Below are 72,089 nucleotides of genomic sequence, written 5' to 3'. Positions count from 1 at the left end.
CCCATTATGCTAGGTGCTATACAAACACTGAACAAAAAGAAGGTCCCTGCCCCAAATTGTTTTCCATCTAAGTATACAACAAGAGATAACTAATGGATGTAGACAGATGGGCAGTACAAGGAAGAAACTTCTCTCAACCTAGAGTGTTAGTTCCCATTTTTTGTAATGGGCTTGTATGCATCCTTGAAGTTAAGACTTCCATTACCATAGAAACGGTCTTTTGTGTCATCATGGACATCACTGCAGTTGTGTTGTTATGGCAACATTCATCATGGCAGCTGCCCTAATGTTAAGTATTTAAATTAATTGCAAGATTTAGCTGTTTGGGAACATGGATCCAATACTAACCCACCCTTTGAAGCAGAATTTTAATAAAATAAAACTCAGTCTCTTTCTTATTTATTTATTTCCATTTACAGGAATGCTATAAAAGGCATCTCTCTATATTTCATAGATGTTCTTGTCATAATTTAATAATGCATCCTAAGTGCAGCAATACAGTTTAATATAACTAGCACCCTACCAAATTCATGGCTGTGAAAGACGCATCATGGATCATGAAATCTGATCTCAGCTGCGAAATCTGGCTCTTGTAGGGCAGGGGCAGGGCTGGGGGTGCCCAAGCTTCCACCGTGTGCCAGGCTCCAGCTGCTAGTCCTGGCCCGTTCTGGGGAAGGACCGGACTTCCTCTCCTCTGCAGGGGCTGTTTCCAGAGCCAAGTCAAATCCACCTCCAGGAACCTCTTCCAGATGCAGAAAGCTCTGCGGCTGCCAACTGGGAGCCCAGCTCTGAAGGCAGCACAGAAGTTAGGGTGGTTGTCAGTCCCCAACCTGAGCAGGAGGCTGGGGCTCCACCTGTCAGCCACTGACCCAACTGGGAGGCTGCGGCTCAAGCTGTCAGCCCCTGACCGGGACAGGAGGCTGCGGCTCCGGTGGTCAGGCCCCCACACAGAGAGGCTATGGGTCCAGCTGTCAGCCCCCAACCTGGGTGGGAGACTACTGGGAAAAACCTGAATGTATGGTAATCCAGACCCTACAACCCTCACTTTAGGGTGACCAGGTGTCCGGTTTTCAACCGGAACAACTGGTTGAAAAGGGACCCTGGTGGCTCCGGTCAGCACTGGCGACCGGGCTGTTAAAAGTCAGGTCGGTGGTAATGTGGAGCTAAGGCAGGCTAGTCCCTACCTGTCCTAGGGCACCACGCTATACCCTGGAAATGGCCAACAGATCCAGCTCCTAGGAGGGGGGCCAAAGGGCTCCGCACACTGCCCGAGCACCGGCTCCATACTCCCTTTGGCTAGTTCCTGGCCAATGGGAGCTAGGGGAGCGGTGCCTGCGGCCAAGAGCAGCACACACTGCAGAGCCTCCTGTTCCCCCTGGCTGGAAGCCGAACCTGCTGGCCACTTCTGGAGCGCAGCACGGAGCCAGGACAGGCAGGCAGCCTGCCTTAGTCCTGCTGCGCCGCTGACCGGGAGCCACCCGAGGTAAACCCGTGCCCCAACCCCCTGTCCCAGCCCTGAGCCCCCCCAAACCCCTCATCCCTGGCCCCAGCCCAGAGCCCATACCCCCTCCTGCACCCCAACTCCTGGCCCTGAGCCCCCCCCCAGTGAGCCCCCTCCTGCACTCCAGAGCCCTCATCCCCCTGCACCCCAACCTACAGCCCACTCCCGCACTCTGAATCCCTCAGCCCCACTCGCTAGCCTGGAGCCCCCTTCTGCACCCCAAACCTTTCATCCCCGGCCCCAGTCCAGAGCATCCCCAGCACAGAGCCCTCACCCCTCCTGCACTCCAACTTCTTGCCCCAGCTCAGAGCCCTCTCCCGCACCCTGAATCCCTCATTTCTGGCCCCACCCCGGAGCCCACACCCCCATTTAGAGCCCTTGCCCCCTGCCACAGCCCAGTGAAAGTGAGTAAGGGTGGGGGAAAGCGAGGCACTGAGGGAGGGGGAAGATAGTGGGGAGGCCTCAGGGAAGGGGCGGGGCCTCAGGGAAGGGGCAGGGCTAGGGAATAGATACGGGTGTTCAGTTTTGTGCGATTAGAAAGTTGGCAACCCTACTTCACATCTGCGCTCTGCTGGCATTGGTGCTGGCTTTAGAGCTGGGCGCCCGGCCAGCAACTGCTCTCTGGCTGCCTAGCTCTGAAGGAAGCCCCCCTGCCAGCAGCAGTGCAGAAGTAATGGTGGCAATCCCATGAACCCCCTATAATAGCCTTGTCAACCCCCCCACTAGACACACTTTTGTGTCTGGACTCCTATGGTTACAACACCCTCAAATTTCAGATGTAAACATCTGAAACTGTGGAACTGAGTATTTTTAAAATCCTCTGTCTGTGAAATTGACCAAAATGGACCCTGAATTTGGTAGGTCTCTAAATATAACCCACTACTACTAAGTTAAAAACTAAAACCCACCTCCCCTTTGAGCAGTTCCCCATCCATACAATTCCCTTTACTTTTCAAATGCTCAGGAAGAAAAGTAGCCCAGCATGTCTTGAAGGTTATCAGTCAGGATATTGCGGACCAGTAGGGACAGTAAATTCTGAAGCCTGGAATCCCTCACAGATAATGTCCTAGCCACCAGCCTCCTCTTGTTTCTACTAAAGAGGCTCCATTGCAAGTGCCTCTGCTGATCCCAACTCTGGCAATATGACATATGCATAGAGGTGATAGATCTTTAATGCTTCTGAATCAATTTAAAAGGGAAACTTTGTCCCCGATGAGAAGAGTTAAGGGGAATATAAGAACAATAATGATCAGAACTATCACTTCTGAATTATCAAATCATCGTGCTAAGCAGTATAACCTGAGAAGGTAAGCAGCAGAAAAAACATTTTTGAACATATGTGGGTTGCCTGATGTAGCATTGTACCATTGTAGCAGAGCATAGCCAAAACTTATTGTATTACTGTGAAATGTACAATATAACATTCCCAAATCCTGTATCAGTGGAAGGTTGTAGAAGCTTGGAAAATATAGAGTTGGGTAGAGACATATGTACCAATGCCTTTATTTTCAGAGGGTCTAGGAATGAGTATTGTAGGTCCACAAAACCTCTGAAAATCAGGTCATATGTTTAGAACACTGTGGACTTAAAAAGAGTTTCTCTGTAATAACATCTTGAATTAAAATATTTTAAAATTTCTTTAAAATGTTCCCTTTGTTGTTTCTGCCCCCGCCATTGGAATAATTATTTTTGTTTTTACTTTCAAGGACCATGCTAGATCTCCATTCTTCTTCTGTCCGTATATTGCATAAACAGCCACGGTTTTTGTCTTTGTAGAAATCAAAGCAGTTTTTGGCTTTGTAGAAATCAAACTGACTCATCAACATAATATTCTGTCAATCTTGATGGCTTCAAAAAAAGCTCCATCCAGCAGTCTGTTGGGAAAGTTTGCAGGGTCTGTTTCAGGAGTCAGTTACATTACAAACAGGACTTTCATGAAGGCAAACTGGTAAACTTTGGATCTCTTCCCATGTATAGATATTGGATAGTGACTTCCTATTTGGGTCACTGAAATGTTGTAACACAGCACTATTAAAATCTTGCTAAGAGATTAAAAGATGGTTCATATTTGTATATAAGTGTAAGTATTTTGTAAAAGAGAATACACATGCAACCATATTTCCTTAGTAGCCTCATAGATAATGAGAAATCATGTCATGTTTGTGTTAATGATTAAAGAAACCCCATAATCTTGGATTGGGAAGATTGTTGTTTGTGGATTATGGAAAGAAACCTCTCACTGAAGGGGTTCTTGGCCATAAAACTGAAAAAAAAATTGGTGAAACTGGATGCCTACTTTTCAAGCTTCCAAGGCAATACTGTCTCACAGAGATGAAGCAGCAGGTGCACTGACACAAGCCAACAAGGTGTTCCATTTAATTGACATTTTTTCCACAAGAAGGGCAGATCGGGAGGTTAAGAAGGTCATATAGCCTCCAACTACATGTTTAGGCAGAAATGGTTAAATCAGCACCTGATGGAAATCAGGAAAGGGAAGCATTCATTATACCAGGAGACCCCAATGCAGTGTCCGCGGGTGCCATGGCGCTCACCTGGGCATTTATGTGCGCCCGCAGGACACCCTGCCGCCTAAATGCCACTGAGGACCACTGCATTACAGGAAACAAACAAAATGCTGAATACTTTCCAGTTCTTTTCACTCAAACCTCTTGTTTAGCTTGGGAAGCTAATGGTTTAAAAGTTCTGCACTTACCTGTAATCATTCTAATAGACTTTAAAGCAACCCCTGTAACTACTCTTTGAAGTGTTATTTTATTTTGCAGTAACTGAGGTGAGGCAGGTAGCTTAAGTGACTTAACCAATACCCCACAGGGAGCAAGAGCTGGGAATAGAACCCAGGAGTCCTAAAACCTCTAGTTGCTAAACCAGGGATTGGCAACCTTTGGCATGCGGCCCATCAGGGAAAGCCAGTGGCGGGCCGGGATGGTTTGTTTACCTGCAGCATCCGCAGGTTCAGCCGATCGCAGCTCCCACTGGCCGCGGTTCGCCATTCTAGGCTAATGGGGGCTGCGGGAAGTGGCGTGGGCCGGGTCACCTCTTCCCACAGCCCCCATTGGCCTGGCACGGTGAACCATGGCCAGTGGGAGCTGTGATCAGCCGAACCTGTGAATGCTGCAGGTAAACAAAGCATCCCGGCCCGCCAGCGCCTTTCCCTAATGGGCCACATGGTAAAGGTTGCCGATCCCTGTGCTAAACAATACTAAACTGTGCTTCATTGTTTAAAATTGTAATACAAAAATCTATCCCTTCCAATGTATGAAATGATGAATATCACACAAATCTGCAGAAAAGGATCAAGTGTGTACAATTGGGTTTAATACATCTGGGGTTACTGAAGTTTCAGGGGCAAATCTTGATGGGATTGGTTCAGGCCTCCATTCTTCCAGTGTAGATAACTTGAGCACTAAGCCATTTGGTTTATGTGGTATTTGGATGTCTTGCATGTGTGGACATTAAGGAGAAGATGTTAAGAGATTACCTGAACAAAATGCATGTTCAGTTGCTGAGTAGGGCTTTTTCCTGTTGTCTCTGGCCAAAATGTCCTTTTTCCTAATGATTTCTACATCTTAGTGATGCTGTATATATATGCTTGTACAGCACTTTGAGTGGAAATCACTTGAGCATAATACAGGTCTACACATATTATTCCCACCTGATCGTAATAAAGGTAGCATCGGATTTATTGATTAGGCAGATGTGTTCAGCATATAAAGATTTGGGGGCTGGACCTCAGAATTTGACAGCAACATTCAACATTTAGATGAAGAATGAAACATATTGAAAGTAGAAATTCTCCCTTCCTAATTTTCTTCCTATTTATATTGCAAGGCTATTCAACTAAAATACCATTTGACCAAGGATATTTGGGTATACTCTGAAGGTATGAACATCTTTCAGTCAGAGTTTATTCAACTGTGCAAAAGCAGAAATGATGGAGAAATGAATATCTAGATAACCACCCACGTGGGTGACTGAAACAGCATGCTGGCAAATTGCCAAAGTTTGAAAGCATAAAGACATCAGTCAAGGAAGAAATGAACTGGAACACTGAAGAAATACAGATACCATATATTCCACCCAATTTATCACCTTTACAGTGAATGTAGATTATGACTATTTAATCCCTTCCCTTCTTGTGTACAGATATTCTAATTTTTTTAATTGTTGAATGGTGCTTGCATACTACAATGATGAGTGCCATGGCAAGACCTATAAATGAATACTGAATACAAAGTAAATTTGGAGCATTTTTCTTTAATATATGGACAAATGATAGTATAGATAGCAGCACATGTGGCAATGTAAGTAGGTACAAATTGTCATATTTTTTGTCATGGGAATAATTATGTACAGTGCTTAAAAGAATGGAAAATTATTTAATTTTTGAAGTTTTTTTTTAAATTGCTGAGATGATCACTTCTCTTTCTTAGTTTAAATGGATCATTATTGGACATTGGTTTCTAAAGTGTGAAACAAGGAAGGTGATTTATTTTTACCCTCGACACTGTAGTATAATCTTTAGCAGTTCTCATAGTATTTTTAATTAGCTGGACATGTGTAACTTAAGTCAGTGGGATCTGCAGCAGTGCATCTGAAGACAGAATTTGTCCAATGGTTTACAGTGACACAAAGAACTAAAATCTAGAGTAACAGGACTTATTTTATCATATATCTTTTTCTTGCAGCTGGGAAGATAAATCATGTACCCAAGGAATAGGAAGTCATGATTGTGGGTTCTCTTTCCAGTGGTGCTATAGATTCACTCTGTATAGTGGGTATAAAAATCTTGCTGCTTTGATACCAACTCTAAAAGTGGTGTTGTGAGGCTTAATTCATGTTTGTAAAGTGCTTTGAGCTCGAATGGAAGGTGCTATTATGATTGCTACTTGTAGCTTCTGGAAACAGTCCTATCCTTTCTTAGTCAGTAGCAGCATACAAACAGATAAAAAACAGATGAAATAAAATGCTCTATAAATGTCCTTATTAAGGGCTCTGATTGGCTCCATTACAAAAGCTAAGGTTAGAGCTAAACATTTAAAAAAATTAATTACTACATGTATGGTACAAACCTATAAGACCTCAAATCCTCATGTCCTCCATGAAAACGTTTCTAAGGGCATGGCTACACTCACGAGTTAGAGCGCATTAAAGCAGCCCCTTACGCTCTAACTCACGACGCATCCACACTGGCAAGGCACGTAGAATGCCCGGACTCCGAGACTAGAGCGCTCTTAGTAATCCACCTTGGTGAGTGGACTAATGTTTGTTGCGCCCCTGCTGGAGCACCGCAGCACCAGTGTGGACACCCTGGTCTGTTAATGTACTCTGATTGGCCTCCAGAAGTGTCCCACGATGCCTGTTCTAGCCACTCTGGTCATCACTTTGAACTCTACTGCCCTGCCCTCAGGTGATCAACCATCAGACCCGCCCGTTAAATTCTCTGGGAATTTTGAAAATCCCCTTCCTATTTGCTCAGCCAGGCGTGGAGTCCTCTGAGCGCATCTTTCCAGGTGACCATGCCTCCATGCACCAGGCGATCCCCAGTTTGCAGCAATGGTAAGGTGCTGGACCTCATCAGTTATTGGCAAGAGGAAGCTGTTCAGTCCCAACTGTGCTCCAGCCATAGGAATTACGATACCTTCGGACAGATATCAAGGGACGTGATGGAAAGGGGCCATGACTGGGGCACAGTGCAGTGCAGGATTAAAGTGAAGAAGCTGCGGAATGCCTACCGCAAAGCCTGTGAGGCAAATCACCGCTCTGGTGCTGCCCCCGCAATCTGCTGTTTCTACAAAGAGCTGGACGCAATACTGGGGGGCTACCCCATCTTCATTCCGAGTACCAACAGGGACACTTCAGAGCCCAGTGCAACAAGGCAGGAGGAGGAGGAAAGCAGGAGTGAAGGTGCTGAGGAGGAGGAAGTCACCCTGGCATCCCCAGATGCATGCAGCCAGGAGCTGTTCTCGAGCCAGGAGAAAGGTACCCAGTCGCAGCAGCCAGTGCTTGGGGAAGGACAAACACCAGAGGAGTTTCCCGGTAAGCGGCTTTTATTTTGGGAAGGAAGTTATTCGGTGTGGGATCTTCGTGCGAGGAGGGTTAGGGCTGCATGCATGCCTAGATGCGGAATAGGGCATTGATGTGCTCTCTCACATTGCGGTAATCGGCCTCAGTGATCTCTTCAAAGGTCTCATCCAGAACTTGGGCAATGCGCTTGCGCAGGTTTCTCGGGAGAGCCACTGTGGTCCTTGTCCCAGTCAGGCTAACATGTCCGCACCACTGTGCCGTGAGGGGCGGGGGGACCATTGCTGCACACAGGCAAGCTGCATATGGGCCAGGCCAGAAGCCGCATTGTAGTAGAAGACCCTCCCTTGCTTCCCAGGTCACCCTCAGCAGCGATATATTTTCCAGGATGAACTCCTGTGGAAAACGTGGGGAGAGTGTTCAGTATAGGGGCCTCCCCAAGGCACAGAAACCCAGAGGACAGTAAGGCTGTGAAACAATCAGTCCCCCTTGACTCTGTGCTTACTCACCATTTTGGGGCTCCCGTGGGTTATGTGCACTTGCTTTGGGACGGGCAAATTATGCTATTGTATAGACTGTGCTTGCCCTTAAGTACAGGGGAATCATTGCTCTGTCTGGTGTGAACAATGCTGCCTCTGTTAAGTGTTGTTGCATTTTGCTTTTACGGATGTCAGCCATCCGTGTTATCACCGGCCAAAAGACTCCAGCGAATTAGGAAGAGGCCATGTAAAAGCAAAGAAGACATGCTGCATGAAGTCATTCAGCAGTCCCTTAATGAAAATCAAAAAGTTCAGGAGTGGAGGGAGAGTGAAAGGAGGATCCGCCCTCAGAATGAGGAACACCGGCACAAAAGTGCGGAGCTCTGGCAGCAAAGCACGGAGCGGCTGATAAGCATTATGGAGCACCAAATGGACTCGATCGAGGCGCTCGTAGCCATGCAGGCAGAGCACTACCGTGCCTGCCCCCCACCCGCAGCCCTTGTCCCAAAACTCTTTCCCTGGTGCCCCCATGTCACCTTCAACCCACTTTCCCCAACATCCGGGTTCTTATCACCACCAGCTGCCTCCAAGACCTGTAGCTTCACCATCCAGCCCTGAAAACTACAACCCTTACCCACTGCACTCAACCCCATTACCATGCATAATAGCCATCCTGAAGTGCAGTACTCATTGCACAGCACTCCAGACAGGAAGGCTGAATATGATAAAGCAGATACACAAATCTGTGATTGTACTGTTCCCCACCGCACCCCCTTACCCTTTCTGTTTCCCAATCAGTTGTGTTTCTTTTCAATAAATGGATTTTTTGGGTTTGAAAATATTCTTTATTATTGCATAAAGTAAAAGATACCTTAGCCCAGGGAAGAAACAGGCACTGCAAGTCAGCATAGCAAACACAGATTCCTACTAACATTGGAACCACTGCACTTCACTCCCATGCAGGGCACCAAACATTACTGGTGGCTTTCAGCCTCAGATTGCTCCCTCAAGGCATCCCTAATCCTTGCAGCCCCGTACTGGGCCCCTCTAATAGCCCTGTTCTCTGGCTGTTCAAATTCAGCCTCCAGGTGTTGAACCTCCGAGTTCCAGGCCTGAGTGAATCTTTCACCTTTCCCTTTACAAATGTTATGGATATAACCGCGGGGATGTTGTCATCGGCCAGGTCCAGCTTCCCAGACAGAGAGCGCCAGCGGCCCATTAAACGGCCAAAAGCACACTCCATAGTCATTCTGCACCGGCTCAGCCTGTTGTTGAACCGCTCCTTGAGGCTGTCAAGACTCCCTGTGTTGGGTTTCATGAGCCACGGCATTAAAGGGTAAGCAAGGTCTCCAAGGATCACAGTGGGTATTTCGACTTCCCCTGTGGTGATCTTCTGGTCTGGGAAAAAAGTCCCAGCTTGCAGCTTCCTGAACAGGGCAGTGTTCTGAAAGATGCATGCGTCATGCACTTTTCTGGGCCAGCCTGCGTTATGTCAATGAAACGCTCACGGTGCTCCACAAGCGCTTGGAGGACCATCGAGAAATACCCCTTCCGATTAACGTACTTGGAGGCTAGGTGGTCTGGTGCCAGAATTGGAATATGCGTCCTATCTGTTGCCTCTCCGCAGTTAGGAAAACCCATTTGTGCAAAGCCAGCACAATGTCATGCACGTTACCCAGAGTCACGGGTCTTCTGAGCAGGATGCGATTAACGGCCCTGCAAACTTGCATCAACATGATTCCAGTGCTGCAAACTGGTTAGTGACTGATCGGTAGCTGTCTGGAGTTGCCAGCTTCCAGATTGCAGTAGCCACCCGCTTCTCCAACGTCAGGGAAGCTCTCAGTGTTATGTCCTTGTGCCGCAGGGTGGGGGCGAGCTCATCACACTGTCCCATGAAAGTGGCTTTTCTCATCCAAAAGTTCTGCAGCCACCGCTCTACATCCCAGACTTGTGTGATGATGTGATCTCACCACTCAGTGCTTGTTTCCTGAGCCCAAAAGCAGCGTTCCACGGTGGTGAGCATGTCCGTGAATGCCACAAACAATCTCGTGTTGTATGCATTACTCGAGTCGATATCATCATCAGAGTCCTCACTGTCATTTTGATCTTGAGTAACTCGACTGCATTAAACTTGAGTAACGTCAGCATATTCCTCAGCAGTTTGGGCTCCATTCCTGCAGACTGAAAGGGAAGACAGAGCGCGCAATACAAAAAACATTGAAAGATGGTGCCAAATGTGGACGGAAGCACAGGGATTGCTGGGATGCGAACTGCTGCATCACGGGGCATTGGGACAGGACCCAGAATGCCTCCCATCCCCAACCCACAAGCCACAGCGCCAGAATGGGAAGAGGTGCTCTGTGGGATAGTTGCCCATAATGCACCGCTTCCAATGCCGCTGCAAGTGCTGCAAATGTGGCCATGCCGGTACACTTGCAGCTATCAGCATGAACAGACTGCAGCGTTTTCCCTACTGCGCTCTCCGAAGGCTGGTTTAACTCAAAGCGCTCTACATCTGCAAGTGTAGCCAGGCCCTAAGTTCCCGCTCTCTGGACAATTAAAGACATTATACTTGAATAGTTGCAGTTCTTTTTAAAGCAAATGGATGTAACTGTTTTACATTTGCATTGTCTTTATGTATGGTATAAAATTCTTTTAGTGCATTGCAATTACTGTTACTGTGGTGAACAATAGAAGACAATTAAATATGTTAATACGTTGCCTTACTGGCATACTCAGTTAGTGTCTGAATTTTTTTTTCTGTCTCTGATACAGTACTTCACACTAGTCCTGAACAGCAAAATTGCCCTAGCAAGATGCCAGTCATAGCTGAATGTTTTCTACATAACCAACACAGTTCAGTGAAATTCTGTTAAGCAAAAGAGCAGGAGGCTTTTCATGTGCATTGCTTGCATTCTTTTTTTCACAATTTCCCCCTAAATATAGTATTTGGCCCGCCAAACACAAAGGGCTTTGTTGTGCCTTAATTAGGCAGAGCTGCAGAGAGAGGGAAGGGACACCACACAAGTATCAGTTCCTAGTAATAGCCTCAGAGAAGCACATAAATACAGAATGCTTCTGGTGACATTGGGGGAGTATATTCAGAGGCAGTTTTTCCTCCCCACAGGAGCCAGTTGCAGTGCCAGCTGGGGTGAAAGTTTGTCACGGCTATGGCATAACCATTTTAGGATGTCTGTCTGTTTTCAGTTTTAATGCTCCTGGTTCCTAACACTAAGGGGACACACAGATCAGGATCAGGCCCATCCCTGTGTAGATGTTCCGGGGAGGTTCCTTTTGTTCTTCCCCACGTCACTCATCCAGCTAGGTCCAGCCGTCTCTGGATGTTAAAACAACAAAATAAAAATAATATTTGTTTACATAGGGTCAGATTTTCAAAGGAGCTGTAATATCTTAAGATACCTATCGTTTCCTAACCAGGACTTTAGGACAACTAAAGAGACTGTTTCTAGAGAATCCAACTCAGATTTTTCATAGAGACCAGTTTTATACTGGAACAGGACTTTGAGAGTTTAGTCAGTGCTATGTGACACTCACGCATACACACATGATCAGTAAAGCTCAAAGAAAATGCATCTGTCACATCTCATTGTAGTAATATAAGGACCCATGAGTAACTTGTGAAGATCAAGGGCACATAAAATTGTCCCCACAGTTTTTGCATGCACTAATTTTTAGCATATGCAGAAACCTAAATTTAAAAGTGAAAACAGAGTGCTTTCTCCTATAAGTGTTAACTGATTTCAGAGAGGGTTTGATGTACAGAGCCTGGGTAGGTAGACAGATTTCTTAGCATGTGCAAATATGGGATCTTGCATGTACAAACACATGTAACTGCAAAACTACGGATGTAATTTTCAGTAGCTGGGTTGTAATAACTAATAAGTGCTGATAAATTAATGTCATGATACTGTTACCTTAAAATACTAAAGTTTCATTGTAGCTATGGAAATGAAAATCTAGACATTAATGCACAACGGGGAGAGACCCAGTGTTTCCTTGACAACTGATGAAAGCACAACTGCATGAAACCTAGGGAGACTGACATTTACAATCACATTTACTGAAACATAACCCCTGTGCAGTATCATATTTCAGTGACTTGCGAGATACCGTATAAAGCATAAATAGGTGAAAATACTCTACTTGCAAATTATCAAATGTTTTTTTTCACATGATCACTTAAATTTTCTAATATTAAAATTATGCAGTGCTATTCTGTGCCATTGGTTGTGTTTCATAGGTCATCTTGGGGAAAAAGTAACATTGTAAATACAGTTAACATTTTAATGTTAAGATTTATCACAATATATTTTCAGACTATTTGGCTTTGTGATGCTATCTAACAGACATTTTTCTCCCTTTGGAAGCCATTGATGTGTTAAGGGCTATATGTTAAAAGAGGCACTCAGTGATTTCAATGCATGGCCACTTTTGGAATTTTACAGAGTGGGAACCAGTGGTCATTTGAAGATGAGAGAATCACCAGTCTGAGAAGACAGGAATAACAGAACCTGGTGGATTAAGTCACTACTCTTCTTCTTCTTTTTTTTTTTAATTATTATTATTTAATGGTCTCTTCCCTACCAAAATATTGTAGCTTGCAGAACAACATGAGTTGAAGGGAGCTTATAAGTGGAAATTTTCTGTCCCTTGGTTCCCTGCTGTGCACAGGTTGTATATAGTACTCTGCTAGAATTTAATCCAGTGTATTTGACTTAATCAGTCTCTGTCTTATTTCTCATCCCACATGCTGTTCTGCTCTGCTGTGACCTATTACCAGACACTCAAGGAGGGTCTAGTCCAGTTTTCATTGGCTGGAAGGAGGATAGTTGTAACATATTGAGCCTTAAGAATAATGGGGTAAAAACTGGAGGGAATGGAGAGGTGGGTGTTCCTCAGAGCTTTGTAAGGTACCAAGGGAGGGCAGCTATGGTGTAAGGGATTAATTGAAGGGCCAAGAGTCAAAGGTACCAAGGGAAGGCAGCTATGGTGTAAGGGATTAATTTAAGGGTGAAGAATCAGAGGCCTAGATTTTATTCCTGATTCTGCTGCATGACTTTGGATAAATGTTTCTTGGCCAAATTATGGTTGTGCAATGAGGAGAGAAAAACAAAGAATCAAATAAATTTGTTAGTCTCTAAGGTGCCACAAGTACTCCTTTTCTTTTTGCAAATACAGACTAACACGGCTGCTACTCTGAAAAGAATCTTTTCTATGCCAAAATATTCCCGCACAGAAGGCAACTATGATTTGGCGGTCTGTGCTCTGTGAGCAGAAGGGAGGCTAGCTAGTGCCACCAACAGTATGCATCATTCAAGAGAGAGTTGTTTGTTTGGTTGGGGTGTAGCCAGGGCCTTACACAATGACCAGTTTCAAGGCTGGGAAGCACAGACTATACATGTCGTCCTGTGGGTATCATAGGGGCCCTCATTGACCATGCTCTCCTCAGTGCTACAGGAAACATTATGCCTGCTCCTAACTTCAGCAAGCATAATGTCTCCAAGGGCCCCTGCTTGAGCACTGCACTTTCCTAGTATGGCTCAGATGCTTGGTTACAATTTTGGCATGGCAATTTTTAATACATTTCATGGCAGAAAAGTCATGGAAAGCTCACCAAATAATGTAGTTTTTGCTACATCAACATAAATACACAACATACACAAGAGTATGGGGGGGGTGCTGAAAGGTGAAACCTTAGCAGGTGTGGATACTGGAGAGCAAACTCGCTCCACAGCCACAGCTCCTGTCCTACTGGGCTGGACTCCCCCTTCTAGGTGTTGTGACCTGGCGCACAGGGTTGCACCACCACTTAGATTTGGCCCATCCACCCATCTATGGGTAAACGGGCCAATTTTGAGTGACACTCTGATCCCATGTGCCCACTCAGAACACCACTTGGTTTGGGGGCCTAATCAAATGTATTCTGATAGCCATTTCCAAGATTTCACAGACTTTATTCAAATTCACAATTTCCATGATAGAATCATAGCCCTAATTATAACAGAGCTTGTACTCTCTGTGCTTCAGCTGCCTGTAAAATGGAGCTAATGATTTCACCCAGCTTTGTAAGGCACTTTGAGATCTACAGGTGAAAAGTGCTATATAAAGGCAAAATATTATGATGTAGTGCACAACTGGGGATTACTATGCAGCATGTGGCATTATTAATTGTGTGCTAGATGCTTCTCAATAGAGATAAAAAAAATCCCTGTTACAGGAGAGCTGGCAGACTGATTTCAGATAGGACAAAATGAGGGAGGTAGTAGGATACTATTGTGGGATGCAGACATAGGAGAGGGGCAATATCAATAAGATCACAGAGTTATTCATCAAAGATTAGTTCACAGTATGATGGAACAATGATTTAAAAAAAACAGACGAATGAATAAGTAGAAGACTTAACTGACACATTTCTTGTATGCAGTATTGCAGCTATGTTGGTCCCAGGGTATTACAGACAAGGTGGGTGAGGTAATACCTTTTATTGGACCAATTTCCATTGGTGAGAGAGACAAGCTTTCAAGCTACACAGAGCTCTTCAGGTCTGGGAAATGTACTCAGTGTCACAGCTAAATACAGCATGGAACAGATTGTTTACCATAAGTAGTTAACACATATTTCAAGGGACCATATTTCTTGTAGGCCCCACAAAAGAAGTGTCTTCAAAAAGTGTCATTCCTTGAGGCAAACCTGGGTCATAGTACTGAGGGCACCAAATCAGACTGTTGGGGAAGTAGATCAATTACCTTTAAATCCTAAATTGTCTTTGTGGCAGTATATAGCTAAACATTAAATTGCAAGGGGAGAAGTTAAGTGTTTCCCTAACAACTGAGAAAAAAACAATGCATGAAAGTGAAGTGTAAAAGTAAAAAATGTAGCTCAGCTGGCTGGTGAGGGGTGGGAACCATGGATTGGCAGATTTATATAGGGTGGCTTGCACCACGAAATCCTTGCCCTTAGAGAGAGCACAGTGATTATAAATCCTTGGTTCTTGCATGTGGGACACAACAAGAGGGAAATGCACCTCTCTGTGCAAGGTCCAGGCAAAATCTGTCCCTTTAATAAGTTTCAGTTATACATTTTTGTGTTTAAAAACAAAAAACCCCAACAACAACTAAAAATGAGCTTAAATCAAAACCCTGGATCTGAACATTGTGATTTTTGAATTCTAGATCTGGACTTTTCAACTTGGCCTCACCTCTGTTAAAAATGGTTCAGGAAATAGTATTGTCTATGTATTGAACCTTTGTGTTTTTTAACACAACAAGAAAAGAACTTCTCGGTAGTAGAGAAAATGAAACGAGGGAAAGTTTTAAGATCAGCCTGCTAGTGCCAAGTGACAGCAGCTCAAAAGATTTAACAGAACGTGGCAACCCTTTGTTCTATAAATTACTATAAGATGAAGGAATAAAGCAAGTAGTAGTGATTTACATACATGATAAAAGCAATCAGACAGAAGGATTTAGTGACTGTGGGCTGTAGGACAGGTAGTTACCATAACAATGAACTTATGCACAAGAAAACCATCTTAAAATACCATAAGCAGCTGAGTCATGATAGTTACAGTTAGCTGCTCTGCCAAGCTTTTATTATGAAGATGCCTCTGACACCATGAATCAGGTTCTGTACTTGGGGCTTGTGTATTCAGGTAAATTATTCCAGAGTAAAGTAGGATGTGAATTTAAAGAGCTATAGCAATTCTGGAAAAACTCCCTGTGTGGACACTTTTATTCTGGAATAAGAGTTTCCACATGGAGAGTTATTATGCACTAGCTATTCCAATCAGTTTCCCCATGTAGACAAACCCTTACGAAGTTTTAAATCGGTGTACTTGAGTTAAATGGAGTTTCACTTGATTTATCTGAGGCACATTACTCATGTAGATTATTTAATATTATTTACACAATGCCATAGGTGTGAATGTGTGTTTGACTAAAAAAAGACATAAAGATAAGGAGAATCCACCACATCTTTGAGTATCTGTATATGTGGATCCCATTCTTGGAGTCCATGGACCCCATGTGCAAGACTGGAATCTTTTGACCAGCATAGTTGTTTGGAGCTGCACATTGTGTCTTTACAGGCCTGCATGGGACCCCATGGTCTTAGTATCCAGGCCAATTTCAGGTTTCTCCATTAAGAACTGGGGACAAATCTTACTCCAGACAGAATTCTGCTCCCATTTGGGAGCGGAGAATTCATATGGCCTGCATATTTCTGTGCCCCCCATGCAGAAAAACGCAAAATAAATCTGGGGGGACACACGCCTTTCTCCCCCGGCAGCCTAGGCAGCACATCTGTTCCAGCGTATCTGGAGCAGCTTCAGAGATGCAAATCACTGCCATGGGAGGGGGGCTGGGCGTGCGTGCCTGTGGGGAGACACTGATCACCGTCAGGGGGCAGGGCTGTCCAACAAGAGAGATTTCAGAGTAGCAGCCGTGTTAGTCTGTATTCGCAAAAAGAAAAGGAGGACTTGTGGCACCTTAGAGACTAACCAATTTATTAGAGCATAAGCTTTCGTGAGCTACAGCTCACTTCCTCAGATGCATCTGAGGAAGTGAGCTGTAGCTCACGAAAGCTTATGCTCTAATAAATTGGTTAGTCTCTAAGGTGCCACAAGTCCTCCTTTTCTTCTTTCAACAAGAGAGAGAAACTCTGTCCTGCTCTCTTGATACTGTGGCTCAAGGGGCGTGGAGGAGGGTAGATCTTTTTGTTATGCAGGAGGAAGGCTCTGTCCCCAAGGCAGACGTATAGCAGCCTACCTGCCTAGCAAAATGTAACTTCTTGAGAACTGAAAAAACACTTAATAAAATATTAGTATCATGTTACTGAAAATTGTTTGTTTTTAAGTTAAAGAAAATAGCTTATTTAAAAAAACCCACATTATGTGTTGCTGTTGATGGTTAATTGATCACATTCTCTGAGGCAGAATTTTAGCAACCTGTCTGCATAGTAACATTGTTAATTATTCTATTGTTACTTAACTGTTCCCATTCTCAGTCAGTTCCCCCAGAAGCATAAAAACCTGTAAACGTTTTAAGGCCCCTACATAGCCAGAGTGATGTAAAGCCTTATAAATGACAGTAAGGGAATCAGCTCGGAAGACCAATGTACTTTCTCACTTTTTTCTTGTGCCAAAGTGGCACAATAGGGTTAGATTTTTACTTACCCATTTAATAAAAAGGACTTTTGAGGGCAAATAAAACATTTACCAAGCAGTCAATAAAATGTCAGGACAATCAGAACCAAGCATTTCCCAAAGTACCCAGCTAAGTCCAGGACAATGACTAGCAAAATTGTATGACTTTCATGTGTGAAAGTCTGAGAAATTTAAAATGACATTCTAGTTTTTTTTTCCCCTGTTTGGTGTTCTGCAATGTAATTTAAATGAAAATCCAGGATTATAACTGGAATGCAGCGTACCGGTTACCAAGTAGTTGTAACTTAACTTTCATGTGTTTAGGAAATGCTGAATAGTTATTGTGCCTTTTTTTTCTGTATTGTAGTTTAAATAACTTATCAAAGCAATTGAAACTGGTAACATTGTATTGCATTATTTTGACAACTAAAATTTGCAGAATTTTTAATTTTTTGGCACATAATCTCTCCAGGAGTAAAATCTCCAGCAGCTGAGCACGACAGGGTTTCAGGACATTACTCCAGAGGAGCATGAATGAACTACTGAGTGAAAGTGATTTCACAGAGCATCAGGGGGACACCATAGTAGGTGTGGTATTTTCATCTTCTTTGAATGAAGCAGTGGTGATATCAGTCCCTGTTATGATTGATAATGACTTTAACGCAGTTCAGGACCTCATCAAAAGGATGACATAGACACTTGAGATTCCTTTAGAACTCATTCAAGAGATGACATACAAATTATTTGATAATCTCTATCTGGTCTTTCAAGGTCAAGTTGCTATGCCGATAAACAAGGGAATTTTGGACCCAAAGATTTATGGGCTACCCCAGTTTTAACCTCTGCCACATCAAAGCGTGCAAACCACAGGTATCAAGTTCTGTTGAGGGAATGCAAGTATTTTTATATTCATCCTACTCCAGGCACCTTAGTTATGACAGCTGCTAATGAGAGGATGAGAAAATCTGACCCATCTAAATCTACCCTAAAGGATATACTGTCACAAAGATTGTAACTTTCTGGTAGAAAAATCTACTCTTTGGCTGGTTTGCAGTTAGGAGAGCCAACTCCCAATCTCTCCTACCTAAATATGACTACTTTCAGTGGGATAGAGTGGCTAAGTTTATGGACAAGATCAACCTCAGCAAGTCAAATCTACTTCCAGCCCAACTAGTAGAATTCATAGGGGCAATTCTCAACTCAAAGACAGTGAAAGACTTCTTGCCTCAAGAAAGGTTTTGTGCCATCCTTTGAATTAGAACAGATTTTCAAGATCACCCATTATCATCAATGAGAACATGCCTCAAGCTGGTTGGAGACATTTCAGGGATGGCTGAGGTCGGTCTATCAACCAAATAGGCAAAGCGTGAAGTTGCCAGTATTTGTTCCAGGATTCTTACTTGCATTTTTTCATTGGTGGACAAATCAGAAAGATGACTGTCAGGGAATGCCATTGCTACCCCAGTGCCAGCAAGACGCTGATAACAGATGCTTCCAGGAAGTGTTGGGAGTCCCCAAGTACATTGATACCTCCAGCAAGCCAATCTGCCTAAAGGCCAGCACCTGTGCTTTGCTTTATCTCTGAAGGCTCTGAACAGTGTACTGCAGTTGTTACCACACAGCTCTCTCTAAGCAAGCAAATTTATTCCTAAAATAAAAGGATTACGGAGAAAACATTAAAAAAACCCAATAAATATCTTTATACACTCTCTAAATCAGGGGTGGGCAAACTACAGCCCGGGGGCTGCATTTGGCCCTCCAGATGTTTTAATCCAACCCTCAAGCTCCTGCCGGAGAGCGGGGTCTGGGGTTTGCCCTGCTCTGGTGCTCCAGCTGGGGAGTGGGGTAGGGGGCTTGCCCCACTTCGTGCAGCTCCCAGAAGCAGTGACATGTCCCTCCTCTGGCTCCTACACGTAGGGGTAGCCAGGGAGCTCTGCATGCTGCCCCTGCCCCAAGCCCTGCCACCACAGCTCCCATTGGCCGGGAACTGCGGCCAATGGGAGCTGCAGAGGCGGCGCCTGCGGACAGGGCAGCCCACAGAGTCACCTGGCCGCGCCTCCACATAGGAGCCGGAGTGGGGACATGTCGCTGCTTCTGGGAGCTGCTTGAGGTAAGCGCCACCCAGCGCTTGCACCCCAATACCCTGTGCCCTAACCCCCCGCCTGCCCTCCGAACCCCTCGGTCCCAGCCTGGAGCACCCTCCTGCACCCCAAACTAGGGCCCACACCCCTGCTGGAGCCCTCACACTCCCCTGCCCCAGCCCTGATCCCCCTTCTGCCCTCCAAACCCCTTGGTCCCAGCCCAGAGCACCCTCCTGCACCCCAAACCCCTCATCCCCAGCCCCACCCCAGAGCCTGCACTCCCAGCTGGAGCCCTCCCTCCTGCACCCCAAACCCCTCCTGAACTCTTCATTTCTGGTGCCACCCCAGAGCCTGCACCCCAGAGCTGGAGCCATCAGCCCCTCCCGCACCCCAATCCCCAATTTTGTGAGCATTCATGGCCTGCCATACAATTTTCATACCCTGATGTGGCCCTCGGGCCAAAAAGTTTGCCCATCCCTGCTCCAAATATACCAGGAGTCACCAAGCACTCTTATGGGCCCTAGTAGGCCAAAGACTTTCCAACCCTTCCACAAAGGTTGGTGTACCCCTTGGACATTTGCTGGATCGGAAAGAAAGTTCTGTGTCAGTTTAAATACAGCATTTCTATATTAAAAGCCCTTTCTTTGCTGGTCTCTGGAAAACACAGTTTGAACCAGCATATAAAAGTCTTCCCATGGGATGGCACATTTCGGGAGCTGTTTACAACCTATGTGATTCACCTTAATCACCCCTCCACTGGTTTAGGTTCCGGGAGGAGTGGTGGTAACCTTTCCCACTGGAGTTGCATACAAAGCCCTGCTCTCAGCCCCAGTTCAGCCGACAGCGGGAGCCCGCCGTCAGCCCAGTGTTGCCGCTGTCAGTCAAGGGCCCCCACTGTCAGCTGTGGGCCCCCACTCTCAGGTGGGCCTATGGCAATTGAGAGCGGGAGCCCCCGCTCTTAGCCTTGGGCAGCTGACAGTGGAAAATCACAGAAAACTAATAATGGATTTCATTGCCACAAATAATAATGTCCATTATTACTTTTCCACAATTTTCCATGGTTTGTCTGCAACTTAGATGCAATTATTTGACAATCATCCTGCAATTAAAGTAGGGACTTTTTTATAATTTTTCAAAATGTAATTGACAGCATGAAGTTAGTCAAGTAACCATTTTTTTTTTAAATCAGTGTTGTCGTCATCCTTCTTGTCCCATTTTCTTTGTTTGTTGCACTTGTTGTGTCTTCTCAGACTTGCTTGTAAACTTTTGGGGGAAACAACTATCTTTTACAATGTCTTTGTATAACAACGTCTTACAAAATGGGGCCCTCAATTCTGGGCACTATCAAAAGACAATCTTGAGAAATGGGAGTGAGTGCTTTTTTGGAATATGTTTTTGATTATCTATAATTCCCGGTTGATAACAGTTCTTAAAAGCAGGTTAAAGTGCTATGTTCTGGTTGTTGTGTTTAATTGCCTTAATCTCTGATTTTATATATTGCTAAATTGTAAAGTGCTCTGAACATTTTTGTTACACTATCCATCATTTTGTATATCCTTCCAAGTGATAATAAGGGTACATAGTTTGTAAGTGATAGCACAGTTTGTTTTTTAGCCTCTTTATTTACAACACTCATATATGGACATTTTGTATTCACTCTGATTATTTGTCTAATGGTCAGTGATCTAAGAAGTGAAAGAAAGGAAATTCTTCTAACATTGGTCTCCGTGACCCTTGCTTTGCTTTCTTACTCCAAGTGACATATTGACCTTGAGCATCAGAATCAAAGAATGTTCTTAGTCTTCAGAGATTGACTTACTTTTTTTTTTTTTTTTTTTTTGGTAAACTGATAATCCTTCCTCAACACTATTTATTTGGATTATTTTCTCTTTGAGCAGTATCTGTCAAACTAAAAGTAGCCTTGGTGATTCCCAGACACAGTGGTATAAAATGGACTCTGCTTTTGAGTTACCCAGATCCAGATCTCACTTTTTCATTACATAAGCGAGAAAGGCAAAATAAATTTGCTTTGGATATTCCATTTCTGAGGTCCCAGCCACAAATTTTATTTTAGAACTAAGCTTTTTAAAAAAAGAGTTAACACAATCTTTATGTTAGAACCTGATGCTGCATTTTTTGCTAATCCAAAACTTAATTGGGCCTTTTTTTACACAATTTTACCTATATTTAGAGGGGTAATGTTCAGTGAAAATCAGATACTTGGTATCGAATTCTCTCTTTTGCATACTCCTTTCCCCCCATGATACTTCAGAACAGAAAAATCAAAACTTATTAGGGTATGTACCCTGGAGTATTAACCTTTGTAGTGGATACAGCTCAGATTACTCAGTTTTGTAAAAGCATACATGCTTGAGAGAGGGAAATAGGACACAGAAATATAATTAGTAATACCAGTCCTATGTCCCCTTGGATTTTCATACCGTGCTAAATGGGTGATGATTCAGATAGGCCCAAATTTTCAGTGTCTCAAAATAAATTGTATCCAAGCCCTAATATTTCCCACTTTACAAGCTACTGTTAATCACCTCCTTTTTATCTTGTACCAATATCACCTCCTAACGTTAGAACTACCATCTTCTCTTTTGACAAACAACCTCCTTCTCATTTATATCCCTTCTTTTAAAATATACTTCTGTTACAAAGGCCTTCAGTTCTGATCTCTCCATGAGATCTGCATTGCTTCTAGTCTAACCCATCATCCAGTATTTTTGTGTCTGTACTGAATTGTCTATATCTGAATTAGACTGTAGGACATGAACCGCAATTTCTGATATAGCAAAAAGAAAAGGAGGACTTGTGGTACCTTAGAGACTAACAAATCTATTTGAGCATAAGCTTTCGTGAGCTACAGCTTTTCTTTTTGCGGATACAGACTAACACGGCTGCTACTCTGAAACCTGAATTTCTGATATGTTTGTAAACCCCAGACATGTGGAAGATACTCAATACATGACAAACGATGCTCCAGGGAGTCTCCAAATACATACCACTAAGTTTCTGTAGCAGCAGTTTTCTAGCACAAGAGTACTTCAGAGTTAGTATGTGTCCCCAGTGCCTCCCCCCTTCACAGTTTCAGTGTAGGGGTGGTTGGTGCAGAAAGGGGAGTTCTTCATTATAACCCACATCCTCTCTGCTCTACCACTGAAGCCAGCCTCAGCTCTCTGTTTCTTCCACTTATCTTCAGTTTTCCTCCATGTTGCCCTTTAGCCATGAAATACTGATTTAGTCCATAAAGGTGTCCTTCTCCAGACCTCTTGTACTGTGAGGTCTAAAGGAAAATGCAGCTAACAGTAGTTAAATTGGGAATTACAGATATACATTTAATTATATATTTTTAAAAATTTAATGATTCAGAACCATTAAGTTTTGCATATAGGGCCTCATCTAAGGCCTACTGAAGTCAATTTAAAAACACCCATTGACTGTAATGGGAGTTGGATCAAGTCCACAGCTAGCTGATAGAAACACGTCCTTCTTACTCTTCCCCTCCTCCTCCTTTCTTGTTTCACTCCTATTGTTTGTTACATACTTTTTTGTGTCTTGTTTTAAATTAGATTATAGACTCTTAACATTAGGGACTTTGTCGTCCTATATGTTCTCACAATGCTTAACACAAGGTGGCTTCAATTCTGATTGGGATGTTCAAACTCTACCTAAATACAAATAAGTCAGTAAATAATAGTAATTAATAATAATAAATTATTCAGTAAAGAAAAATTACATTTTAATATTAAGGTTCTGACAAACCTAGAAAAGCAAGAACACGAGTGGTTAAGAATTAAACATCTAGTATGTAGGCAGTACAGACCTCAGCTAGGGATTTTAACAAGAGATTTGAATTTTGATCCTTAGAGCCTACGGATGAAAACTTGGCTACGGATGAAAAGTTACTTCAAAGTAGTAAGGATTTTAGCCTAAATTTTCAGGTTGGCCTCAACTGGGCCTTTACTTTTGAACCTGCAGTTATTGCAGGTGTGATTAGGATCACTTTGACATCCAAGCATCTCATTACACTGCAATGTGAACCCAGGTCTGTGGGACCCAGGCTTGTGGACTCAGTGTTTCTAAGGCTGCATTTCAGCATTCATGCTGCATTGTAAACCTGTGTTTACAATTGCTGGATCTGGGTCTCACAGCTGTACTAACACATCCATACAGCACTATGCAGATCTTCTGACTTGGGCCTGTGGCTTGAGCTGCTTCCACACTGCAAAATGATAGGGTTTGGATCCAAGTCGCAGCGGGCCTGGGGCTCTGACCCATCCCCCTTCGCAGGGTCCTAGGACCTGCATCCTAGGAGCTTGCTGAGCTGAGTCAGACTGATTTTTGTGTGGACAGAGCGGGAGCCTGGGCTTAAATCTGAGGCAGAGTCTGGGCTTAGAGTGCAGTGTAGACATACCCTAAGTGACCTTAATTGTGCCTGCAAATAATTTCTGGTGCAAAACTGTGTCTGCAGTTATTTGTGCAGGCACAAAAATGGAGGTTATTGTTGAAAAATGTGGCTCTGAGTGTGAATTTACTTTAGTTTTAGTAGATATAAGTGTAAACTTTTATATTATCTAAATATATATAATTTTCTTTTAAAATGATGAATGTACTGAATTGTTTAAAAATTTACATATTTTTCATAAAACATGAGGGCTTTTCCATTAAGCCCAAAGATTTATGGCTAGCCTCGTACATATTAGTTATTATTATTTATTCTTACAGGTCCCAAGATGAGGGCCTCTTTCAGAATAGCTTGAAAAAATCATGACTTTAGTATCCTTTTAGCAATGACAAATGAAAAATTAGTTTAGTAGAAATAATGAACTTTGAAACCCTTGTAGTTCCAATAAAATAATGTTAAAATAATAAGTAACTATAGCAGAAGAAATTTGTGAAAAGTGGTTTTGACACAGTGAATATTCTAACAGAGAAGGGAATTGGAAATTAGGACTCCTGGTTTCTGGTCCCAGCATTGCCCCTGCCTCGTGGTTTTGGTTAAATCACATACTCTTTCTTCCAGTTAACTCAGTTTACACAGCTGTAAATTGGTATAATAGAACAAAGATGTGAGACATCCTTAATTTTTCTCTGTAAAGTGCTTTTAGAATCTTACAGGAGTGCATTAGAAGTGCAAAGAATTATGGTATTAATGGAAAAAAATGAAAACAATCAGGATTAAAGTGTAATAGAATAGCATTTGGTTTTTGTAGTGTGCTCTTCCTATTCTCCCTCATCAGGTTACTTTGTTACCTAATAGGATCCTAGAATAGTTTGAGTGAAATTAAATTTCAATGGTTAGAATAAGTTACCAAGTGGGGGGAAAAAAAGAAGAAAACAACTTATTGCTATTCATATCTCTATGAGTTTTTGAATTCTAATTAGGAATAACTGAATCTAATCTCCAAATTTTTTACCTTTAAATTGTACTACTGCTCAACATTTTTTGCCATAAGCAATTAAAGTGCTAATTTACTAATTTTTTATATGTAGACAAAATATTAACAGCTTGGAAGTTTGTGCAAATGGAGGAGTTGTATTTAGTTCTTATTAAAGTTTAATATTAGTCTTTATTTGTTGCTATTACGTATTAGTAATATGAGGCTACAGATAGCTGTCAGTTTACAGGGGTATGTTCATTTCTCCTGCTTTGAATATCTGTGACCTATTCAAATACCTCCGTCTTCTTAATCCTTCCTTTAAAGGTTTTCAGTCAACTTACAAATGAGGCAGGGGCCATTTAGAAAAAATAATACATAATTTAATATAATATAATATAAGACTGTATCACGTAATATAAGACTGTATCATACTGTATATGCACAAGGAGGCTGAATTAAGGTTGCATGGGCATTTCCTAAGTTTTGAGTACCTGATTTTGCAACCATAATATTTTTTTAAATATGGTTTAACATCCATTTTAGTATAATAATTTACCTAGCATTTTGAAACAGCAAACTGAAAAACAGAAATTACATCATATGGACTTATACTGAGTCCTGTACAGTTCATTAGCAGGGTTGGATTCTTTAGATCAGGGATCGGCAACCTTTGGCACACAGCCCCTCAGGGAAATCCGCTGGTGGGCTGGGACAGTTTGTTTAGCTGCAGTGTCCACAGGTTTGGCCGATCGCAGCTTCCACTGGCCACAGTTTGCCATTCCAGGCCAACTGGGGCTGCGGGAAGCAGCGGCCAGCACATCCCTCGGCACACGCTTCTTCCCACAGCGTCCATTGGCCTGGAATGGCGAACCGTGGCCAGTGGGAGCTGTGATCAGCTGAAGCTGTGGACGCTGCATGTAAACAAACCGTCCCGGCCCCACCAGTGGATTTCCCTGACAGGTCGCATGCCAGAGTTTGCCAATCCCTGTTTTAGATCCACAACACGGACCTCTGCCACTTGAGCTAACAGAGTAACTGACAGAAGTAATAGGTTAGAGAGTCAAGGTGGATGAGGTAATGTCTTTTATTGGACCAACTTCTGTTGGTGAGAGAGACAAACTTTTGCAGGATCCCAGAGCTAACATCTACATAGCAATTAAACTGTCACCCAGCCTGAGCCCCATGAACCTGAGACAGCTGGCACTGGCCAGCAGTGGGTTTTTAATTATAGTGTAGAGATAACCTTACAGGTTCTGTAGGAGAATGTGCTGTTGTGGGCATGAACTCTTGGGGGGAGGGATAGCTCAGTGGTTTGAGCATTGGCCTGCTAAACCCAGGGTTGTGAGTTCAATCCTTGAGGGGGCCATTTAGGGATCTGGGGCAAAAATTGGGGATTGGTCCTGCTTTGAGCAGGGGGTTGGACTAGATGATCTCCTGAGGTCCCTTCCAACCCTGATATTCTATGATTCTTCTGCCGCTGTTCTCCAAGCCTGACCTCTTTTGCCTGTGTCCCCTCTAGCCTGTCCTTGTGCTAGTCCTGTCTCTCCACACCACCCAGGTCCCCATCCTAGTCCCCTCCCCGACTCCTTGTCCCAGTCCCCTCACCCAGGCAGTACTTTTCTCCCCCCAAGTCCCAGTTTTGCTCCCATCTCAGTACTGTACCTGATGCAAGATTCCCTACTTGGGTCCCGCACACCAGTGTTCTTTCTTAACCAGTCTCTATTTCCCCTCAGAGCCATGTCCTAGCTCCTTCTCCCCAATCCCTCTGGCTCTGGCTCCCTTTCCCAATTTTTCCCCCCTCCAGGAGCTGCAGCACAGATTTTATCCTCAGAAATCCAAGTGGTTTTGTCATGTGAAATGTCATTAGAAGATGAGGACTTTTAGGACATGTCTTGAGGGCTGCAAGATCTTAAGAACCATGACACAAAAACTGCTTAATTGGTCAGGAGTTTCTGTGTTGAGCAGTCTGAGGCAGTCCCTTTATCTACACAAAGATTACATTAATGTTGAAAGGAACAGATAATTTAAGAGATAAGAGTCTGACTTGTTGCTTCTGCAACACACATGGAGTTAGAGCGCTAGGAAATCTACAGTCTTAAGTGAATTGACTTAAGCAGTTTCAGTTCAGAGTCCATATTATACTGTATTATCACACACAAACTTGTCAGAGTCTACATGAATGTAACACTCTGCTGGGAACTCTGTATCTTTCACCTCTACACTTTTTTATTGTCAGTACTGATGCCACTGACATCTTTGTCTGGAACTGGCAGATTCATAACTATAAAGATTCATCAGCTATTCTGTCTGGAAAAGTTTCATTAGAGTTGGCTATAACCTGCTATCATCTGTCATTAAAAGAGTCTGAGTATCCATTGCTGCCAGACCCTACACCATCACAAACACACTCAAACTGGTTCTTTTATCAGCGCTAGATATTTTATGGTATGTTCTACCAGGAAGATATGGAAATGAAAGTATTTTTAATACATCATAATGTAATTCATTTTTAATAAATGTATCTCATTCTGGCTTTCTATTTTAGAGGGGTGGATTAGTAATCTGAGCACCATAGGCCTAAACTTGCAATTTTTACTCATGCATTTACTTCTGTTGACCCAATAAGATTACTTGCAGGGGCAAGGAATAATCTTGCAGTATCAGATTATGAGGATATGTGTATTATTATGTTAAACCCGTAGCAAAAAGCCAGGCATGAAGAGGTCTGAGAAGCATCCTAGACAGAATCTTAACTACAAAGCAGAGAGACAGAGTAGCTTTAGGGATAATGATTTTGCCTTACTCCAACAAAGTCCCATGTTCTGTGTAAAAAGAAAACAGCTCTTTCGGTGAGGCTTCACAATGGTCACATGAGTGAGGTTCTTGGTTTTCTTAGTGCCTGCTCTTAAGAGCTTACACCTTATCTTCCTGTGTGTGGACATTGCTTAGCATGTGATGGGTGCTACTAAAATACAAATAATAAATAACAATAAGGTGTGAAAACACTGACTCCTTGGAACTATAGATTCCAACTCCGGTAGGAGTGAGTGAACTCCTTTGGAGGCAAATAAACTGAACTCCATAAGGTTTATTTTTTGCCTGGGTCTTTTGATGAGACTTAAATCACCAGCATTTTGTCTGTTATGTGAACTTGAACGTTTCCACAGTTCTTAAGAGTAGGGGTCTTTGGTACCATTGGCCAAAATGTCCCCTCTCCATTATGTTATGCAGTGTCAGGTAGCTGCATTTCTGTGGGGCTATATGAATATAATTTGTAAAGCACTTGGGGATCCTGTGATGGGGTGCCCCACTCATGGCTAGTGTAGCGCTTCTTCCTGGCTGCTCTGGGGATTAACTCCGTGAGGTCAACACCCCCTCTCGCCGTTGCCCATTGTTACTCTCTCTCTGTAGTCTGGAGCTCCTCTCTCACTCCAGGAACTGCAGTGTTCTCTTCATGACTACCCCAAAATGGGGAGAAACCGAGTGACCTGGCGAGAGGGGTGATATTCAATTCTTTCCTTCAGCAGTCCTAGGCAGTCTTCCCATTCACTGACTCAAGTAGGAGGTTGGTAGGGGAACTTGGGCCTGCTCTCTACTCTGGATTCAAGTCCAGGCACACACAACCCAGTAGTTCTGGGCTTTACTCTCCCAGCTCTCACTGCTCCTTCCCTGGACTGCTGGTTCCCCCTTCTCTGGGAGTACCAGTTCCAAACCCTCCTCCCTCTTCCCAGAGTGTGTCTGCTCTTTCCCAGTAGCAACCCGTCTGTTGCCAACTTCTTGGTTTTATAGGCCCCGCCTATTCCTGCACAGCTGAACCTTATTGCAATCAAATTCCGTGCTCCTTGGCTTTTTTTCTGGTGCAGCCTGTGGAGTTAATAGGCCTACCTGGCCACCTTAACCCCTTCCCATCTTGTGTGGGGTGGACACCCCAACACAGATTCTTTGGGATAAAAGCTACAACACAGTATAGGGGGTGACAGGGTGATATAGTGGATAGGGCACTGGACTGGGAGTGAATAGATGTGGATTCTTAATTCAGTTCTGCCACTAATCTGCCATGTGATCATGTACAAGTCACTTCGCTTCTATGCCCCCCCCGACCTTTGTCTATCCACTTAGATTGCAAGTTCTTTGTGGGGAAAGAGACTGTATGTGCGTTTGTACAGAGCCTAGCACAATAGGCTCCATTCTTGGTGGCAGTCTCTAGGTGCTGCTGTAATACAAGCAATAAATAATAACAATATGAAATCATGTTAACATGAAAATTGGGTCACTGCATTGCATTTTTGTGTGCCAAATGCTTACATATTTTTCTAAAAATCTGGGTGTCATACTCACACATGTGATAGTGATGTGAAGTGATAAATTGCACTTTTGACTATCGGAATTAATCACTCTTTCTTGGAATATAGATTAGTTCCAGTGGCTAGTGCACTCCCTCTCCTTGCAGAAGAATAGCTGATGAATCTTTATAGTTATGAATCTGCCAGTTCCACCCCTTCCATAGGGCACCTCTAAATCCCCCCTTCATGTTGAAGCGCAGGAAGCCTCAGATAACTGCCTTCACACATAGAGCTCTGCTTTTGGATCTCCTGCACAGTGCTTAAATTCTGCCACCTATTTTCTACTTGTCTGACTGAATCAGGAGCCTCTGTGTCCCCAGAAGAGGGGGCAAAATTTGGCCCTTCAGAGTCCTGTTCAATCAAATCTCAGCGGGTTGCTTTTATATTGAATAAAGCTCTGTATAATTTAAAACTCTGTATGATTAAGTCACTGAAGTGTTTTACAAGGCATATGTAAATGATGCTACAGAAAATAAAAATTATTCTGATAAGGAGTTTTAAAAAGACTAACTTCTTGTAATCCCTTGAAGAGTGGAAATAAAGATGATAGTGAAACATTTATTGCAAAACACAACCAAGAATCTTCCTAAATATTTCAGCTACATTCTTTATCTTATAGGCCCAGAAGGAGAACTGGATGGAGTGAAAGGGCATTAAATCTATTAAGTCTTCAAGGTTAAAAAAGAAGGCTCCTTTAAAAACCAAGAGAGAATATAAGAAAGAAAAAAATAATTTTTCATTTGTACCCGATGGTTTTTTTTTTTTTTTAATCTGTTTGCAAATGTTCACTGTAATGGTTTGAAACCCAGTCGTGTCATTTCTTTACGCCCACACAGAGCTGCAGTAGTGCAGACACTGTAACAGGCAAACCATATTACCAGCAACAGCCATTAAAACTCTTCCCACGCCAAGCATGGGCTGAAATCACCCCCACCTCCACACACCCCACTGCAAAACCTTCAATGATCAGTTTAAAAAAAAAAAAAGAAAATTGAAAAAGGAAACGGGATGCTTCTTTTGTTTCAATGCTATTCCAGAGAGACCTGTACCACTCCACCTGCCTATGGACTGACCGCCTAAAGGTTAGCAAGTGCTTTGTTGTTACTTTATGTGGATAGAAATTCTATGCAGAATGAGATAAATCATTAAGTTGTGCTTGTTTTAATGCAGTAATTATTTAAATTCAAGATGAGGGAAGCTTTTCTCCAAAACATAGAGCATTTTAGTACCAGTCCCACGTCTGTCTGAGACAGCTTTATAATCAGTATTTTTACATCTGTTAGTCCAGTCTCCAAAACTTTAAAAGCTGGATTAAGGTTATTATTTTACTCTTAGTGCAACCTGTTGATTGCAGATTCTTGGCTGAAGGTTGTTAATTCTTTCCTAGCATAGAAAATGCACAGTGAATTTGATGATGCGACAAAATAAAAATACAAACTCCCTTAATTTTTTTTTGTTGTGCAACTAGAAACGTCCTATTTTTCTGGTCACTATAGAGCTGCCAACAATGTGCAGGAATAACAGATGTATTAAATGTGTTTCCCTTTTGAGAGAAATAAGCTAAGTTTAAAATAGAAGTACAGACGTAGAATAATCCAGAGAGTACTGTGTGATTCAGCTGAGATGAGAAGTGGTATAGGAATTAGAGTGGAAAATACTTTGATGTACAAATTATACTGATTGAGAAAACTATAAGTCAAAAATAATGTTTTATGTACATATTAAAATATATTTTTAGCTTACAGAGTGTTTATACTGAGGTCAAACCTTTTGGAGGTTTCAAACTTAAAAATACCCAAGAGGAGAAAAAATGAAGAGCACAAATTGATGTACTTCTATTAACCATCAAGATAAATCCTAAATTCTTTGCTGTCATAGGTGGTGTATATTTTTCAGTTGTTATAGAAACTTAAGTCAGCTGCTACATTTTATCTGGAGTATTTTGATCGTACAGGTTTAATTTTCTCTCTTTCATATACTCTGAAAGGATTATAATATTCTGGTGCAATATCCACAAAAATAAACCACTTATGTAAAACTAAGAAATGGTAGGAGCATATTGTGGAATTAGGAAGGGTAAATTTCCCCCAAATATTCATACACAGTACCTGAAGAGAGACTCTTGCGGTCCCATGACTTCAAAATTAGATAAAGCATGTTTTGTAGCTGCTTTGTATATTACACAACAACTGAGGTAAGGTGTGTGATTTTCAGGGACTATTGATATCACAATGAGCAGGCAGATGTCTCAGGGTCAGACTATGGTTAAAACTGATTCTCCTGGGAAAGATTATCAATATTCCCAAAGATGAGGAGGTTCTAAACCTGGGTCCTGATCCTGCAACAGGCTGAGCACCCTCAACTCTATTAACTTTAGCAGAAGTGTGCAGTCAGCACCCTGGTGCAGGTACTCAGAACTTCACAGGATCAGATCTCTTGAAGAACAACTAAAGAGCTGAAGTCACATACGCACTTTTGTTACGAGGCATTGGGGGATGATTTCAGTTTCAGGGAATGAGGTAAGAATGAGAATAAGTGCCAGACAGAGAAACTGTTTACAGTGAAAAAAGGTATCTTGGGGGAGACTAGCAGTCACTTCTGGGCCAGTGAGAAAGTCCATCAACACCACTGTTACTAATTAGAATTGAAGTGTAGAAGTATATGGAACTTGTACACTCTAAAAACAATATAGAACCCCCTCCCAAAAAACACCCTTCTATTCTACCAAACAAAATTATATTTGTTGCACCATTAGTAATTAATGTATTACTAATGGTACAATTACTTTTTCATACTGTGTATGAAAATGTAATTGAATACAAGTGTGATCTATTCTCCAGGAAGTCCTTCCAATAAACATTGTCTGGCTATACCGAAAGAAGGATAGGAGGCACTTGATATGGATTTAATTAGGCCACAACTTTATTATATAGATGTGTGGGACTATCCGGCAGATAAAGTGAGCAGTGCAAGCAAATCCATGTTTATTCAGATAACTATTCAGGGCTTCCTCCAGCTGCCCTTCATTTTCCACCCAGGTCCCCTAGCCAACCTGCCCCAAGAACTTAAGGTGCTGGTTGTTGTAAATATAGGTATCATGTTTCACATATGGGACTGACTATGCTAAATACCTGTCTGAAGTATCTGAACATGCCTAGTGGGAACTAGATGATGCCAGAGGCTGAAACATTTCAGACTGAACTGGCTAAATGTGCAGTTAATAAAAGCTACCTTCCTCATAGGTGCTTACTAAATATGACAGTGCCAACTTTCAACTTATAAATCTATTGATGGTTCGGTTTTATGTTTGTACAGTCTCTAGCACAATGGAGTGCCACTGCTGAATGGTTTCCTGCAGAGATGGGTTGGCCCTAACATTTCATAAGAGTACAGCTTGTCACTGCCACTCAAGCAGTTGACATGGCATTTCCTTGTGAGAGACGCTGTTATTTATCTCTTATGTGGCCAGAAGTATCTGTGCTGGCAAGGACGAAAGTATAAATGTGCTTGTTGAACTGTGTCAGCATTTTGTTTTGTAAATAAATGTGCATTCTTTTAAAACTCAGAAGAGGAAATGTATGAGTTCTCAGAAGACAGATGTACTTTATCAGTACTAATGTAGAATTTAGCTTTTAAATCAACTCTCTTTGTTCCAAAGACCAGCGTTTTTTTTTCCATTTGAAACATCCTGCAACTAGTTTAACTTTTCAAGAGGATTATACAAGGAGTAAAAACCAAAAACAAATAATCCCTCCCTGCCACTAAGTATAGCTGACCTGCAGTTATATGTTAGCCTGGTAAAAGGGTCTTTCATTCAGAACACCGCGGGATGGATTAAGGCCATAGGTAGCATAAAATGGCCTTTAAACAGCCAGAGATTGCAATTGTTTTTTGCAACAGTCAGAAGGCCAGATCCTCAGCTGGTGTAAAATTGGTGTAGCTCTACTGAAGACAGGGCATGAGAATCCTTAGCCAGGAGTATCCCAAATGATTTATGTTCTGATTTTAGATTAAGGTACATCTTGGGGATGAGCTTTTACATGTTCTTATTGCTCTGGAAGAAGCCAAGATAGTTGGGCGCCATACTTTCAAAACACTATAAATGCAAGGTTTTTTCTGGTGTCTTCCAAGAAACCAAGTAAATTAGTCTTGGTCACAACAAACTGTATATTTCACTAATTAAATTTGAGGTAGCAGAAGAAGCCACGTGGTGGCTAAGAAATTAGATGAACTTTTTGTTTCAGTTTGTATATAGGTGGTGCCATTCAGTTGAAAAAAATAAATATGAAAAAAGTAAATCACAGGGAATAATGGACTGAAGCATGATATGCAACCCTCAGTCCAAGGTTTTTCTTTTGTCTGATGTATAGTTTTTCAAGTTTGAAATTAAAAGTGTATACAGACCACTGGTTTCTATTTACAAACACTAAAATATGGGCCACAGTGAAGTACCAGGAATTGTGTATTAGAGAACAGGATTTGGCCCCATCACTTCTAGTGTACATGTAAAAAATGTCCATGGATAATAAATGATGAACAAAAATCATAGAAAGCTAATTATGCATCTGAAAATAACTAAAAGTACAGTTTTTCCTATTCAACTCATTTTCTCTAAACAATTATATGAATAATTTAAAAACCCCTCTTTCTTACTTATTTTTTATATTAATAAGATCTAATGCTTTGTTATGTGCAGGCTTCTTGTATTTGCGAACAGTGACTCAGTGGAATAATTTGGATAGGCATACTGAAAATGACAAATATGAAGTCGGTGTAGTCAGAGGCATTTTCAGGATGGATTTTCTGCTTCTGCAGGTTAGAATGAATATTCAGAATTCCATAGTCTTACTCACGTGAAGTGAGTTTGGTAGCACCAGATATTCCTTGGTGGATAACACATTATTTTTATTATTATTTCTATTCTGCTATGTTCATCATTATGAATTATTATAAAAATCATGCTGCCAAATCGTGGACCAGTTAGTGAGAGCTTTGCCACTGACTACAGTGGGACCAGGATTTGGTCTGAAATGCACATAACTGATCTTGCCTAAAGATTCCTATACAGGCAGTGGAGGGTTGGTGACATCTAAAAATAGATCGGCTTTTAAAACAAACCAACCAGTCTCTTGCATTTCAAACAGAAAACTAGTGCACTATGCTACGGTGTTCTGGAGAGTGGAATGGGTCAACATGTACATAGGTGTAATGTGCATTGTACCCTTGCTAGCACACTCAGCCATACAGATGGGATAGAATCATAACATTGTAGGAACGGAAGGGACCTCAAGAGGTCATCTAGTCCAGTCTTCTGCACTCATGGCAAGCCTAAGTATTATCTAGACCATCACTGACAGATGTTTGTCTACCTGCTCTTAAAAATCTCCAATACTGATGATTCCACAACCTCCATGTGCAATTTATTCCAGAGCTTAACCACCCTGATAGTTAGGAAGTTTTTCCTAATGTCCAACCTGAACTGCCGTTGCTGCAATTTAAGCCCATTGCTTCTTGTCCTATCCTCAGAGGTTAAGGAGAACAATTTTTCGCCCTGCTTGTACTATATTCTGCACTATGAGCCTGATCCACAGCACAGGGAAGACAGTGGGAGCCTGTCCCTTGATTTTGATCAGGTCTTTGCTGAAGCTTCAGAGTGCTCTGCATGCCTGGGGATGAAGCCTGTATATTTTAATCTTACCCTCAAACACACATTAACAAACATAAGAAGTACCATACAAAATGTGTAGCTAATGATATGTGCTAAACAACTGGTCATTCCATTGCTTTTACTTGTACCCCATCCCCAATCTGTACAATGTTAATTTAAACTGTAAGCTCCTCAGGGATGGCACCTTGCATTTATGTTTATTTTTAAAGGATCTAGCATAATGCTAGCACTATATAAAACTACAAACTATAGACTATCGTAAATAATGATGGTTTTAGAGATATTTCCAGTTCCAGCAGTATTTTCCATTTTAAAGAAAGGGAATATTGCTGGAGTTGGTAATATTTCTAAAACTGGAATATTCTTTAAATGTACTCAGTGAGAGTAGTAATGATAATCACAGTCCCAAGCAGAAGCTTAAATCATCTTAGAGACAGTTTTTGCCTTTTAAGAGAAACCATTTGTAATTGCTTGTGAGATGCCCATAACTGTGCGTGTGGCTCATTTAAGTTAAGGGCAGAACCCCTGTTTTAAAATTAATATCTTCTTTTACATCAGTTTGTTGGCCTTAGCACATGATAGTCCTTCAGAAGTTCTCACTTACATGTATGGAATTGGGATAGATTCAGTAAGGAGAGTATCCTCAGTGGAACTGGAACTCATTGCTGTATTGTAGTTATTCTTACACATATGCATAAAGCAAATGTGTGAACCCAAAGTGTCATAAATATAAAGGGAAAGGTAAACCCCTTTGAAATCCCTCCTGGCCAGGGGAAAGCTCCTCTCACCTGTAAAGGGTTAAGAAGCTAAAGGTAACCTCGCTGGCACCTGACCAAAATGACCAATGAGGAGACAAGATACTTTCAAAAGCTGGGAGGAGGGAGAGAAACAAAGGGTGTGTGTCTGTCTATATGCTGGTTTCTGCCGGGGACAGACCAGGAATGGAGTCTTAGAACTTTTAGTAAGTAATCTAGCTAGGTATGTGTTAGATTATGATTTCTTTAAATGGCTGAGAAAAGAATTGTGCTGAATAGAATAACTATTTCTGACTGTGTATATTTTTGTAACTTAAGGTTTTGCCTAGAGGGGTTCTCTATGTTTTTGAATCTAATTACCCTGTAAGATATCTACCATCTTGATTTTACAGGGGGGATTTCTTTAATTCTATTTACTTCTATTTTTATTAAAAGTCTTCTTGTAAGAAAACTGAATGCTTTTTCATTGTTCTCAGATCCAAGGGTCTGGATCTGTAGTCACCTAGGCAAATTGGTGAGGCTTTTTACCAAACCTTGTCCAGGAAGTGGGGTGCAAGGTTTTGGGAAGTATTTTGGGGGGAAAGACTCATCCAAACAGCTCTTCCCCAGTAACCAGTATTAGTTTGGTGGTGGTAGCGGCCAATCCAAGGACAAAGGGTGGAATATTTTGTACCTTGGGGAAGTTTTGACCTAAGCTGGTAAAGATAAGCTTAGGAGGTTTTTCATGCAGGTCCCCACTCTGTACCCTAGAGTTCAGAGTGGGGGAGGAACCTTGACACAAAACAAGAATCATTGCTGGCACAAAGCATGTTTTTTGTAGTTTCACTGATCTTATTTTAACTGCATGCATTAATTTAATGTTTAACTATTGCTAAGAATATTCCTGTATACCACAGGAGTGGACGGCTCCCATACTTTATACTGGGTATTAGTAAGAGCTTTTTTCTTCATAAATAAAAGTAGGAAAAAAAATAAAGGAAAGAATTAGAGATTGGCTAACCCCAGAACCACTTATCTGGCTACCACCCCAGAATCTAGGGGTTTGGTAAATGGGACCAGGATGAAAGTCACTCTCAGTTGTGAGTGTGTGTGAGAGAGAGGGAATGAGTGAGTGAGAGAAAAACAAACAAATCCAGACCAATAAAGTTTTGCAAAACTAAAACCCACTTCCATCTGAAGAGATGATCCAAACTCTGAACCATTGATCTCAAAGACTCCAGTGGATACGCAGGGAATATGGACCAATCAATCAAAAGAAACATAACTTCTGTGTTTACCAAATGAGTCAGCACATGATGATATGATGATAGCCAAAGTAAAATTTGCATTATGAAGACATGACATCTCCAAGGTATTAGTGATGAGCATGTATCATTTGCAGGTCAAGAAAGGGCTAATTTGCACAAGCTTGGGAAATGAAGTTCACGTGTTCCAGTTTGGCATGTACAATCCAATGATGTGGCACAGAGAATCACTCAAAGCAATAAAATTCGTGTTTCATCTAAGGGCTGCATCCATAAAAAAAAACAGTAAACATCACACTACAGAACCTCCTAATATATGAGTCTACTGGCCACACTGATGCTTCTTCCCTGGCTTACGTCAAAGTCTTCCTCTGGGGATAATGTGGATCAAACCTCAGTGGCACAAGGTGTGTGAACCCCCTACTAGGATTTTTCACAGCAAGTCATCTAGTGCAGTGAAATCACACTGGTTCTGTTACATTCATGGCTATCCACATCTGTGGAGAGCAGGAGGGAAGACTGCTGAAAGTAAAACAGCTTTTAGAAGGGGTCAGGGCCTCTTTGCCCATGTCACTTAAGGGCTGAAAAGCTGTCATGTAGCAATGAACTTGAGTGGTAATGTGTCTGACCTGATGAAGTGAACTCCCACACTCAAGATCTGGACAATTAAGACTGTCTCTTCACTTGTTTTTGCAACTGGGCCTCACCATATTTTTTATGTAACTCTAAGCTGATTTTAGATGCCAAAGTCTCTTTTTCTCAGCCTACGCTAACTGCATTTTTCCAACATAGCTAAAGTATCTGTGTCCTATACCATTCCAGTTATCACTTGTTCCCTAACTGTGCTGCACTATCAGAAGCCCTTGGATCATACTCACATTGGATAGATACTAGGATTCTTGTCTAACAAACATCTGTGTCTTTCACTGTTCATTTCCACTACAATTTTAAGAACTATCTGCTACAGTTGTACAAAAAGTATTTTAAGAAAATTAGCTTTAGTCACATATAATTATAGGAGTATTCTTTGTATCACATTAATATCTTTCACTTAACAATGTTACCAGTAATGCAATTTATAAAACACCTACATTTCAAGGCTGCTGATTCTGTTTATGGGCTGTTAGATGACTAATGATAATGATAGAAAAAGGTTGAAACGCTGTTTCATGTTCCTGTTTCATCTCTTCCTGTTTTTTGAAGATTGTTACTATGACACTTACTAGTGTATACAGAAAAAGAAATTACTTCCTACTTCTTATCTGTTTCAAGTCTGTCCGCGTTTCTCTCTCTTTCTGATTGCATCAAATATTGACAGCAATGAGGCTTCTTTTGGTGAAATACTTAGTTATATGCAAAGTACGGTAAGCTAAAAAAATTCTCTCTTATTTCTACACAAAAGAGGATATCTTAATCTTTTCTATACTCTGCAGTATTATATTTGGAGTAGGAATGACTGGAAGCCTTTTAAAAGGCATCCTATCAGCCAGTATAGTACATTATGCATGTGTAGAATGTTCAACAGCTACTTCGGTGTGATAAAACACATCAGGCTTTTTGTGCCTATGGATAATACCCATAGGCCAAGTCAGGGGACTGAATATTGTGTTTATTTAAAAATTACTCTTCACAAAAGGTATGTGAGATACTGTGTAAAGAAATGTAAAGAAGAAATACCGGAAATAGATTGCATGCTGGACTGTTAGCAATATTTTTAAATATGTGATCGCAACTTTACAGCACAGTTTGTATGCGGTATTAGATACCCAGTGGGTAGAAAGAGTGTTTTGGTTGTATAATTCAGGATTACAATGGGGCTGTATTGTAGTGCTCAGAAACCCAAGGATATATAATATATATGACATAATAAAGAAGCAATTTATATAGGAAAATGTAGCTCTGTTATTCTCCCATATTTTTATGTGTTTAATATTAATGTAACTGATATGTTAACACAGTGAGTTAAAAGCCAATCTCTGCTACACTTAGGTTGCCAACTTTCTACTCGCACAAAACCGAACACCCTTCCCCCGTTCTACCCCTCCTCCGAGGCCCTGCCCCCTGCTCACTCCATCCCCACTCCCTCTGTCACTCACTTTCCCCACCCTCACTCATTTTCACAGGGCTGGCTTTAGGGGTTGGGGTGCAGGAGGGGGTGAGGGCTCCAGCTTAGGGTGTGGGCTCTGGGGTGGAGCCAGGGATGAGGGGTTTGGGGTGTAGGAGGGTGCTCTGGACTGGGACCAAGGTGTTTGGAGGGCGAGAGGGGGATCAGGGCTGGGGCAGGGGCTGGGGCGCGGGGTGGTGATGAGAGCTTTGGCTGGGGGTACAGGCTCTGGGATGGGCTGGGGATAAGGGGTTTGGGGTGCAGAAGGGTGCTCTGGGCTGGGTCTGAGGGGTTTGGAGGGGTATCAGAGCTGGGGCAGGGGGTTAGGGCATGGGAGGGGGTGCAGGCTCTGGGTGGCACTTACCTCAGGTGGCTGCCAGAAGCAGCGGCATGTCCCCCCCCAGCTCCTATGCGAAAGCGCGGCTAGGTGGCTCTGTGCACTGCCCCATCCACAGGCATTGCCCGCAGCCAATGGGAGCTACAGAGCTGGCACTTGGGGCAGGGGCAATATGTGGAGCCCCCTGGCTGCCCCTACACCTAAGAGCCAGAGCGGGGACATGCCGCTGCTTCCAGGAGCCACACGGAGCCATGGCAGGCAGGGAGCCTGCCTTAGCCCTGCTACACAGCCAACCGGACTTCTAACAGCCCAGTCAGTGGTGCTGACCAGAGCTGTTGGGATCCCTTTTCGACTGGGCATTCCAGTCGAAAGCCGGACACCTGGCAACCCTGGCTACACTGGGGTCAGTCTGGAGCTACTCGATTGACTTTATAGGATTTATTTACACTGGAGTAACTAGAATCATGATTTGGACCAGTGACTGAATTAATGTATTTTAATGGAATTACAGTGACCACTTTTGTTAATGCCAATATAAAAGTAATACTTTTTAAACTTGAGGAATTGGCTGGAAAAATTCAGGATAAGCCAAATCCTGCTCCACTTTTGCCAGTAGCACAACTCCCATTAGCTTCAATGGGACCAGGTTTTGACCCTGTGGAGCCAGTTCCACAAGGTACCAAGTACCCCCTTGGAGGTGCTGAGCACTCTCCATTTCCCCAAATGTCAATAAGAGTTGAGGGCACTCAGTACTTTTCAGGATTGGATGCTTTTTGTAAAAATTGATTTGCTATATTAGATAAAGACTATCTAGAATTAACCTTGAGTTACAATGAGATTGTGATAAACTGTTGCTGCAGCAGCACAGCCTATGTGCAAAAGAATATTGTGTTTTTTTTCCGTAGAAGTATCTTTATACTATAAAGACATGAAAAGTGAGATCTTATGCACCACACTAAAATGTAAGCAACACAGGACATCACCTAGGAAGAAAGATAACATCAATTGGTACGAAAAACAGAGAACTGCCAGAATTGAATAGAAATAATGTCACTTAACTATACATGCATCAGTTAAGCTGCATGTGTGTTACCATTTAATTCAAAAGTTTAGCATTACTTAAAACTTTCCCAAAAATTATATTGTGACCATATAGCTGATGATTAATGCTCGTCTCAGGCCTGGTCTACACTGCGGGGGTAATCGATCTAAGATACGCAACTTCAGCTACGAGAATAGCGTAACTGAAGTCAACGTATCCTAGATCAACTTAGAATCACTTACTTCGCGTCCTCGCGGCATGGGATCGACGGCCGCTGCTCCCCCGTCGACTCCGCTTCCGCCTCTCGCTGTGGTGGAGTTCCGGAGTCGACTGCAGAGCGATCCCCGATAGATCACTACCTGCTACACTCTGGCGGGTAGTGTAGACATGGCCTTAAAAAAAGAAACAGGAGATGTCTGACTTTTCCTTTTTATTACATTGCAAAGTATTGGGGCTGTTCTCAGGAAAATATCCTCCACAAACTTTTCATGGTAACTGTGTACAGTGAAAATTAGTCACACAGACATTTTTCTGAAAATGTAAACCTCTTATTGTCTATCTTTCTGAGGTAGCTATTCATTTATTTAATTTACCTATCTGGCGTATTTCTGGGGTATCATGTCATCTACCTACCAGTGAAATTATTATTATAGGCATATTGCTGCATAAAAACTGAACTACTAGATATGTGTATCCACTGTCCCATTATTTTGCACACTAACAAATAAGTTGCTATTCTATAGTGCAGTTGGGTATTTCAGAGTAATGATCTTTTTAATAAATGTTTTGATAAATCCGAGGATATCATGAAAACAGCCAGTCTGATTGGTCATTCTTATAGAAAGGCACAGTCTTACTTGGAAATTATTATGTCTTTGCTTTGTTACCTCATATTGCAGTGGGGCTGGGTACAGTTTATGTTCTACTTCCCATTTCTGTAAAACACCATACCACAGAATGATTGCTCCTTATAGAAACCTCTAACACGGAAAAGTGAAATTCATGCCTGGCAGGTGGGTTTAAACACACAAAAGCATTGGCCATGGGAAGGAGGTGAAAGGGCAGGGTACGTCAATGTATACTGCGTTGACTCATGTCAAATGTTGGGTTTTCACAGATTCTAAGGCCAGAAGGGACCACTGTGATCATCTAGTCTGACTTCCTGTGTAACACAAGAACTTCCTTAAGTAGAGGTACACCATACAGCAAGACAAGTTCATATGTACCATGCCCATTATCAGATGTGTGTCTACTTTGGGTCAGAATGTGGCCCAGCCTTACATGACTGTGCAAGTGTGAAAAGGGAAGCAAGACTCCCTCCCTGCCAATGCAACCTTCCAGATGGGCGAAGGAGAGAGAAGGTGCTTTGGGGCTTCTACTCCACTCCTTGTTTCTGCCTACTCCTCCCCAATTTGCTAACCAGTGGAGCTGAGCTGGTGCAGGGGTGAGGGAAGTAATTTGTATCTGCTAAGGAACTGAGGCAGATTGATTGGTCCCCCTTTGTTCAAGTGGAGAAGTACAGTTTGTTCCATGGGCTATGACTGGCTTGATGTAGCTGTACCTTTATAGATGGCTGACCTTTATAGAGGGCTATGCTGCTGTTGTGGTTCAATATCATAGCATAGAGGGGTCTCTAGAGGCTCTTTTAGTTTTATTCATGCTACCTCAGAACTCCTATTTTTAATTTGTAGTCTTGACCCTTATTCCTAGTCTACAGCCTAGAATTTCATCATGGATTTCATTATGATTGAGCAAGTAGCCCTAGCATGTTTGTGAACTGTGACTAGTTCCACCTGATCGCACATACAGGGTTATTCCCACAACTTCTCCATTTGTTCATGTGATATATTAGCTCAATTGAGTCCTGTGCTAACTTTCTCAGTCAACATAGTGGCTGAACCACTATCGGATCTTTGGTTTATCAGCTATTCCAACTGCAATTGAGTGAATAATTCAGATCAACTAATTTAGTTCAGAAGCACCGCCATTTTTCCTGATCATGAATTGTCTGCAAATAGATTGAAAAGTCCTCTAATGTAATTATTTAACATTATTCACAAATTTCTTCAGAGAGTATATCTTACAAAGAGTTTGTTGTGAATACCTGCAATGCATGCTGTATGGGTTAGCTATACAAGTCACATGACATAGTTTCAAAATTCAGATTGTTATATTCGATTACAATATTTTCTGTTTATTCTGTGACAGTTCGCTACATAGATCATCCAATTAGGTAGCAGAAACTGTAACAGTGAATTATGTGAGAAGCCAACACAGTGCACATTTCAAATGTCACTGTTGACTGTTATTAAAAAAATGTGCTTTTTGCGACTATTTGCTCTAGTAAACCTAAGTATTTGAATATTCAGAAAAACTAAACACGAAAGGGTTGTGAACATAGATGAATCACAATTTGAATGAATTTTCACAAGAAGTTTTCTACTGTTTAGTCAGGCTCTATTTATGATAGATTATGCTGATATTATCCTGCTATTTCTGCTCTTCCTAATGGTAATTTTAAAGTAACTTATTTTTATGGCTTTCCAACTTGTTTTTACTTTTAGGAAGGGGAGGAGGGGAGAGAGAACAAACCACCAAGGCTAGCCAAATCAGGTTTGTGAAAATAAAAATTGCTCTGAACCTGATAACCAAATCTTGAACCAAAACAAGTATATTGGGACACATTTTCTTAAAGGGTAGCATCCTTTTTGAGTGTGCAAGCTGTACCTACATAATTTTTGCCCAGCTATTCTCTCTCTCTCTCTCTCTCTATATATATATATATAAACACAAGGCAACATGTCATCATGGTGTCTCTAATTCATTCAACACATACAAAGACAACTTTGTAAGCTATCTCCACTTTTTGCCTCCAACAGTGTGACCTCTAACATCTGTTATATCTTTTACATATATAAATTTGGATAGTAAAAAAAGGAACCTTTTAAATCTACAGTTTCATTTTGTTTTCACATTTTGATTCCTTGTTTAATTCTGACAGTGTCTTCAGCCTCACTTAAACAAGGTCATTGTATGGGGGCCATGCATAACACTCATTGTTTGTAGCAGTGACTCTTTAATAACTGTCTGTGCAAATTTCCTTGTAATTGTGGCCTGTCTGCATCAGCTGTAGTTAAAAGTATCAAATGCAGATTAAACTGCAGTGCATCCATTACTTTGTATTGTCTCACACTGGAGAGTAGATCTAGACACCAGCTCTTTTTAAGGAATGTTTATTTTAGAAACAGAGACTTGTTATAATTAGAGAGGGATCTGACTGTAACCAAAGTTGGATATGAACTTTCTGAAATGGTAGGGGTATTAGATATGGGATTATGTGACTCACACTCAATTCTTGTTAAAATGCTACATTAAACTCTAATTATGTTTTTTTTTCCAAACATCAGTGGCTTCCAGATTAGTTTCAAAAGACAGAACTAACACAATATATGGTGTCAACAAATTAAACTTATTTATTTAAAACTATATTGAGAGTGATAGATATATAATGAATTTGTCAGTTGTATAGCATCTTCCATCTGAAAATCTCAAAGCCCTAATTCTCAACATCTATGTGAAGTTTGTGAGTAATTAATTGTTAAATCCATTTTACAGATGTGTAAATTTAGGCACTAAGGTTCTGATAGAATACCCATTAAAGTAAATGGAAAACATATCACTGACTTCAATGGGTACTATCAGAACTGGTGTGATTAGGGTCACAACACAAATGAACGGAGGAGTGGGGAATACAATACAGAAATTCTGATTCCCAATCTGCAGTTGTAACTAACAGGCTACACTGCCTCTTGTCAAAGCTTCATTAGGCATGTGTTTTATTTTAAACAGGGTATATTTGTATCCTTTAGTTACTGCATTAATTACAATCATTTATATTTTATATCTGATTAAATGTCCAAGCTTTGTTATTTTTTTTCTGAAGACTGATCTTCAAAAGTGCAGTTGTGTGTGCCACTGTGCATTTGTACCATGTTGGCAGTTGTACATGTGTAAATCAAGCGCGCACAAGAGTGTCCTGATGAAGACTTGGCCTACAAAGTTTAACATTGTATTTTATTAAGCATACTGTTCAGTGAGAATAAGTTAATCATGAATCTTTGGGAGCACTGAAAGCTGCTCATCTAGAAAGTAATTTGGACAAAGATATAACATCAGACTAATGCAAAGTAATTCTATATTACTGTACTATACACTGTATCCTATCCTATACCATTTCCAATATTATGAAAGTGCTTTGATGTCAGTTTGAAGACTAAGATTTTTAATATCTGAGTACCACTTCAGGATAGATTTTAAAAGGAGTCTTTAGCAGTAGGTCTCCTTTGCACTATACTAAACTTTTGTGTAATGTTCCTGTGTTTTGTTAGCTTCCATCCAACAAACCAGAGGTGACACTATTTTAGTAGTGAATAAACTGATTCCTGTACATGTAAAGTTTGTATAAAAAGTTTTGATATTCTTCAGTATGGAAGACCTTATAGAAATATAATTAAATTTTGCATCTACCAGTATAGTAGATGCCTAATTTATATGGCATAATAAACAGCTGAAGAAAATCATGGTTTTTCATTTCAAACATAACTATATGTTGTATTTGTTTCCCATAGATAACTGAACTGGATAACATATAACCTTTGAAATGGAGGCACAGAGGCAAACCCATTCCACAGTTGCACTAGCTGATCAACCAGTTAAAGTCTCATCTCTTCAGGCTGCACAGGGTTCATCAAGTATCAGACAGAGTCCTGTGATTTTTCAGCAGGAACAAGCCCTGTCTCAGACTATATACCTGAAAGCCCTTACCATACCACTGTATCATCCTATCCAGTCAGGATGCTATCAATCAAACCACCAGTTAGCAGCTGGTGGAAGCAGCATAAATCTAGACAGCAGTAATATGCCTTTAATCCTAAACCCACTTCTGCATTCAGAGAGGACAGATCAGCTTCAGTCAGTTGCTCAGAAACAAGCAGGGCAAACTTTGACATTAAACATAGTTAGTTCACCGGTTTTACCATCAAGTTCCTGTTCAAATGCACCTGTTGGAAGTCCAGGGAAATTCAAAAACGCCGGGAAGTACATCTGTAAACACTGTGGACGAGATTGCCTGAAGCCAAGTGTCCTTGAGAAACATATTCGCTCACACACAGGTGAGAGGCCCTTTCCCTGCACCACCTGTGGTATTGCATTTAAAACTCAAAGCAATTTGTATAAACACAGAAGAACCCAAACACATGTCAACAATACCAAGCTGCCCTCAGGGTCTGACAACAGTGGCATAATAGAGGAGAATGAGAAGGCAACAGACAGCATCATGTCACAGCAGGGTGCAAAACGAGACAGCAGTGTCTGTGAAAAGCAGGGGCCAGGGATTAAACAAATAATTTCAGAAACCAGTACCACAGTGGACACTAAAAAATTTCCATCCATTATTTCACTGCCAACACTGAACGCTTTATCGCTTACATCAGAAAGTCAGAAAATAACAACTGATGATTCCTATTGGCCAGAGGCAAGTCAGGGTGCTTCTGAAAGAGAACCAATGCAAGATCCCCAAAACCTATCTTCTCTAGTAGTTTTGCCAGACAGTGTACACCAGAGAAAGATGATACAGGAGCAAAGATTCTCAACAGCAAATAAACATATTCAGTTGCAAAGGCAGCAAGCAACTTATTCAGATAAGCAATGGGACTGCAAACCATCTGACTATAAGCTGAAGAAGTGTGAGAGCACTGATTCTGGATATCTGTCACGCTCTGATAGTACAGAACAACAGATGCTGACCTCCAGCCCCCTGCATAGTCTTTGTGAACAAAGCACAGAGCTGGAAAATGAAACTGCCTTCAGTGGCTTAAGGTGCATGGCAGGAAGTAGTGCAAAACTGGATTCAGCTGAGAAAGCAACAGCCTTGATGCTAGAGAAAAAGAAGCTGGAAGAGCATATCTCAAAACTGATCTCTCATAACAAAGCTGTGGTGGATGATACCCAATTAGACAACGTTAGACCCAGAAAAACAGTGCTTTCCAAGCAGGGCAGTATTGATCTGCCAATGCCTTACACATACAAAGACTCCTTCCATTTTGACATCAGATCTCTTGATGTAAACAGGAAAAAGAATCTTTCCCTTTGTTCAGCAAAATCTACCTTTACACCCATAGAAAAATCCAAGCCATTGTTTTTTCATTCAGTCCCCACGCAATTCTCGACAACAATAGACTGTGTGCCTGTCACAAGAAGCAACTCTTTGCCATTTGTAGAGAGCACAAGAATGGCACATGACAGAGTGGGTAGCTCAAATCTACCATCTCTCACTAGGCAGCCCCTGAATACAAGCTCTTCTAGTTTGTTGCATAGCAACAACCTTGCTACAAGTTCAGTGGATTTTCCTAACAGCCATCCCCGTGCACTTGTCAGACAAACAGCAGTGGATGATTTGCCACTAAGTAATGCAGTCTATGATTATTCTCCCTTTGAGGAGATGAAAGAAACTAAAAAGCCTGGAGCTGGGGGAGAAGGAGTGAACGCTAAATGTAAGAAGTCAACTCAAAGGAAATTAAAAATGTTCTCTCAGGAAAAATGGCAGATGTATGGTGACGAAACATTCAAGAAAATCTACCAAAAAATGAAAAGCAGTCAAACTGCCAAGAAACTGAATCAAAGGGGGGAAAAGGCAACAGACAATATAGGCTTCACCCCTGATCCAAAGGAAGCAGCCAGTGGTGATGGAGTTATTCAGCCAAAAGATGGGAGGAGCTCTTTAAGCGGGAATCTTTCCTCCCCTGTGACCATTTCTAACACAGAATTAAACACTGTGAAATCAAAAACCTGTCCCATTGGTAATCGTGTACTGCATGGTGTCTCCTCAGAAGAGAATGCAGGCAGATTTACAGAACTAATGGAAATGGCACATTCAGTAAATGCTGGTGAACAGAGTGTAATATGCAAAACTTCCCCAAAACATAGCTGCAGCAACAAACATAGTTCAGATAAATATACAGGTGGCAATAACATGTTACTGGCTGTAAGCAGTCATGAAACGAGGCTTCAACTTAAGCAGAGAGCTAGTCAATTAAACTCTAACATGCTGAACACTGATAGTCTGCAAATGCATAATAGTCAATTGGAAGAGTCACATCCTGGGAGCGAATCCAATAACCTCATATTAGATAGTGAAAATATTTTTAATAGTAAAACTTCTCAACATGCACAGATGGCCTTAAGGGCACACAACTGCAGCAGTGGTGAATCTACACAGGAATTCCAAAAGCTACCATCAGAGAGAAAAAAACTGAAAGTCGATGAGCTGAAGAGCAGAGATAATGCAGCTCTAAAATCCAGTCCCAGCTCCGGTAGCGAAAATAACACAGTAGGTGAAACAGTGAAATTGATAGACTGTTATAGTGTACATGCCGTCTCCCTAGCATTAGTTAAACAGTCAGCTAAAGACGGAGAGCAGAATTCAAGCACAGACATGAATGAATCAATCAGCAGTGCTGAAGGCATGGAATATGAGAAAACAATGAAACTCCACATAGAACCCATATATGATAGTGATAATACTGCTAACCTTCTTCCACAATCAGCAAAGGTCTCAACAGCTTCACTTTCTGAATTTCTGGTGCCTGAGTTAAAGAGAGATAATTGTAGTTCTTTTGCCTTAAGTAAGGTGACAGATACAGAAGCCAAAACATGTCCTGTGACAGCAGGAGCAAGAGTGTCACTGCATAGCGGTGATGATGCTGGCATATCTTCCACTACTCAAAATCTGGAGTTTGGTCAGGTAACTCCACCTCTGAAGAAAAATGCATTTTCTCCAAAGTACATCCTTAAATTACCGCAAGAAGAGAGTACTACAGACCTGTCACTTTTAGTGGAACCAGGGCAGGAAAGCATGCCTGGTATTTCTCTACCAGTTCCGATAACCAAAACTTCCTGCACTATCAACAGTAGGACAGTCAGTGTTGATTCTGGTGATGTGTTTTTGTCCCCTTTAGAATTTGAACTGAGACACCAGGCCAAAGCAGTAGGGCTCAGATGGGGTGTACATACAAACTGGAAGGCTCTGGTACCTTGTTCATCAGTCAACTCAAGAACAACTAACATCCCAACCAAGATAGATGACAGCTTTCAGAACCAAAGCTGCAGGCAGAAGGAAATAATCAAAGACACCTGGAAAGAGACTAAGCATAAAGATAACTTAAGTGATCAAATGCAAGCAGACAAGAAGTGGATAAGTACAACTGGTTGCTCTGCACAAACCACAGAGAAGAAAGTGTGCTTTACTTCTATGTACACAGGTGGCTTTTTCATATCTGCCGACATCAAAGGAGAGAATCAGGTCTTACGCCACCTTCACTCAGGAAATAACTCTTTAATAATGACATCTTCATCAGGCAAAGGGGCAACCTCTAGCGGGGACACTGAACAGACAATCATGGGATGGGACACAGATGGTAGCTCTTCAGGCATCCTTAAGGACACTTCACCAGGGTTGCAGGATTTACAGTATTCTGTGTGTTCAATGGACAATTCAAATTATTTTTGCCATTCCTTTGGCACGTTTTATTGCCACACCCTCAGTACTCAACGTAAGGAACTCCCTGCACTGTCCCAAATCAGTTTGACTTGTCTCTCGGGAAACTCAAGGATCTCAAGCACAAAGGGCTCCTTTCCATCACTAAATGCTGAGCCTCAATTAACTTGGTGTTGTTTAACCAGAAGCCTTCCTCTACCTGCTGAGCAAAAGGAGAAGGCCGACTCTGCTTACTCTTCCTTGCACATCTGTAAGAAAAATTCTGGTATTGAAGGCACATTGTCAAAATGTGACTTTTCTTTTATCAAAATGAAAAATATTAGCAAGACTGTGTCCTATGGCTTGACCACTGGGAATTTAAAAACACTGGTTTCATCCTTTTCACAGGGAGAGCAGCTACAGAAGGTAATGTTGTGAATCCTATTTCCTATTTCAGAACAGGGGCACAGTTCTCCAAGATTACTCTTTAATTAGAAAGAATAGGAGAGTGAAGGTTAGGGGGCATATTATTCCAGCGTACATATAAATCCTATTCTGTCCCAGATTATTGAGAGCCTTGAATTAATCTACTTTAACAAAAAAGTGCCTAATTTTTTCTCCCAAAATATGCATGTGTGGGCACACACAGGTGACTATAGATATAAAATACACAGGTACATATGCAAACTGCACATAGCTGCTCATTTTGTGCACAGGACTTGCATATTTTATGGAAATAAGCATGTCCTATTGCATGGAAATTTGGCCAGAAAATTTGCTTAGCCAGAAAAGCATGCTTTAACTTTATTGTAACTTGAATTTTATAGTCTTTGGATTCCTCTATTCCAGCATGTGCTTTTTTCTGTTTTCATTTTAAATTATTATTTGTATTATAGTAGCCCTTAGGAGTCACAGTTGAGGGTCAAGGGACCCATTGTGCTAAGTGCTTTACAAACAAGTAAAAAGGACAGCCCCTGTACCAGAATCTGTTTTGCTTTACACTTGAATTAATAGTGAAAATCTTTCATGAGGATGAACTCACATCTTAACAGAGACACTTGTGTTCATACTTTATAAAATGTTTTAAAGATTTTGAAGGATATTTTTAGTTTAAGAGTAACTCATCAGTTCAAGAGATTTACAGCTCCTGGAAGAATGTCTAAGGTGAACGTCAACCTCACACCCAGCAGGGCAGTACTAGAGCACATACATTATTTTTGCATGGGCCCAGAAAAATATTAAACTTGTCTTATTTTTAATTTTATGGTTAATATTCAGGTAGTGATGAATTTAAACACACAACATATAAATACTTTTTTAAATACAGAAGGAATTTGTTACCAAAGATCATTATTACACTGTTAAATGTAGGATTTACACTATTTGACAACATTCTGTTAATCTAATCAGTTTATTTCTGTAACTCACCCAGAAATGTTCATGTGCTTTGAAGTGCACAAGTATAATCTTCTCACTATTCTCAACAGTCCAGTTCAAAGGCTGGAGGAAGTGGAGCTTCAGAAAATATTGCAGAGCGAGAGAAGAAAGAAATACTTTGCAGAAGGGAAACATTCACAACAAATAAATCCAAGAGGAGCCATAAACAGAAAAAAATGAAAATCAACCCAAAATGGTAAAGAATGTTGTTTTCAACCTCATCCAATATAGGTAGCATTTTACTAAGATAGGTATAAGATTCAGAAACTAAAAACGGGTGCCCCCAAAATGCTAATTAACCAAAACAGAGAAGCATGATGCTTTGGGAAAATGCATGATCATGAAATTAATTATGTTATTTTATAAAGAAAGTGCAAAGCTTTCTAGGCACATCACAAATGTGTCAAAGGCAGAGGGAAACCTTGTCAATTAATGCTCACAGTCGTCTGAAGTTTATAATTTCAAGAGGGAACAAAAGAATCAATTTTTTTTTTCCTGGAGGGACCCAAACTTTGAACCTTTAGTTCTCTAATTGCAGATGAAGTACAAGGCAGAACTACGAAGAACTGTATTATTATTTAGGTCTTACTTGATGTTTTTGTGGTATCCCAGGTTTTTTTGCTCTTGATAGATGTCACCCATAAAGCCATTGCATGGCCAAAAGCCATGTCTGGCCTGTGATCTGATAATCTGGGTCAAACTGCATTGAGCCAAAGCATTCCTGGTTACCGTAGAGACAAGAGAATTTCTCTTCTGGATCAAGAAAAGATCTTTTTACACAGCAGTTAGTACAGGATTTGCTGCTATGCTAAGGAAGACCGGGTTGGTGACTGGGAGACAAATTTAACCCTAGAGTAAGTGGGTACAGCTCCAAAAACTTCAGTGTCTGCTTGCACTAAATTTAAATTTGCCCTGGCAGAATAACATTATCCTGGATAAACTGGGTGAACACTATAAAGACAGAGGGCCGTAATCAGAAGTGATGATAATGACACCTCAGTAAACCGACAAGCCAGCATCAATGAATTTGAATTGATGTAACATGTGTAACCCACATACCTCCTGTGTGTGGTGTTTTGTCCCATCTAGTGGCACGGAGACCACTGAGCCCTGGTCTACACTAGGACTTTAAGTCGAATTTAGCAGCATTAAGTCGATGTAAACCTGCACCCGTCTACATGATGAAGCCCTTTATTTCGAATTAAAGGGCTCTTAAAATTGATTTCCTTACTCCATCCCTGACAAGTGGATTAGCGCTTAAATCGGCCTTGCCGGGTCGAATTTGGGGTACTGTGGACACAATTCGACGGTATTGGCCTCTGGGAGCTATCCCAGAGTGCTCCATTGTGACTGCTCTGGACAGCACTATCAACTCAGATGCACGATTGTCTGCCATTGCTCTGACGCAGGGAGGGGCGACTGATGACATGGCTTACAGGGAGTTAAAATCAACAAAGGGGGTGGCTTTACATCAAGGAGTATTTCAGGCAGGACTTCACGGAGGGTTCCAATAAGAAATGGTGCACCTAAGTTATTGTTTTTATTTGAACAAGCAGGTTGGTCTGGCCTCTGATTGATACATGGCTAGATTTACCTCGCTGCACCTTCTCTGTGAGTGACTGCAGTGTGACATAGAGGAATGAGTCCTCTAGACAGGGGGAGGAGGGGGGGTTTGCAAATGAGTACAAAACAGATCTGGTCTATTTCTTGTTTTGATACACTCCAGCTATCTTTTACATCTTTGACTGGCAGCAGACAGTGTAGAAGGACTGCATGCCATCCACATCTCATGGCTGCTCAGCAGTAGATGGTACAATAGGACTGCTAGCCATCCTCATCTCTTGCCTGCCCGGCAGAAAATGGTACAAGAGGACTGCTAGCAATCCGTATCGCCTGCCTGCTCACCATAAGATGGTTCAATAGGATTGACTGCAGGACTAAAGAGAATGACCTGATCAAGTCACTCCAAATTTAGTCGCTGCGCCCATGTCTGCCCAGGCGCTCCTGATCGACCTCACAGAGGCGACCAGGAGCACCTCGGACATGACGATGACGGCTACCAGTCCTACTGTACCGTCTGCTGCCATAAGGCAAGGGGTTGCTGCTGCTGTGTAGCAATGCAGTACCACGTCTGCCAGCACCCAGGAGACATTCGGTGACAGTTACCTGAGCGGGCTCCATACTGGCCGTGGTATGGCATCTGCACAGGTAACTCAAGAAAAAAGGCGCAAAACGATTGTCTGCCCTTTCTTTCACGGAGGGAGGGAGGGAACGGGGGCCTGACGATATGTACCCAGAACCACCTGCAACAATGTTTTAGCCCCATCAGACATTGGGATCTCAACCCAGAATTCCAATGGGCAGCGGAGACTGCGGGAACTGTGGGATAGCTACCCACAGTGCAACACTCCAGAAGTCGACGCTTGCCTCGGTACTGTGGAAGCACTCCGCTGAGTTAATGCACTTAATGCATTTAGAGCATTTTCTGTGGGGACAAACACACTCGAATATATAAAACCGATTTCTAAAAAAACGACTTCTATAAATTCGACCTAATTTCGTAGTGTAGACATACCCTTAGAGAGAGAGATTAATAAGTCTGCTCTACAGCCTTAGCTAACAGCCATGTGGCTTTTAGCTCATGCAGTAGAGGCTCATGCACTAAGCTCCAGAGGAGGTCCCAGCTTCAATCCTGCTCGCTGACGACCAGGGTCTGTTGGTGTTATACATGTATTGAGGGGGTAATGACAGGGTAGTAAATGATAGGGTAGTAACTGGAGGAGCATCCAACAGAAGGATATAAGAAGGTATAAATTGCAGGCATGAGGATTTTCCAGTACTGTTAACTGATGCTTATTTGAGAGGAGTGAGTCAAAGCCTCTGAGCCACTGAGGCAAAGGCTGCCAATTTAATTTTTCTCCAATAGGACCACATCTAATCTGGACCTAATGTGAATGCATGTCCCCATCCTGATTTGTGTCACTGTATGTTTGATGACCGAGCTTTGCTATCAACTAAACTACTGCCATTAATGTGACTGTATCTATGGGCTCTGTCCTGTAATATGCTTTGTGCAGGCAGAGTCCTGCAACTGTGGAAAACCTCACTGAATTAAAATTAGTGGGCCCTATGCAGAAGTAAGGGTCTATGCACACAAAGCTCAGTCCAGGATCAGGGCTTAAAGTGCTCAATTCTGCTGTCCTGAAACAGGAAAAATCTCTATTGACTTTAACAGAATTACAAGATCAGACCTTCAGGGCTGAATTGCCTTCTTTCTACTTGTCAGTTCTTTTCCTGGCAATCCCTGCCCCCCATACACATTTTCAGAAACTCTCACGTGACTGTTTTCAGTTCCTGTTTATCACACACTTTTCTGTTTTAGAGGAAATGAATTAAGAATGCTGCAAAGCTTTCCTGTAGCACTGTACGTTGTCACACATGTTTTTTTCTAGTTCATGCCTCTTGAACAATTGTAACATGGTAAGAAAAGGGATAGGATAAAAAAAACCACCACTAACCCTCTTAAGTGACAAGAAGTAGGGCTCTATATTGATAAATTAAAAAGAAAAAAAGAATGAATTTAGGCCAGAATTGAAATTAAAAGTTATGTTGTATTTCCGATAGATAAAACAAAGGTGTAATGAATTTATGCCAAGGGTGCAGCTGTGGGTCTCTTCTGCCTCCATAGTTCCACAAACTGTGGACTAGCTTCCGGGGTTCTCAAACTGGGGGTCAGGACCCCTCGGGGGTCACAAGGTTATTACATGGGGGGGTCGCAAGCTGTCAGCCTCCACTCCAAACCCCAACATTTGCCTCCAGCATTTATAATGGTGTTAAATATACAAAAACGTGTTTTTTAATTTATATGGGGGGTTGCACTCAGAGGCTTGCTATATGAAAGGGGTCACCAGTACGAAAGTTTGAGAACCAATGAGCTAGATCATGGTGGTTGGAAAGAATTTGCTGGGTTTTGTGTGTTCTCTCTCTCTCTCATTTCTCTTTCCCATGACTTAATCCTTTAGCTATTTTGGTCTATAGAATATATTTAATGCACAAATAAGCTGTTAAAAACAATTTAGAAAACATGAGCTCAATCCTTTAGTCTCTACTCAGTCAATGGGCATTTTGCCTGTCTCAGGTTTCCAGGACTGGACCCTAAGTCAGTAGTCTAACCCAAATCTGCCTTCAGATACCCATATGGGACTCCCAATTAAGTCATACATGGGCCAAATTCTCTTGTCTGAGGCCCAGTGATTCTGAAAAAAAGATTTCACTTGTTAAGCAAAAAAGCAGGCTGAGCATAGAGAAAGCAGCTCAATGAGCCAAATGCCTTAAAGAGACAAGCATAAATGGGACCATATATTGGCTTAAGCTACAGCCAAGGAGAGAATAATAAAAACAGAGAACTAAGAGCTGACCTGTGCCATCTAAATAGTCTAGTCACATTCCTTTAGGGCCAGACTTTTTGTCCTGACCTCTGAATCTGTGCACTTATTTTTCAAAAAATAACGGAGCGCCCTCATTTTACATGGCAGATAGTCATTTGAATGCATGGATCGCACATTTAGGGAGCTAGTTGCCCAAACCAGGCACACAAATGCAAGTTTGTTTGTTTTTACACACAGAAATGTTCATGTAAATCTATGGGCTGGCTAAAAATTTGGCACTTACAAAGCCTTGTTCTTGATGCTGAATCCCACGCAAGCCCAGATTCTGAGACCCTTCTGTTAGCCTGAGCCCAAACATCTACACTGCAATTTTATAGCCCAGCAGCCTGAACCTTGTGAGCCTGTCAGCTGAGATAGGCCAGCCATGGGTGTTTTACTACAGTGGAGCCAAATCTGAAGTGATTTAAGACCACATCTCCCACTGACTTTCAGTGACATTCTAAGGTACATTTGAAAGTCCCACTCATTATGACTCACACAGATGTGAGGTGCTGTCATATTTTGGAAGCTAGGTGAGTATTTCTTCATCAGCATTCCCAAGGAGACATCTTCTGATGTGTAAACTTAACTAATAGGCTTTTGTCACTTCAAAGCAAAAACCAGAGAACTCAAACTCCTTGATCTAAGTCCTTGAAATATTTATGTTCTTTAGTAGTGATAAGCAAACAGTAGCACATAAGAAATTGAGCCAGAGGCCACTTGCAGACAAGTACATGTGTCCTTGTGTGACCCTGGTCCTTGAGGTATGATCTTGTTTTGATATCTTGCCTGGTTGCAAAATCTGTGGATTTCCTGCAGAGTACACAGCCCTTTCCTTTCGATGCACCAAGGTTTGAAGTCTTTACTCAATTTTTACACAATCCTACTCAGCCAAAGCTTCCACCAACTCCAGTAAAATTAAGAACTTCAGGATTTTGCCCATTGCTACTAAGGCTCTCTAATATAGGATTTTTTGTGGCATACATAAAAGTAACATTTCCTTTATTCATTATAGTCGTACCTTCTATAAGCCAGTTTCAGCCCCAGTGGAATTCCAGTGAAGTTGTGATAATACTCTACTAAGGCTACTTTTAAATAGCAACTACTTACAACATATCTGTTTGTGTTTTCACTGAAAATGGTATATTTTACAATGCAGGTCCAAAGGGAACCACATGCACGGATATAGTCAGCTGAAAACTAACAAGCTGAGCAAGCAACACTGGCTTCCAAACAGGACACTAGATTCTCTGAAAAAGCATCAGCTGCTCCACACACATGATAGCCTTAATCAATGCGAGAAATGCCACTCTCCTGCGTCAAAATTGCAAGGTAAGGATTACTCACCTATTCATGTTTGCAAGCGTGTAATATTCTTTTATTAATTTTTAATATAAACCAATTTATCTGATACATATTATGTTTCATATATGGCTGCAAATATTGTATTTCCTCCCTTTGCAATGATGTTCTTATGACCATCAAAGCAAATCAGGGCCCAACTTTTCAAAATCCCCATCTGCCTATACCTTTGTAAGAGAAGCTAGATACTGGGAAAATGTGTTATTTGATAATAAACATGCCTGGTGCCAGCCCTAGGGAAAAAAAACTTTGTCTATAGAACAGGTAAAGTTGTAGACAGTGGGTCTCCTTTCACTGCCACCCATCTCCTGATGACTGGAACAACTGATGAGATCTCTGAGTCACTAGGTACAGCTATCCTTCATGGAAGTGCCCAAGTAGTCTACAGTTCTTCATAGGGGTGGACTGCACAAGAGTTAGTGGTATCCTCAAATACACAATAAGTTTATATTTATACAATAATTTATATCAGTCAGTTTTATATTGTTATTCCTGAAATAAAGGAATTTAGGATAGTTCAAATTAATAAATGGACATAACAATAACTTTGTTCTTCTATGGCAGTGTTCATTTGAAGTGCTTGACAAAAATTAATAATTCGGTTTCTTAATACATTGTGAGGTACAGAAAGAACCTGAAATGAAGCCACTTCTGGAGTGAAACACATCAACCTGTTTAGTGATAACATGAATCTTGATTTTACTTTTGATCTGAAAAAGGGGCCTCAGCATCCTGGTTCAGAACTTCAGTATTGATTCAGAAGAGTGCTTCCTCTTAAATCACCAGCCCTGCTGCCTGCAATATCTGGGCTCAGCAGACTGTAAATAAAGTGCTCTGAATTATCAAGTTATAAATAAAATACAAATTGTATATATCTATATATAGGAGACAGAGAAATTGTACAACTCAAATATGGTTGAAAAAAATCACTAATTCTGTTATTAGAATCATAATCATGTCTAATTGTTGACACAGCAGATTTATAGTTTATTTGCTGTGCTGCACTGTTATATTTTGCAGTAAAAATATTTTTGAACATTTCTGTTTTTCTGCTAAAAGATTCTATAATTCTATTGCATAATAAATTAACCTTGTAGTACTTATTCAAATAAATAAAAATATGGATTGAGGGGTTTTAGTAGCTTATGTATTCTGGTTTAAGTGCCATATGTATATAAAGTAAAGAGAGTACTCCAGAAATTTGCTGGCATTCTGTGCTGAATTTTATGGATGAGCCGCACTGCTGATTCTGGGCACAATTCCTCACAAGTCAAATACTATTTATGAACACAGAAAGAATGGAAGCAGAGACAAGGTTTTGATACAAGAAAAGTTGCACGTGCGAACTGAACATAAACATAGAGAGAGCCCCTTATTGTAAATCAGCCAATCTCTCTCTACTCATTAGATTGGTTAGACTGTTCCCTCATGTTACACAGCCATACAAGGGATAAGGCCCACATTTCCCACATGCACATTTGCCTAAGACCAAGCAAGATTATACTTCCAGCACAAGAGGCATGGAGGAATTGTGCCTTGTGGGTCTATTGCCTGGGTGGTATCTTGTTCAGGGCTCTGCCTTAAGGCACAAAATCCATATCTAAGTATAGCTCACAGGGTTGAAAATCTGGGCCATTATTTGTGATAAGTAGGTGTATGTCTCATTTGTAATAGGAAATTAGTGTTGACCATGGTGCTGAAATCAGGGAAGTTTATGAGGTTGATGTATGATCACATTGGTAGGTAAACAGAGTGATCTGTAGTAAAACATTTTAAAACATTTCAAAATGATAGCTCCCCACTGCCTTCTTCCAACGTCTAGTCAATTTCATTTTCTCCCTGCAGGCAGAAAATGAAATGGACAAGAGCCTTGCAGGTAATCTGCCAGAGGCTGAGCACTGTGACTGCCTTCCCAGCTCTCAGCCTGCCCAGCTACCAGTGGCTGAGAGCCCTGTGCTCAGCCTCCCTGTCTCCCCCCAGGCTAGGGCTGAGCACCCCAGCTCTCTGTCTCTCTGGCAGCCCACCCGGAAGGCTCTTGTCAAGCTCACTTTCTGAAAACAAAGTTTACAAGAGCCTTCCAGGCAGGCGCCAGCAAGCTGAAAAATTCCACTGTTGTTTTCCCCCAAATTGAGTTTGTCTAGAAATCCCTTTCTGTGAAAAATGTTCATTTTGAGTTTCATCATGACCTGGGACAAAACATTTTTTCAAAAATTGGAAACTTCTTGCAGGAAGGAATTCCAACTTCCAGCCAGCTCTACTGACTTATCCCTTTTGTGATCAGCAATAGCACGTAGCAGCAGTGTGCAGTGCAATAAAAGGCGAATTATCATATAATTCCAATCAACAGAAGAATCATTTGCTGTCTTTTTTGACTATTTGTACCTCACCCTGATCCTCTCCATTTATCTAATTTATCTAATTAGTTAGCTACTTAATGCTAGTAACCTGGGAGATATGAGCTGGTATAGTTGCAATATACAAGAGCTGGCTGTTTCTTATGATGGATTCTGCCAGTACTCCCTGAGGAAGAGCTCTGTGTAAGCTCAAAATCCTGTCTCTTTCACCAACAGAAGCTGGTCCAATCAAAGATATTACCTCACTCACCCAGCTTGTCTGTTTTATAGCCTGCGACCAACAGGGGTACAACAACACTGCAATTACTACTTGCCACTGCAATGTGGCAAAGCAACTTAACTGTAGTAGGTCCTTCCAGTTCGGTCCCTTTTCCATTCTGAAATTTGAAGTTCAGATACTTTCTGGCCATTCCCTTGGCTTGCAGTTTTGTATCTCATTAACATTTCTTCCCTAACTTCTTTTCCTACTCCCTTGTTCTTATTAACACATCTCCTTCTACCCTTCTCCCCCACTACCTCACCCCCCGGCCTCTATCATTTAAATTTTTGTATAAAGATACATGAAGGATAGAAAGGTAAGCAAATTCTGAAGAAAAAAGTATTTAAGATCTTTTATTGGAATCAAAACTTCAAAATTTGCTTCACTGGTATTCACGAGATCTTTAAGTTGCTTCCCATGAAGATATGTACATGCAAAATTTTGCTCACAAGAATTTTTAATTGAAAAGAAGGGCTGAAGAAGATTCACTCAGGAATATTCATGAAAAGTCACTCAGCTTGAATAGCAGATTACAAATAGCAACTACTCAACACAGCTGCTAACAGTTTGCAAGGAATCCAGAGGTGAAAGTACATTAGGATAAATCATGTTCAGAATTAATTCGATACAACAATTTAAGAAGTCAAAATCTGTCCATAGATATAAAAAAAAGAAAAAAAAAGGTTTATGGAAAACTCATTGAGCACTGTATCGAACCTTAAAAATCTCTCTAAATCATCTCTTTCCCAACAGATAACTATCTCCCCCAGCAGGAGGAGCTATCTTGCCCCACCTCAGACAAGCCAGTGTCCAAAGGGAATATTCATAAGAAAGAAGACAGGAATCACAAAAATAACTCAGGAATATTTTCACCAGCTGGGCATCCAAGCAAATTCAGGCAAAAAGGCAAACTGGATGGAAAAGTAGGTGTTTTACCTGTAATTCTTTGTTAAATACACAGATGACGACACTGATTTTAGAAAACTTCAATTTCACCCTATTGTTATTTGAAAGCTCTGCAGTTTAATTTTTTCCCATTTATTTGCTTCTCAGATTTTGTGTTTTTACAACTGCTGCAAAGATGGTAAGGTAACATGGCTGCAAAAACATTCAAAATCACTGAATTTAGAATGTTTTTGCAATGAAAATAACATAACTTGAAATGGCATTTCTCTCACTGTCACAGCTACTATATGAGTTTTGAATATATTAGTATAAATTACTATTGTAAAATTACATTTTTATGAAAATTAATTCTCATATTTAGGAATCTAACTCTTCAGATGCTCCTCAACAAACCAACTTTGCTGTAGATGCACACCCACCTTGGTATTTCTATACTGCTCACAAACAACATAATAAACCCTGTGTTTTTAGCTCCTTAATGCTTCAGTTATACACACTCCCTTGCAATGTGTACATAGTATTTCAACATAAAGAAAATCAACCGGACACCATGTAACCATGCAGTTAGTCAGCAACCCCCTATTTCAGCCATAAGCTATCACCTAGCTAAAAAGCAAAAAACAAAATACACACAGACACACCAACAACCAACAAAAAAACCTTCAACAACTAACCAATAGTGGAGAAATGCACAAGTAATTTACCTCATTTATTAGAAATTAGCAATCACTGGAGGGATGAATACTTTGTCTTGTAGTTATGACAAAAAGGAAAGCAAATATAATCACAATTGTAGAGATGAAGGACCACATTTATGCCTGTATAACTCAGTTGATCTCAACAGAGTTACACCCAATATAAACAGTCTTATAGTCATGTGGATATAGTCAACATAATTGTTATTTCATTCTCTTTACAAAGGATGAAATTGCTTTGGATTGAAAATTTTAATGTAAATTGAAATTCATTTCCTTCCCGATCCTTCCCCCCCTGCCCACATCTGCTGCAGGATGTTACTAGACCAACTGAGAAACACTCAAGAGGCAATTTCTTTCTTCAGAACTTTAATGCAACTCCAGGATTACCTATGGTAACATGCTCGTGTTCATCACCAGCTAAAGCAGCCATGCGAGAAACAAACAATGATCTGAACATCTGCTGTTTAATGGCTCAACCTCTCATGCTTCAGAAATCATTTCCAGTGGAGTCACAGCCAAATGCTCATTCTGACCCTGTGGAGTCCTCTCTTTGGTCTTTTCCTTTTGATTTTGTAGGCACTGGCACATGCTGCCAGCATGTGAGTATGGGTTCAGAGGTTACTGCTCCTTTTTTCTTATGTCCAGAAGCTAACCACAAAAATATACTCAATGTAGAGTCACAAGGTCAAACTTTTACTGCATTATACCCATTGATCCAGACCTCAGGAAAGGAGGAACATCCAATGGAAGGAAATTCTTACTCAGCTCTGAAGGACAAACTTAATCCTAGTTCCAAAACTGTGTGTTCAGCTTCATTGGGATCAAAGGTAAACACCCTTCCTGAGACATCAATCGCAAGTACTAGCTTACCTAGCACAGCTAATATACAGGGGATAAACTCTTCTGATACCAGTCCTCATGGATGCGTGGACAAGAACGGAGCCTGCTTACAATCAGATGGCCATGGAACACTTAATGAAACTGGCACTAATACTTTTAAAGAGCCCTCATTTCCCTTCAGTCCCACAGAGTCCACAGCTAGCTCTGAAACACCTTCCAAAACGTACAAAACAAGAGGTTTAGAGATGATAAGGAAACAAACCCGAGTGGAATACGCTGACACAAGCAGTGATGATGAAGACAGGCTAGTTATAGAAATATAGCAAACAGGACACTGCCACAGCAGATGGATGTATGACGGTGCATTATAGAGAGAAATGCCTTGGAAATTGTAGATCATTGATCTGCCTTTTTGAAGCACCTTAACATCAGAATAGCCATTCCTGCACAGTATAGGCAAAGTTCTCTTCTAAGAACAACCGTTCTTCTTTGCAAGGACTCAGGCTTCTTTTACATATTTTAATGCTTTTGTATGGAGCAAGGAAGCAGTTAAATTATATATTTAAATGCACAAGGTGGTTCCCAACTCCACTAAACCTCATCAATCCCACATAACACCCACAATCCCCAGTTCACAGAGACTGTATTATAAAGACACTGCAGTGTATTTGTTTACCAATAATGATAAAACAGCTATCAGCCACCTTAATGCATAAGTTGAGGTGTAGATTGTAACAAACCATTGGGTATATTTTCATCCCTGTGCTACCCTTTTTAGTAATTATTTCCAGCTTTGCTGGAAGTTATGTATGTACATTGGGAGGAAGATATATCCCCCATGTATCTATGATATTGAGAGATGTCACACAAATACTGACTTTTTCCATGTTGTACAATGGTCAATGCTTCTTTGTGACAAAATGACACAAGCATGCCCTGCTTTGTGTTTTGTGCCTTTTCTGCTGAGATCTACTGAAATATTTTATTCTTTAGCTCTACTTTGAGGAATTGGGGTGTAAATAGGTAATGTCAATGTTTCTTTGTAATGAGATTTTTAACACAGAGATTTTCTCTGATCAGATTTTCGGATTGTGCTCTAAAAGCAAGTTACACTGTTTTGTTTTATTTTGTTCTGAAGTTTAGCCCAAATGTAAATCAACTTCTGCTTTGAAACCCAACATTTACTTTGTTTACATGAAAACATCTCCAGTCAGTAAAATACCAGATACACTTACCATTCACTAGAAAGCTAGTTTAAACTGACAGAGAAAGTTTGAAATCATTGCACTGCTGTACTAGAGTCAAATTTTATACTTACCTTTGCTATGAGGTTTTTGTATGATTTGGACTCATATACAGGATTTTATGGATTAACTTTCATGTGATAGTCATAATTGCATGTACTTTAAGGAAAGAATAATCATGCAATCATGCACAAGTGAGGCTGTATGGGTCCTAGTCATAAATAGGTCTAGTGTACTATCTATGTATGTCAGAGAAACATATGCATATTGTAAGAAGTGAATGAAAAGTGCCAGAATGGCAACCCTTCTGTGGATACACACAAATGGAACCAAATGCTAAGCTCTATGTCATCCCTTTACACTCATATGCATTATGAATGTGACCATAGTTCCAATTTGCCCTGCAGAGAGCTTTTTATTTAGCATCAAATTATGTTGGTATATATTTTTACTGTTAGGTAAATTGATATCATGATCAGAGTGCTATACTGATTTCTAATTATAAATACTAGTGCCCTTGTGTTGAAAAAGGTTAATGGGGTTAGCAGGATTTTTTCTTTGTCAGCAGTAAAGCACACAGAATAAAGAATAACCTACAAAGTCTTTATTTGTTCCTTATAAAAATACTACCATATTCATTTCCAAAATCAGAGAGATTTCAGTAGGGTTCCTACAGGATTTGGGATCATGATTGCATGGAAGAATGGATGTATTGCTTTACTAAAAATGAACATTAGCTATCTTCCCCTTTTACTTCTGTGAAACCCTGGGACCTTATTCTGATCTCACTTCTTATATGCTGGTTTTATAACACTAGCATTAACTCCATACACTTTAGAAGAGTTAGTTTCTGATTTTCAGGAGTGTAAATGAAATCAGAATTATGCCTTTATAAGCTTATAGGTCAGAGACTAAGTGGATAGTGGAGCCCTATTCTGTAAATAAACTTTATGCAAAACTGCTCTTAATTTCAATGGGATTTCCATGTATGGAACAGGGACATGAGAAGGCCAAATAGTGTATTAAGATGGGAAGGTTTATACTAAAGACTAGCAAATATGGGTATGAAATCCCTGTTTTGGGAAGTTAAGTAGCATGAAAGGTATGAACACTGGGGGACTGGCTGGCCATGTAAGTTGCATATTGTAATTGCATATTTTTGTTGAATATGCAATATATAGTACCTGAAATACTATTTGTTTGTTGAATGTTGATAAGAATGATACAACTGACTTATTTGTATATTTTTAAAAAAAAATTCTGTTCCTTTATATTCTTAACTTATTTTGTTTTAATAAAAATTAAACTTGAAGGTCACAATGACACTAAGAATGTGGTAGTTATTAGGGTTTGGTTTTTAAAAATGCAATTGCACCATAGGGTGAATGTGGGAGGATCAGGTAATCCGGGGTGCTCACCAGATACAGTACAACCCTGCCATTCTGCAGTGATGCCTTTCCCTGAATTATACAATAGGAATAATAGTATAGTATAGTAATCCCATAGTATTCTTGTCAGCAAGTTAAGGAAGTATGGGCTGGATGAATGCACTATAAGGTGGGTAGAAAGCTGGCTAAATTGTCGGGCTCAACGGGTAGTGATCAATGGCTCCATGTCTAGTTGGCAGCCGGTATCAAGTGGAGTGCCCCAAGGGTCAGTCCTGGGGCCGGTTTTATTCAATATCTTCATAAATGATCTGGAGGATGGTGTGGATTGCACTCTCAGCAAATTTGCGGATGATACTAAACTGGGAGGAGTGGTAGATACGCTGGAGGGGAGGGATAGGATACAGAAGGACCTAGACCAATTGGAAGATTGGGCCAAAAGGAATCTGATGAGGTTCAATAAGGATAAGTGCAGGGTCCTGCACTTAGGACGGAAGAACCCAATGCACAGCTAAAGACTAGGGACCGAATGGCTAGGCAGCAGTTCTGCAGAAAAGGACCTAGGGGTGACAGTGGACGAGAAGCTGGATATGAGTCAGCAGTGTGCCCTTGTTGCCAAGAAGGCCAATGGCATTTTGGGATGTATAAGTAGGGGCATAGCGAGCAGATCGAGGGACGTGATCGTTCCCCTCTATTCGACTTTGGTGAGGCCTCATCTGGAGTACTGTGTCCAGTTTTGGGCCCCACACTTCAAGAAGGATGTGGATAAATTGGAGAGAGTCCAGCGAAGGGCAACAAAAATGATTAGGGGACTGGAACACATGAGTTATGAGGAGAGGCTGAGGGAGCTGGGATTGTTTAGCCTGCAGAAGAGAAGAATGAGGGGGGATTTGATAGCTGCTTTCAACTACCTGAAAGGGGGTTCCAAAGAGGATGGCTCTAGACTGTTCTCAATGGTAGCAGATGACAGAACGAGGAGTAATGGTCTCAAGTTGCAGTGGGGGAGGTTTAGATTGGATATTAGGAAAAACTTTTTCACTAAGAGGGTGGTGAAACACTGGAATGCGTTACCTAGGGAGGTGGTAGAATCTCCTTCCTTAGAGGTTTTTAAGGTCAGGCTTGACAAAGCCCTGGCTGGGATGATTTAACTGGGAATTGGTCCTGCTTTGAGCAGGGGGTTGGACTAGATGACCTTCTGGGGTCCCTTCCAACCCTGATATTCTATGATTCTATGAATACAACTGATCAGCTGCAAATTTCTTTTGCTAGTAAATATAAAACAGGAAAATTTTCTATTCACGTGTCAAGACAAATATTATGATTGCATTAATTTTTAGATTAAACATAAAATGTGTTGTCCAGAGGAGTACATTTCTAGTCTCTAGAGTTAAACCAGTTACATCAGCAGTGAATTTGGGAACAGAATCCCATATTAAAAATAGTCATAAATATCACTGAAGTGATATAAAATAAAACTGAATTTACCTCTTAAAACAGAGTCTTTAAATGACTGACAGGTTATAATGTATGCTCAGGACTCAGATCATATAAGATTTCTTCTGTGCATATAAACCAAGTAAGAGGAATGGAGACTTTCTACTCAATCTTAATACCCACTCAAGGTTTTAAAAGAACACCTTTAGGAAAGAAGCTATTATAGTGTGGGAAAGTTATGGCAAAACATGTATAAGGACAGGAATTGACAACAGTATCCTTGCACTGCAGTAACAGCTCCAACAGATCAAATAATTTATCACAGAGAGGCACTTTTCCTTAAGAATGAATTTTTTGTCCACGGTCTATGCACTGCCAGCCTCTTGCTACTACTTCTTATTGTAGCAGTGAAAGCTGAATCAGACAAATACAGGGTTGGAGGAAAGCTGTTTGAATATCAGAACTACCATATATTCCCATTGAACACCACCAGTCTGCTGGTGAAAACTATAGTGATAGCTGTTTAGTTTACACAGATGGGTGAAACTGAATGTTTTGCATAGAAGAGAAGGTCCACATGGTAGTGATCATGTACTTCAGGAATTAGTCAGGAACGTAATGGAAACTGATTAGATATAGGGAGCTATATTTTTGTCTGATTTACACTGGTGTAACTGCATTGTTGTCAGTGAACTTGCAGTGCTGTCACACAAAGGAGAATTTGACACTAGACATTGCTCTTGAAGAGAATATAAAGAAAGCCAATTAGTGCTAATTCGAGGTTACACCTGTGGAGGCAATGATTAATAAACAATTATAGTACGGATTAGCAAGAGTTGACAGTATGGTTGGCACTATACTCAAAACAAATATCAAGGCTTGAAGGGTTTCAATTCAGGAAAACACCTGAGGAACATGTGTTGAACTTTAAGCATGTGCTGAACTTCCATCTGCTTCAGTGGGATTTAAGCATGTGCTTAACTTTAACCACTTGCTTAAGTGCTGTCTGGAACAGAGATGCTTTCTTGATTCAAGGCCCAAAAGAGAGACAAGTACAATAGCTTAGATTGGGACAATATCCTTACAAAGAATAGTCAGACCGAATCCTACGAAGTTATGGCAAGCTCCTGAATATATAGGGAGAAAAATAAGATACACATATTTACATGACATACAGAGTAAACCAGATGGCTGGTTTGCATATCAATGACACAAATAGAAAAGTTGGCCAGAGCCAGTCAGCCACTTGCAGTTTTGTTCTGAAGAGAATGAAACAGGTTTTTTTAAAGAAAAGAATAGAGATATTACAGGGGAAAAAATTGTATTTCAGGGAGTGATACTTCAAGGATAGGCAAGCACTAGTTAAAATGTTCATTTTTCTTTAAATAGGCACTGATGGAACTTGGTAATTTTACAGGTGTCAGATGTCCAGATCACAGTTCATATTGAATGTCAGAAGAAAATCTGCCTATTTTGCAAAAAAAATTAGTTTAAGAATTTCCGTCATGAATTATGGCACTTCATGTTGAACTCTTGATCATTTTGGCTTGTCTAAAATGGATGTTTGAATGCTACCAATGTCTGGGAAATCTGTGTAGTCTGGTCAGTGCTACCACCAGTGGAGAAAATCCCTGGAATGTCTTCAGAATCTTCCTCTAGATGGTATGTTCTCTGTGCTATTCTTGGATCGTGTTCCTTAACTTTGGAGGCAGTAGCCTGACATGCTGTGGCATTATTGTAGCTCAGGATTCTGTGCTAATAACTTAATTAGATGAAATGATCAGAAAATGTATACATGTTGGCAGTGCTTTAGTTTCAGTTCCAGTTCAATTTCCTTCTTCATTTTCAACACCACCGTGTAATCTAAAGTAATGCTGGGCATGAGCGCTTCTTTTCTCTAGACTTTTATGATAACAGTTTCTTGCCATTCCATCTGATAACCTACTAAAGCAAAACTTTAACTGCTCATAGGTTTTATTTGTTAAGAGACTTTGCAGAAACAACAAATGCGTGGGCTTTCAAATGGGTAATGGAAAAATCCAGTGCCTACCTATTTCATCTGATCCAGCTGCAGGGAAACCCCCTATTTGCATCTTAATGAAGCTGGAAGAGAAGATATCCTACCATCAGATCAGACCAGAGCCTCCAACACAGCTGTGTTCCAGCTGATGATAGTGCTAGAGATTCCTTGGAATAAATTAGTTATCTGGGTATAGGGAGTTTGTTAGATTAAAAAAGGGTTCATGTAATATTTGTTGTTAAATGATCAGTTTTAAGCGTAATTTTAGATTATTTGCTTGGCAACATTCCAGTGAGAGTGGATAACAAATGCTTTCAGAGGAACAGTTGTGCTATTGGAGTTTTATATTACAGCATCCAATTGCATTGCTGTACCACAGCTGGCTTTAAGACGAAACAGAAACAAGATGATTTTAAGCGAGCGAGATAAGGAAATGTACTTTTAAACTGATGATTAGCCATAGCTATTTTTTCTTTCTTTTGTAAATTTTCTGATTTCAATAATCCTTGATATTTAATGATGTTTTGTGTCAAACGTGATCTCACGTCAAAACTGATACACGAATACTGATTACTGAAACAATGGTCCATTAGACACAATCATTGTTCTAACTTTTCTAACAGTGTGTTCACTTACTGTAAGACATCGCCTATACAGCCTCCACTCAGAGTTCCCTTAGTTAGTAAACTGGACACCTTCCTACACTGTGTTTGTCAGAAAGTAATTTCATGTACCAGTCCCATTTACTATTAATAAAAAAATTAATTTACCATTCGCCATTGATCTGATTATTAGTCCCGTCATTATGAACAAGTAACCTCAACTCACATAAGAAATGACTGTACAAATTGTTTTTCATTGCAGACTAGTATTGCAAATAATGCATTCTAGCATTCAGAGGTCCAGACATCTCATTTACACCAGTAAAAAGTGCAGTAACTTTACTGAAGAAAGTGGAGTTACACTGGGATAAAAGTCTTCTACCCCAGATCAGAATCAGGCCCTTTGAATGTACTGCAACATTAGAAGATGTAGCAAGGCCGGAGACCCAAAACCTCATTCTGAGAAGTTTCCACCCATCTTTTTCGCTGCTGCTGCCTCACCATCTGGCTCACAGGAAGATTTGCATTGAGACAGTACATTGTTACTAACGTGGTTTTACCATGCCGAAAGTGTTTCAGTTTTTTGCAGCTGTTTGTGGCATTTTTTAACTTGTGCCAGTGAAATCCCCCAAGTGGAATATGTAGATAGCTTCTGATGTATATCATCAGTAGCCACCAGTACGTTTTGTGGTTTCCTCTTTGCCTTTTATATTTAAACACACGCACATTCTTTAGCTTACATTCCCTGTTTAAATATCCACTCATCCTGGACAACAACACTATCAGTAAAGAAATGGGTTTGCAGGGCAGAGGGAAGGGACTGTAACCTTCAGACTATTGGCACTGGAATGTACAGTGTTTCACCTGTGTGTGGGGTAGGAATCCATTCCACTGACCACAAGCTGTTATTCTCTCCTGGTAAGTAGCCTGTGAGAAAAGACTTGGGGGATTCAGTACAGTTTTTAGTGGTCAGTTGTTCACATTCCAGAGGCACAGCTGCAGTTTGTGGTGGTGTTTTCGGTAGTGTTCGGGCTTGCGTACACAGTGCTTCAGTCTGCAACAGAGTGGTGTAAAATTTAGTCCACATTAACATGTAGTGCACTAACTGGTCCATTTGAACCCTGCTGACATGCATTAAAAGTTCCCTAGTGCACATTAACTACGGTTTGAAATGGGATTACATTAACACACATTAGAGAACTTTTAGTGCATGTCATGCAGTTAGTGTATGGCATGTGAGTGTGGACTACAATTTACATCCCTACAGGTGGGGGATAAAGCACCATGGAAACAAGTTCTCAGAGAACCGAAAAATTGCAGCACACTCCTCTCTGCCACCTTTTGCCAACATAAAATTCATTTTTAAGATGAATTTTACTGAGCTCTGTCTCAATTCAGGTCAAATCACAAATACAGTATTTTGGGTTTGATGAGGATGCTGGAGTTCCGTCTGGGTTAACACATGGGATTGTACTGGACAGTTCTTGCCGGAGTCTTAATGCAGCTACCACATCTGTCATATAATTATCATATAAAATTTAATGAATCTGCAAATGTAACTATACACTAAAATCCACATGAGGGCACTATGCACAGTGCAAATCTGTGACGCTTTATCCTGTCAAGTCAGTGCCTGCTCTGATGTACACGTCCTATTTTGTAAACAAATGTGATTACAAATATGTCCCTGCAAGTGACAGCAAATCTCACATTCTCTCCTTTTTTTCCCTCAACCTTACAACAGAACACTACTACAACAAACAGTAACCATTGACAAAATCCATATTCTGCACCTACATTTATTGAGGTGGATGTTTCTTATCTTCCTCTTCAGACAGGAAGGAGATCTGTTTTCTTTTATATCAAATCCTGTGTATTACTTTCTTTAGCTGTAGTTATTTCTGTCTAGATGTGGCTCCATGGGGCAAACCCCACTTGTGACTAGAGCCCGTGAGCTGCAGCGTTTGGGGAGAGGGTGCACTAATGCGTCACATCCTGGGAGGGAAGATTAGTTCTTCATGGTCCCTGTGAAGATCCCCTGCCACAATCTGCTTACTTAACCTTTGTGCCAGGGCTTGGCCTCTGAAGAATAAATGAAATCTTTGCTTTGTACTGAAGCTAGTTACCTGGAATCCTGTGATCTGTATTAGTAACCTTAGCACAGGAAAATTATATTGCCCTTGAGAATGTGCAGTGTAGGGCAACAAAGGTCTCAAGAGGCTAAGTTAGGAGGAACTGAGGCTTTAATGTGATGCAACAGAGATCTTTAAAATTATAGATACAAAATTATATTGTTTACATAGATTAAGACAGTCCAAAACTAGGGACCAATCAAAAAATCAGGAATGTTTATTGCAGTGCTTTGCTCGAGTATCATTTGGTGTGTCCACTGCTGTTTACCAATTTGAGAGCAAGCAAAAAAAACCCCCAAAAAACAAAAACAAAACAGATCGCCAAGTGTATCTGCCTGCACTGTGGTTGCTGCTGGCTCTATCGTCTTGTTGAACATAAAACTATTTTCAAAAACGCATAATCTGCTAAGCCTCATACATTCACTGCTTCTAGACAAGGTATCTGAAAAAATGTCTCCACTTTTTCTTGTGTGTGAAATTAGCCCTGAAGCATTTAAAGTGCTCCTTAATTTACGTACTTATCAGTAGGAGCGTGATTTAGCATCAACATTGGGGAAGACTTGAACTGCCAGAACATTTTGTTTGAGTGACTGTCCGCACAGATTCCACCATTGGTGCGTATATGGCCCATACGTGCCAGAGCAGATTCTTTTGAAATAGCAGCATGCACTGGGACCACACCTGTGCCTTGGGAGCCCTCGTAATGAGGGTGTCAGAGGTGAGGTGGCCTCAACTGCATTTCAGTTCCTTTTTACCACCTGTGGCTGAGACACAGAACCTGGCAGCTCCATCACTTAGATCTGTAGACCTGTTGTTATTCTAGTCATTATAGTTCTTAGATCATTAAGAAAAAAGGATGGATTGAAAAACTAAGACTTCTCTATTGTCATTTTAATAAGATTAATGGTTCTTGCCTCCACAACCCCATGTACAAGGCCCAAGATAGTCTCCTTCCTCCTCCTATACACAGCCTAAAATGGCCAAAAGCAAGTCTCCAGAATTTAAGATCTGCTCATTGTGTGATACCACAATGCCCATCAATGACGGCCACCTGAGATGCCTTCTCTGCCTAGGAGATGGCCACGTGCAGGACATTTTCCAAGCACACTTTGAGAGACAGAAGGGTGACTGAAGCTTCATCTTCCGGAGAGGTCTGTACAAGCTTCAACTGACCCTGTGAAACAACTGGAGAGATCACCACCTTCAGGTCACTTACACTCCTCCAGTGCCCTGGTGAGCCACGACACCATCCCAACCTCAAGGGACTACCAGAAACCTTGCTGTTCTGCTCTGCTCAGCAGAAGGTCCCAAGAAACCCTTCCCTTAGGTGCCTTCTCAGAGCCACAAAGCTGGCCTTGCTGAACTCCATGGTGAAACCCACACAGATCGCTTCTCACCGTAAGCACTACACTAATTCCAGTACTGCTTAGGGGACTGACGCACGTACGCCAGCCACAGATGACTTCAGGATGATGACTGCAGTGCTGAGGAAACCCAAACCAGGCTCATTGGCAGTGACCTCAGTGATGCCAGTCGCTCATTTGGCACTGACCAACTCTTCAGTACCAAAAGCTTTACTCACACCACCGCACTTCTTAGTGGCTGCAGACTTCGTGATGGGGCCAGTATCAGAGTCTCTAATCGTGGACAGACTGAGGGAGGCAATAAATATAATGGGTCCCTCTTTCAATGTGATGGTGGTGGGCATAGACTTGACAGGGGATGCCCTGTCTATGGAAGATGACTTCACCTTTTTGGCCTCCTTTGGGGAACACCGCAGATCATCTTCCCTGGAATAAGATTTATGTCTACCATGAATAACTCCCTGGACACAGACAATAGAAGATGGAATCCCTGAGACACACCCATGAGTCCACAGGTTCCAGAAGGGAACTGTCAAGCTAGTGTGCCCTCCTTTCCCACAGTATTCCTACTTGTCTTGGTCCCATGTCACCTTGAGGTATCAGTCCCTATGTCAAGAAACCAGCTTCTTCTGCTGTCTCCAGACCAAGGCAGCCTTCTCCAAAACAGGTACTACAGCCGGCTCTAGTATCAACCCTAATGTGTCAACAACATATGGAGGAAGAATAAGAGCCTAGCAGAGATAATCTCTCCTCTGACTACTGGCCATCTCGTCCTCATCACCAAAGGAGACAACTAACTTTTCTTCCACTGCCTTCTCGGATGAATTAAGGCATTTTAAGATCTCTTGAGGAGACTTTGGGTACGCCTCTCAAGATAATTCAAGAAAAAAAACAAACAACTGGATATCCTCCAACTCTCATTATCTGGTAGGACAGCCTTTCCTATTGA

At 41.3% G+C, this 72,089-nt stretch overlaps 1 protein-coding gene across 1 annotated transcript; it reads left to right on the top strand.

Moving 5' to 3' along the window:
* Positions 1-29,992: 29,992 nt before the first annotated feature.
* ZNF831 (zinc finger protein 831) lies at positions 29,993-61,372 on the top strand. The gene is made up of 6 exons (XM_084645536.1): positions 29,993-30,075; positions 44,772-49,102; positions 50,164-50,309; positions 55,700-55,872; positions 59,269-59,438; positions 60,431-61,372. The coding sequence occupies exons 2-6, from the start codon at positions 44,804-44,806 to the stop codon at positions 61,280-61,282; spliced, it is 5,640 nt and encodes a 1,879-aa protein (XP_084501662.1). The 5' UTR covers positions 29,993-30,075; positions 44,772-44,803; the 3' UTR covers positions 61,283-61,372.
* The last annotated feature ends 10,717 nt before the right edge of the window (positions 61,373-72,089 follow it).

Source organism: Lepidochelys olivacea (genome assembly GCF_965140295.1).
Source record: "Lepidochelys olivacea isolate rLepOli2 genome assembly, chromosome: 13".
Classification (NCBI taxonomy): Eukaryota; Metazoa; Chordata; order Testudines; family Cheloniidae; genus Lepidochelys; species Lepidochelys olivacea.
This window is presented reverse-complemented; position numbering and strand designations above follow the sequence as displayed.

Coding starts and splice junctions, on each gene's coding strand:
- ZNF831 (XM_084645536.1), top strand. CDS start 44,804: ATGGAGGCACAGAGGCAAACCCATTCCACAGTTGCACTAGCTGATCAA. Junction 49,103..50,163: donor AGGGAGAGCAGCTACAGAAG/GTAATGTTGTGA, acceptor TATTCTCAACAG/TCCAGTTCAAAGGCTGGAGG. Junction 50,310..55,699: donor ATGAAAATCAACCCAAAATG/GTAAAGAATGTT, acceptor TTTACAATGCAG/GTCCAAAGGGAACCACATGC.